General features: G+C 35.5%; 2 protein-coding genes across 2 annotated transcripts; both read left to right on the forward strand.

The window, feature by feature from the left end:
• Window positions 1-7070: 7070 nt before the first annotated feature.
• On the forward strand, window positions 7071-31097 carry LOC117340603 (hemicentin-2-like). Its single transcript, XM_033902367.1, has 15 exons — window positions 7071-7185; window positions 16011-16379; window positions 17265-17528; window positions 19139-19393; window positions 19736-20017; window positions 21908-22234; window positions 22587-22883; window positions 23885-23995; window positions 24114-24135; window positions 24300-24361; window positions 24746-24770; window positions 25227-25303; window positions 25884-25911; window positions 26123-26193; window positions 26428-31097. Exons 1-15 carry the CDS (start codon window positions 7089-7091, stop codon window positions 26475-26477), a joined length of 2337 nt encoding a protein of 778 aa, XP_033758258.1. The 5' UTR covers window positions 7071-7088; the 3' UTR covers window positions 26478-31097.
• Window positions 31098-49155: 18058 nt separating this feature from the next.
• On the forward strand, window positions 49156-56919 carry LOC117340946 (peroxidasin homolog). Its single transcript, XM_033902739.1, has 12 exons — window positions 49156-49413; window positions 50046-50309; window positions 50905-51231; window positions 52020-52319; window positions 52627-52731; window positions 52883-52904; window positions 54049-54104; window positions 54344-54371; window positions 54489-54565; window positions 55245-55281; window positions 55410-55477; window positions 55833-56919. Exons 1-12 carry the CDS (start codon window positions 49167-49169, stop codon window positions 55877-55879), a joined length of 1578 nt encoding a protein of 525 aa, XP_033758630.1. The 5' UTR covers window positions 49156-49166; the 3' UTR covers window positions 55880-56919.
• The last annotated feature ends 15170 nt before the right edge of the window (window positions 56920-72089 follow it).

A 72089-nucleotide genomic window follows, 5' to 3' on the forward strand; every position in this document is an offset into this window, starting at 1 on the left:
CAATTCGAGAACGCCTTTGTTTGACATAACAAAACAACTACGATATTTATCAAAATGCGTCTTACAACGGGAAATAGTTCCACCTACATGTATTATATTACGTGAGGATGGCTAAGTAATGCTGATTGCAGTGTTTTTCTATCCAGTGATTGACGACATACTACACTACGACACGGGGTATTACTATGTATAGCCGAGTGACGTCATTAGACTGTTTGTTAGTGTGGTGACGACATGCCTAGTACAGTTCAGATGTGTACCCGCAATGAATTATAAAATTGCTCTTTTATTCGATGTTTAGGATAATTTATGTGATCATGGTCTATTGATCATTGACCTAGCGCCTGTATTATAAACACAATACCAAGGTTACCTGATTGTCTCTTTGTCCGTCGATCGGTCAGTTCATCAATACATCCGGCCGTCCGCCCCTCCATCAAATCCATTTCGATGAAACTATATTTAAGGTTGGTATAAACATATATAATTTAGATATCAAGGATTTAGTTTTTCCAACGTTATCTTGTTTATAATAATGATTATAACAATGGACAGACAATATTGATTATAACTATGGACAGACAATAATGATTATCCATATGGACATATTTGTAATATGTACAACATTTGCAATTCCAATTCACCGCCGAAGGATAAGTACACTTATTTTGTCTGTGTTTTAGAGCTGTGAATACCATGGTAAAAAACTTAAAAATTGCTTCAAAATTGCAAAACATTTTGATATTTGACCCAAAATGACACTGTAAATTTCCTGTGCAAACACACTTTCGGAAAATCTGGAAATTTAAAATCCGGAACCAATTTATCTATTTTAGTTTTAACAAATTTGACGTCATAGTTACAATGACGTCATCAGTAACTATGACATCATCGGATGGTATATATGACGTCATAAATAATCAATGGTATCATGATAATTAACCAAAATTATATCCAAACTAGTGACATGACATCCAAAATTTCACTACGTTATATTGAATATACCAAATATAGTGTACGTTTTTTTTTTAACTTTTCATAATACAGGAGTTATTTGCTTAACAAAAAAATCACCCATAGCCAGGCTGCCCTACTGTAGTGTACTACCTTAGATGCTTTTACCTTGACCGCAACGTCTGAGTACGTCTCCCTTGACAGAATTTACACTGACGTGTGATGTGCCAGATGAGGCCAATGTTGTCCATTGTACCTCCGTTCGAACATCACTACTACAATAGGTTATGTACAAGTAGGTAACCGATATTACAACATCGAAGTCAGTCCCGCTGTTCTGTGTAACGTCTGGAAGCTTTGGTACAGTGTTCCGGTGGATCATACAGTCACAGACAGTAGACCATAGACCGGTGTGGGTCTGTAGACATTACAGCAATATCCTACCAAAGAACATATCAACGTATGCATTGTTTTATTCAGATCCCCTAACCCTGACTGGGTCGTCTGAGTACACTGTCCCTGGGACCGAGTTTACATTGACGTAAGAAGTACCAAAGAGGGTCATTTATGTCCAGTTTAACCGTAATCCTGACGTCCCTACTTCAGTACATATATGTAGGTGATGTATACGTAGGTGGTAACCAATGTTACAATATAAATTTCGGTCTCACCTTTCCCTGATATATACATGTATTCCTGTGTAACGTCTGGAGGCCTTGGTACAGTGTTCCGGTGGATCATACAGCCACAGACGGGATACAATATATATCTGTTGTATTGTACAAGTACCAACCTGAACCTACATAACGGTAGTCAAGAACTGGACAGTGATGACTATACACTCAATGTTGGAGGTTAGTGTTAAATGTACTATATGTATTGAATTGAAGACAGTAAAATGAAAATAAGTTAAATGCATAAAAGCGCATTAAAAAATGACTGTATTATAAAGGACAAAACAAACAGTTATCAAAGCAAATTCAAAAATCAAATATGCAATAAAGAATATATTTGAAACAATGTTCGTTCTTTCAATACTTGTTTTTGTAATTCTTATTTTAGTTTTACCTCGAACAACGGGAGACTAAACGTTTAGCTAGTATTACAAGTTAAAATCTATTTCGATTTCCTTATAAAGAAATTGTCTGTGGTATTTGTATAAAACAGGGGTATATTTGAAGTGATTTTTCAGTGTGTCTTGGTCGTTTCGAAATTAATCTAGATTGTTAAAGGTGCTACACCTGGGACAGATACTAATTTTTAACAATTAAAAAACGAATAGACTAGTATGTATTTTTTAAGGAATACAAGTCCCACACTTGACATAATTACAACCCTCGGAAAGTTTCATCCTCTTATTTATCTTTAAATAAAAAATAAATAAATAATTGCGTCCCGAAGAAATTCCATTTCGCTCCGCCTTTATATTGAATGAAGTACTGATTGTGCATGCGCTGAAAACAGAAAGTAGGAACCACATATCGAAGCGAGGAAGGCAACATGTGTTAGCCTAACATCTCCAGAAAGACGGAAGCATAATTTAGATCATGAAGAGAGAATGAAGAAAGAGGAAGATTTCAATCGGAGACTGCTCAGATCGGTAGAATTATAAGCGACTATGGAATCAGAACACATGCGGAAATGACACATTAGTTTGTGTTGGATAGACAAGTGTGTAACGTACATACGTAATATAACGTTCTGTCTGTTGTCGTCTTTACTGAAAACTCTAAGCGTATGATGTGATTGAATCAATGGTTAGGATTTCTTTGGTGTTATGTAGTGATTGCAGATTCTCTATTTATAGGTCATCAGCTTAAACTGATAAATCACACATGTATCAATCCAGCGAAATGGGGCCGAAGGGGTAAAGCTAAGAAAGCGTACAGGCACAGGATCGTGATTTTTCGCAACTGACAATATTGAAATGTTTATTTAGTTTTTATTTGCTATTTGCATTAAAACCTAGCAATTAAAAGCTGTTGTTAAGTTAGGCAACAGGCAATATATATAGTTGTCCCAGCTAAATAAAGTCCAACATATCTGTTTTCTTCTGTATGTAAATATCTTCCCAGAATGTACTGAGGTCAAGGTCAGGTGTATGCAAAGTAGATTATAATGTTCAAAAGTTCGAATCTTCTTGGCTTCATTCTGACAATTTTTTACGTTATAAAATTATTTTTTTATTTGTAGGTCTTAAATAAGCATATATATGTATATGGACTAAATGTCATTGATGCAATTAATTGTCAAAATAATATCAATTTATGACACCCTGTCGGAGGTGTAGCATCTTTAATATTATATATTATATCGATCGCAAGCATTTTCTGAAAATTACCTGTTCAATGCCATGTTTATTTGTTTCGCTATGGATATATTTTAAAATATTGTACATACATTAATAGTATAATTTTTTGCACAACACATATACGGGGTCTTATCCGGTTGTGCGTCTCTAAGCAGACCTTAGACTAAAACGTATTAATCTTCCTTAGATACCATGACCTGTTTTTGCCAGGGGGAGGTAAGTAAGTGTGTATTTTGTTGTTAATTTGGATGAATTTTTGGTGCTGATTTCAATATAAGATGGCGGCCCCCATATACAAAAAGTTCAAATAGGTTGAATTTTTTATAATTCCATTTAGAGGTTTCCGAGATGACATACTTCAAAATTATTGCTACTGGACCAGTTTTGAAAACTCCATTTAAGCAGTACAGTGATAAACGTTAACATTACCGTCTATGGGAAATCATTTGGTTCCGTGGTCCCTATAGTATTCATTTGCCGTCCAACCCTGGGCACCACGAACAGTCGGCGTTTAATATTGCAAAAATGTTCATGATGTATACAAAACATAAACGTGTAATATCCAAGCATATATATAAGTACAAAAAAAGAAATAAAACACAAACAAACAAACAAAAACAAGCAAACAACAAACAAAACTTTAAATGCTATCAATTTTGAGCAGAAACGTAAAAATAAGAATCAAAATAAATTCACAAGAAGACAGTGAGCCCCTAACCAACGTATAAAACCCGAAGAAAATGCTGTCTTGCTACAATTTGTATGCATATCTAACCCCTTGAGACTTATCGCTACCTAGACACCCATACGTATATAGGTATGTACCTGTTACATAATAGAAGAACATATATTGTTTGCGACTTGAAAATGTCCTATCGTTATTGTACTGTGCTAAATTTATGTAATGTAAGTACAATTGTAGTCATGCAGGTTCATATATATCCATACATTGAGATTCAGGCATTGATATCATCTTATAGGCAATCATGTCGGGTTATGGGGCCGCATTGGCGCAGTGTTGTAGACTACGGTACGTAACCCTTAATATCTTGTACTTACAACTTATTATCTCGTAAGACGACTTGTCATAACATAGATATTCTATGAATAATAATGAGATTTTCTGTCATGTATCATCATCAACAACAACGTTATGATCGTCAGGTTCCGGCTTTCGTTTCTGATAATCCAGACAATCCAACACCCACACATCTATCTCTAACCTGAGAACGGTACACTGTATAAGGTGTTTAATATCTCCGTCAGGTGCGAATTCGTATCTAGGACAGAACCGCATTAAAATAATATTTCAGATCATGGATATTATATGGCTACTTACCTGAAGAAAGTGTAAAAAATAACTGTCAAAAGAACATTGAGATAAATGTATATTTGGTACATTGTAGCAACGTTTGTTTATTCACTCTGGGTTATGTGATATACCGTAATCTTTGGAACGGCACATGTTTCCACTAAAGTTTGTTATACCCTCTATCGTTCATCAAGTCATGGAAGTGGCACACATCAAAACCAAAAACAAACATTTTGCACAAATGGTAAAGTTGTGATTTTTGGACAGGATAACTGTAATCATGCTCTTTTCACACTAAACAAAATATGCAAGATATTAAAAAAATTCTGATTTGTTCACAAACATATTACTTTTATTTTCTTTCCACAAAATACTTTAAAAATAAATGTTAACGGCGGTATACTTAGTGTATTTTTATATTATTATTTAGTCGAATGTTTCGTTAACATATATAATTATTTCTTATCTTTTTTATGACAATCTACGTTCTTGATTAAATGATCGCCAGGGGAATCAACTTTGATGGCACAAAGCGTTGTATTGGTGAGTGAACTCTAAGTGTAATATAATCTTTACAATGTAGGCCGACCCCTATGAGAAATTAACATTTCTGAAAACCCATGCAACCATTGGTATAATTTAAAGCATCCTTTGGGCAATGGAGTAAGTTTGTATAAAGCTGAGGCCTTCCAGTAGCCTGTTTTTTTTCTTTCGAATTAATCGGACTAATGCCTTTATAAGCCCTGTGCTTTGTCGGGTGAGGCTCATTAAGAGCAATACATGCTATGAAATCCTTTTTCGTTGGTAGAAACACAGGATTGTGTTCAATATTGGTCTGAAACATACTTTGATGGTGGGGAACCAATGCTGTAAAAACAGTGTAAATAGTACGTCTATATGCATATAACCCTTCTGTAGGGGAAGGCCCAAATGTAACTAATGACTGACATGATTGTGTATACATTTGATCTACCAATCATCTTTAAATGAACGGGAAACTATTTTTGTATGAACAGTAGATCCGAGTTTCAGGGTCAACAACCAAAAGCTATAGTAGGGAAAAACGATCAAAATTAGCATACTTCGAGCCTGCCTGATGGAATTTAATCAAATTGAGTGTGGAGGAGTTTTGGACTGCAACATCATTGGAACTTAATTTGGTTTAACATACATGCACATTGCAGTCGCTGGTACATGTACTTTGGAAACACACTTACCTTTTACCTCGGGCAGCCGTGGTTGGATTCCTAAATCCGACGTAACAAAGGAATAGGGTCACCTGCCCGACCTCCTCGGTGTTTTCCATCTTGGCCGACAAACATGATTAATATAAGTTGGTATTACTTGTTTTACACTTGTTGTAATATAAATAAACTTTACACAGTGCATTCCACAAAGATGTAAAGAGGATAGGCCGCCCGATAACGTTAGTCAAGGCTGGCTATTCATATTGATTACCTTTTCAAAATAATTTGTTCTTAATCTCCTTTGGAACCCGAACGCTAAATGTTAGGCGAAGAAAATGTTGACTCCAATGCATATTACATTGGTATACCATCGCTAAAATATCAAGATGACCAGTACAGGTCCTTTGTGCCTCCAATATAACTAACTGGTCTGATAAGTGACCTGATCGAATCACAATATTATCTAATGTATAAGTAAGTCTTGTTAATGCTATTTCTTGATATCTCGCTTGAGAAAGCAAAATGACTAACATTTGACAATTTTAGATTTCGTCTGTTGAACATTTTCATTGCATTTTCTCAGAAAATTCTTACCTTTGGTCCCTAATTATGATTTTTCGACAGATTGAAAATTTGAATAATAAATTGTTGATATTAACATATTGTTATCCCTAATTTAGCCCTCCATCAACATGTGTTTGGCTCTTCGAATGACTCTATGGACTATTGTCCGTCTTCCTTCCTACCGACATCTGTCAGGTATGATTGTTTTTATGTATGATTGGAAACATGCTATAAAACAATGGTGTGGAAGTGGTAAAGAATATGTAGACTGATCCGTTTATTTTGTAAAACCACGTATTGGTTTGTCCCGATACGAGATTGCCAAAGACAATAGTTATCACATTTTCTAGCTCAAAAAACACCGTATATTTGATTCGATAAGTGGTACGTATTTTTTAACAAAACCGAATGCCATAATTATTTTGGATAATTAAATGGACAGTAATTATGATACCAGAAATGAATTATGTGATCTATGTTCAAGTTACTGTCGGAGTGGGTCAGTCTGGTTTGTACGGACGGAGCATGCTTTGTTGTTTTGTTCAGGAGGTAGAGCCGAGGATCATCACGCTTGAGACTCAGGTTCGATTCGTGTCAGGGCACTCTTGGGGAATGTAGAATTTCTCCCTGTATTAAATGCACTGTGAGAAGGGATAACACTACAGTTCTATTTATAACTGGCTATACATTTGTATGTATACATGTGTGTCACAAACCAGGAAGTTTACTAACGGTATGATTTTATAAAGTTTAAATAGACATGGACAGAAGTATGTTTGGTGTCAAACTACCAAAACAATCAGAGTATAACGAACTTTACATATTCATCGTTGTAGGGATACTCATCTCGTCGACAGGTAGGGCTTGGACTGTTGGACTTTGTGTCTGTACTGTTGGTTAAATGTCTTATTGGGCATTCATTAATTCATGCTATAATTGTCCATAATATCCATCGCAATACGTCATACGTACATGTTTCTGTGATCAGAGCAGAATGACCCGTCGCGATAAACTTTACAATGAATATTCATGAATGACGAACTCAATTATCTAAATATAGAGTACACGTTTATTATAGTCTATATTACAACCTCTCCTGTGTTAATTAAATGTTTGGTATCAACTATAAAGATATAAGGAATGACAATAAAATAAACCCCAGATACATGTAGCCAACAACGTATAAACCTCCGTGGCTTCTACGCAACTGCATAGAAAATTAACTGATAACAGGAGATTATATTATTCGGAAGGCATACTATAAAACATGGTATGGTCTAATCTGTTTGCAATGCTATGGTCCTATATTTTGGTCTGGTTTGGTTTAAAAGATAAAATTTCTTTATTTGTGACTGGATATCAAATTCATCAGTGAATATCAAAGCATCTATATTATGGAGAATTTATCAATTAATCACTTAACTTAATATCTGTATAGGTAAAACTATCTAATTGGTAAGTCCATGCTGCAATTTTCAAAATGTATTGCAGATACCTTCTGATGTACATAGGGTAACAACAACAGCAACACGCAAGTAGTCTTTATACGTAACACCAATCCAATTAATGCTGACATATTTGATTTTACTTAGGCCGAGGGATATTACGACCATTGATCAATTTATAACTTAAACATGATAAAGTTTTACCGCCATCCACAAATCAATATTAATATCCGGTGACTAAAAATATTCAAAATTTGGGACCGAGCCAACGAGAACAGACCAGACCAAAACTTGGGACCAGACCAATGAGATCAGATCAAGTCTAAATTTCGAACAAGGACAGTGATACCAGAGTAAAATTTGTGACTAGACCAATTATATCAGACCTAAATTTGAGACCTCGCCATACCAGGCTTATGTGACCAGATATATTTATAAATATACATAATTTAAGTTTGAACAATGATTGACGAATGAATTTCCTACGTGAGGACACTGTTACTAACTGTACTTTTTCTATCTTGTTCTCATCAATAAGCAAACTGAATCTGAAAAAAAATATTTTGTGCCATAAAGTATATCATTAAATGAAAAGTTTTTTGTGGTATTTGAAAAAAAGAACTATTAGCCGACATAATAAAATTGATGTTGCTGTCAAACTAACTAACCAGATTTATAAAGTTACAACCAAATTTTTAGAGAAATAATCACTGGTCACAAGTAGATATAATATCTTAATAATAAACTTAACAAAATTAATTCACACTCATGATCAGATAAAAAAAAACAAAACATGTTGACAGGATCTTTTGAAATCACTATACCCAATTGTGCTTTTAAGAGATCCAAAAAGGATGACCAAAGGGATTGTACATGACAACATTCCCATAATAAATGAATCAATGTTTCTCTCCCATCCCCACAAAAAGAACATCTTTCTGTTTCAATCAACTTACATTGCATTAATTTTGTATTAGTATATACTATTCTGTGAAGAATTTTAAATTGAAAGTTATGAAGTTTTGTGTCATCAGTTATGTATCTTGGAATTAAATAAAACTTACTCCAAGATTTCTTGGAAATGTTGACATGTAAAATTTCCTGCCATGTTTCCTGACTTCTCTTTGGTACCTCTGTTACTGTTTTTACTAAACATTTATAAAAATATTTTGTTACCTTTTCATGTTTCTTCAAGTACTCTATAAATATGCATTGCTTGGCTTCAATCCGCTCATTTCTTCGGAAAAGTATAAGTTTCCATGACTTTGGAATTGCATTCAAAACACCATAATATTCAATAAAATTAATTTGCAAATTAAATTTCTCACAAAAGTATTGATGTGTTAAGAAACTGTTGTTTTCAACAAGATCACCGATAAAGAAAATATCCTTTTCACACCAATGTTTATAAATAAAGATCTTGTTGTCAATTTTTATAAAGTTATTAAACCATATTGGCTGAGAGGCCACATCTTCAGGGGTTGTGGGGAGATCATCACCATTTAGTTCAGCCCACACATTAAAAATCTCACTCCAGAAAATATTTAATGATTTAGAAATTTTTAAAGACCTTCCCTCTTCATTTTAAAAACTTTATCTCCTCCATATGGTTCAATTTTATCTAGAATCAGTGTTTTCCAAGGAGAAGAATTCATAGGGTCAAGTAATTTTTTGATCCAGCACATTTTTAAAGCATGGCAAAAAGAAATTATATGAGGCACCCGTAGTCCTCCCTCATTATAATCACCATACATTACATTTCGCTTAACTTTATCAATTTTGTCATTCCATAAAAACTGGAAGAAGCATTTTTGTAACTCTAACAAACATTCATTTGTTGGATCTGGTAAAACAGTGAACGTTTTTTCCAATGTATGTAAGATTTCTAGAAGACCAATTATTCAATAATTTTTTGACAGCAATTAACTTTTGTCTGAAGTTATCTTCAAAAATATTTTCTGCTTGGAAGTTGTAAGTTATACCTAATAGTTTAAATTTCCCCTGGTGATTCCAGCTTAATTTTCTGTCTGGAAGAAGTTCTTCTCCACAACCCCGTTTTGCCCCAATCTATATTGCTTGTGTTTTTTCCATATTTATCTTAAGCCCAGATACTTTACCAAAGTCATCTAAAATTTTAAGAACATTGTTTAAAGAATTTGGATCGTCCGATAATGTAAAAGAAGTATCGTCCGCAAATTGATTAATCAAGAATTCTGAATTTTTAACTTTGATACCATTTATATTAGGATCAATTTTAATTGCTGAACTTAAAATTTCCACACAAAGAATAAAAAGATAAGGACTGATAGGATCACCTTGTCTAACTCCACGGCATACCTAAAAAAAAAGTAGAACAGTGTCCATTGTTCAATACACAACATGAATTATCATTATAAAAAGTGTTTATCCATTGCAAAATAGAAGGACCAAAACCATAAAATGAAAGTGTTTTTAAGATAAAATTAGACTCTAGGGAATCAAAAGCTTTCTCAAAGTCTATAAGCAACAGTAATCCTGGGATATTTTCTTATTCAGTAGCATCTATTAAGTCAGAAATTAACCTAGTGCATTCACCAATGTATCTACCTTTAAGGAATCCTTTTTGTGTTTCACTTATAACACTATTTAAAACTGTTTTGATTCTATTGGAAATAATTGAAGACACAATTTTATAATCAACATTGAGTAAAGTAATAGGCCTCCAATTTTTTACATACAATTTAGATTTACCCTCTTTTGGAATGCATGTAATCATGCCTTGACGTTGAGTTATTGATAAAATTCCTTCATCATAGGATTGATTAAGTGAATTAATTAAAAACCTATTTATATCTAACCAAAACAAATTGTAAAATTCTGTAGTAAAACTATCTATTCCAGAAGACTTATTATTATTCATACTTTTTCTCGATTTAAGACATTCCTGGTTATTAATTTTTCCTTCTAATTGACTACTTTGCTCTTGTGTTAATGTTTTTATAAAAGGATTTTCAACATCAAAAAATGCATCACAAATTAAATTATCATTTACATGTGAACTGGTGTAAAGGGTTTTGTAAAAAATTATCTGTTCTTCTAAAATCTCTTGAATGTCAGTTATTTCCTCACCAGTTTCTGGTATTAGTTTTGGAATCAATTTTTCCTGGTAATGTTGTTTTTCTAAATTACAAAAAAAATTGAGCTCCGCTCACCTTCTACTTTCCACTTTGATTTTGCTCTCAAAATAATTCCCTTCAGTGTACTTTCTCTTAATAACATTGACTCATTTTCCACTATTTCAATTTCCTTCAAGTCTCTATCTTTTTGTTGTTGTAATTTTTTTAGTTTTGATTCTAGTTCATTTTCTATTTTATCCCTTTCTCTTTTTTTAAAAGTCGAGTAGGCAATTGTTTTCCCTCTAATCATTAATTTTAGTGTTTCCCATAGCAGTTTATCACTAACTGAAAAAGTAATCAGGTTTATATCTTCCCCATCTGGATTAGTAGCATAACTATTTATAGCATCACTAATACATTTTTTAACAACATTAACATACTCAATATCATTCAATAAACTATTATTAAATTTCCATGTACCTTTTCCCCTCGGTTGATCAATAAGTTTTATAGTTACAAAAATTGGAGAGTGGTCTGATCTATAGCTTGCACCAATATCATATTTATTAACAAGGGTATAAATCAGTTGAAATTAAAAAATAGTCAAGCCTAGCCTGTTTTTTTTATGAGGACCATGCCATGTATATAAAGTCTTACTTGGATTTTGCTCCCTCCATATATCTACTAGATCAAATTTTTCCATTATAGATAAAATTTCCTTACGATTAGATTCATTATTTTTATTGGCATAATTTTTTAGTGTCTGTTATATAATTTTGTGGTGCATTCCAGTCCCCGCCTAAAATCACTGATGTATTTTGACGTAGCTGTATTTGATTTGATAAAAACTGATAAAATTCAATATTTGTTTCATTTGGACCATAAACTGCTACAAGAGTAAGATTTCTGTTGCTTATAGAAATGTTGATATCTTATATTAAAAGATTACTTGCTTGATCATTAGATGTTGACAATAGTGTATAGCCAAATGTATTATTAAAAAGAATTGCAACACCTCTACTGTTTGAGGTATAAGAATTAAACCAAGCTTCATATCCCCATTCAAATTTCCATTGGCCTTCTACTTCCTTCTTTGAATGAGTATCAATTTTTTTTTGCATTGAAAGATACGAAATATCTTTACAAATCTGATCATGAAAATGATGACACTTTTGACCTCCAACAATTCAGCTCTACATGTATATGATTGTGCATATTTTGAAAGTATTATTTGTATTAAGAATTTGTCATCAATCGTTTTTCAAACACAAACTGTGTATGGTGTGATGCAGTTGTCGCTGCTGGAAAACTGTAGTGGAATCTGACTTTTCAGACACTGAATCAATGTGTCTGATATGACAGTGTGACGATAAAGTCTGTGTCAGATATGACAGTGTGACGATAAAGTCAGTGTCAGATATGACAGTGTGACGATAAAGTCAGTTACGGATATGACAGTGTGTCGGTAAAGTCAGTGTCAAATATGACAGTGTATCGCTCAAGTCAGTGTCGGATATGACATTGTGTCAGTAAAGTCAGTGTCGGATACAACAAGGTGTCGGTAAAGTCAGTGTCAGATATGACAGTGTGTCAGTAAAGTCAGTGTCGGATATGACAGTGTGTAAGTAAGTCAGTGTCAGATATGACAGTGTGTTGGTAAAGTCAGTGTTAGATATGACAGTGTGTCGGTAAAGTTAGTGTCAGATATAACAAGGTGTCGGTAAAGTCAGTGTCAGATATGACATTGTGTCAGTAAAGTCAGTGTCGGATACAACAAGGTGTCGGTAAAGTCAGTGTCAGATATGACAGTGTGTCGGTAAAGTCAGTGTCAGATATGACAGTGTGACGATAAAGTAAGTGTCAGATATGACAGTGTGGCGATCAAGTCAGTGTCAGATATGACAGTGTGTCGGTAAAGTCAGTGTCGGATAAGACAATGTGTCGGTAAAGTCAGTGTCAGATATGACAGTGTGTCGGTAAAGTCAGTGTCAGATATGACAGTGTGACGATAAAGTCAGTGCCAGATATGACAGTGTGACGATAAAGTAAGTGTCAGATATGACAGTGTGTCGTTAAAGTCAGTGTCCGATATGACAAGGAGCCGGTAAAGGCAGTGTCGGATATGACAGTGTGTCGGTAACGTCAGTGTCAGATATGACAGTGTGTCGGTAAAGTCAGTGTCAGATATGACAGTGTGTCAGTAAAGTCAGTGTCAGATATGACAGTGTGTCGATAAAGTCAGTGTCAGATATGACAGTGTGACGATAAAGTAAGTGTCAGATATGACAGTGTGACGATAAAGTCAGTGTCCGATATGACAGTGTGTCGGTAAAGTCAGGGTCCGATATGACAGTGTGTCGGTAAAGTCAGTGTCAGATATGACAGTGTGTCGGTAAAGTCAGTGTCGGATAAGACAATGTGTCGGTAAAGTCAGTGTCAGATATGACAGTGTGTCGGTAAAGTCAGTGTCAGATATAATAAGGAGCCGGTAAAGTCAGTGTCGGATATGACAGTGTGTCGGTAAAGTCAGTGTCAGATATGACAGTGTGTCAGTAAAGTCAGTGTCGGATATGACAGTGTGTAAGTAAGTCAGTGTCAGATATGACAGTGTGTCGGTAAAGTCAGTGTCAGATATGACAGTGTGTCAGTAAAGTCAGTGTCGGATATGACAGTGTGTAAGTAAGTCAGTGTCAGATATGACAAGGTGTCGGTAAAGTCAGTGTCAGATATGACATTGTGTCAGTAAAGTCAGTGTCGGATACAACAAGGTGTCGGTAAAGTCAGTGTCAGATATGACAGTGTGTCGGTAAAGTCAGTGTCAGATATGACAGTGTGACGATAAAGTAAGTGTCAGATATGACAGTGTGGCGATCAAGTCAGTGTCAGATATGACAGTGTGTCGGTAAAGTCAGTGTCGGATAAGACAATGTGTCGGTAAAGTCAGTGTCAGATATGACAGTGTGTCGGTAAAGTCAGTGTCAGATATGACAGTGTGACGATAAAGTCAGTGCCAGATATGACAGTGTGACGATAAAGTAAGTGTCAGATATGACAGTGTGTCGTTAAAGTCAGTGTCCGATATGACAAGGAGCCGGTAAAGGCAGTGTCGGATATGACAGAGTGTCGGTAACGTCAGTGTCAGATATGACAGTGTGTCGGTAAAGTCAGTGTCAGATATGACAGTGTGTCAGTAAAGTCAGTGTCAGATATGACAGTGTGTCGATAAAGTCAGTGTCAGATATGACAGTGTGACGATAAAGTAAGTGTCAGATATGACAGTGTGACGATAAAGTCAGTGTCCGATATGACAGTGTGTCGGTAAAGTCAGGGTCCGATATGACAGTGTGTCGGTAAAGTCAGTGTCAGATATGACAGTGTGTCGGTAAAGTCAGTGTCGGATAAGACAATGTGTCGGTAAAGTCAGTGTCAGATATGACAGTGTGTCGGTAAAGTCAGTGTCAGATATAATAAGGAGCCGGTAAAGTCAGTGTCGGATATGACAGTGTGTCGGTAAAGTCAGTGTCAGATATGACAGTGTGTCGGTAAAGTCAGTGTCAGATATGACAGTGTGTCGGTGAAGTCAGTGTCAGGTATGACAGTGTGTCAGTAAAGTCAGTGTCAGATATGACAGCGTGTCAGTAAAGTCAGTGTCAGGTATGACAGTGTGTCAGTAAAGTCAGTGACAGATATGACAGTGTGTCAGTAAAGTCAGTGTCAGATATGACAGTGTATCGGTTAAGTCAGTGTCGGATATGACAGCGTGTCGGTCAAGTCAGTGTCGGATATCAGTGTGTGTGGGTAAAGTCAGTGTCAGATATGACAGTATGTCGGTAAAGTCAGTGTCAGATATGACAGTGTGTCGGTAAAGTCAGTGTCAGATATAATAAGGAGCCGGTAAAGTCAGTGTCGGATATGACAGTGTGTCGGTAAAGTCAGTGTCAGATATGACAGTGTGTCGGTAAAGTCAGTGTCAGATATGACAGTGTGTCGGTAAAGTCAGTGTCAGGTATGACAGTGTGTCAGTAAAGTCAGTGTCAGATATGACAGCGTGTCAGTAAAGTCAGTGTCAGGTATGACAGTGTGTCAGTAAAGTCAGTGTCATATATGACAGTTTGTCGGTAAAGTCAGTGTCAGATATGACAGTGTATCGGTAAAGTCAGTGTCAGATATGACAGTGTGTCAGTAAAGTCAGTGTCAGATATGACAGTGTATCGGTCAAGTCAGTGTCGGATATGACAGCGTGTCGGTCAAGTCAGTGTCGGATATCAGTGTGTGTGGGTAAAGTCAGTGTCAGATATGACAGTATGTCGGTCAAGTCAGTGTCTGATATGACAGTGTGTTAGTAAAGTTAGTGTTCGATATGACAGTGTGTCGGTAAAGGCATTGTCGGCAATGACAGAGGAGCACATCGCCGTTCTTATATATAAATGTATATGGTCGGCTACAACAGCACATCGTCGAAGTCAGTTGTCGGTATGGCCAGATTTTACTGTAATGTAATATTAAAACTTATATCTACACCCAATTACGTTACTTAATGCAGTTATTTTTCAGTGACCAACGGACATTTGTTTGGTATGTTTAGAAAATATGACCTCAAATTTAAATTCATTTTATTTTTTTCACATACGGATACGATGTGTAGAGAAAAAAAATAGAATATAACATATACAATTAAAGTAGTATTCGTAGTTGATACAAAACACTGATTCACAACAAAACATTTTTATTTTTATCAAGGAGGACAGATCATTTTATTGATTATTCTGACAGTGTGTAAACGATGTATAGAGAAAAATACATTTACTATATAATATATACAATTAAAGTAGTGTTCGTAGTTGATACAAAGCACTGATTCACAACAAAATATTTTTGTTTTATTTCAATGAGGACATATCATTTTATTGATTATTCCGATAAAAGAATACATTTTCATTTGTGTTTTAACATTAGTTATATTCTTTAGTTTGTTAAACTTAATAATATTTGGTTTGACCAATAGTAAATACTGAATTTAATGACCAATTTGTTGACTACTACAATGTGCCGAGACTAGACCAGACCATGCTTTATAATCTGCCATATCAGTAAATGAAACAGCGGTACAATCGCATTAAAAGTATTCAATTTTATATTCAGATGCCGTTACCCTGACGGGGTCGTCTGAGTACGCTTTCCCTGGGACTGAGTTTACACTGACGTGTGATGTACCAGATGAGGCCACTCTTGTCCAGTTTTACCGCCGTCCTAACGTCACTACTACAGTAGGTGGTATACAAGTAGGTGGTGACCTATGTTACAACATCAAAGTCACCCGACCCGTCCTCTGTACACCGGATGTATGTTCCTGTGTAACGTCAGGAGAAACCCTTGGTACAGTGTTCCGGTGGATCATACAGCCACAGACGGGAGACCATGGATCTGTGTGGTACTGTAGACGTAACAACCTTAACCTACCTAACGGTAACCAACAACTGGACAGTGATGATTATACTCTCAACGTGGGAGGTAGGTGTTAAATATGACTGTTAACAGATATAATCACACTATTAGATGATTTTTTAACAGTATTTTATTTAGTTTTGTATATTATTAGGATAAATGAAAATATTCAGAACCAACTTAAAAATGAGTGTTTATTTTTTTTAATAACAATATGAATTTTATCACTGGCATGGTCCGGTTTTGGATGGTCAAGAATTGATAAAACCAGAAGTTTGTAGAGATGAAAGAAAGTTTGGACAAAAAACAAATACCTAACGGTTACAAAAAAAATATCTGAATTGTTGGGTTAACATATGTAGCTGATCGTCTACCTTGTTAGTCAAATTGAGACAAGTGCAGACTAACTAAATAATTATAATTACTTGTTTCAACACGACATGGAGGACTATGTGTATTGCTCAGTTCAGCTTAGTTTAAACTTTTGATATGCTTTAAATATTTTTCACTATATATTTGTGATTTTGATACCCGGGAATCCTTGTTTACGAAAATATGAATTTCACCGAGAGTTTTAGTTTTGGTAGTGCTTCACTGCTTATCAAGTAATAAGTATATGTCTGATGAATACTTGATATGGTGTCTTATAGAATTGCCCAGGATCCATTAGAAGGTATGTCCTCCATCCGTACGATTTTGTAGCGGCGGTACGTACAGCTATATGTCATGGTTATATATCGTCACCTGGTTCAGTGTAAATGTGTTCCGTTTATATAACAAAGTTTGTCTATTGCACAGCTTGTCCTGGAAGTTATATAGCCCTATCACCGCTGGATACTACCTACATCAATACTATTTTTTGTCAACAGTCGATATGAAAAATTTGTAAGCATCAATCACTGTCAGGACATCATCTTTGCTTATCTCATCTGTTATACCTCAAATTTGTAGACGGCCCCGGTACCTCCATAGTGCTGTCCCCGCCAGTCACTACCTACACCAGGACAGAGGGGGACACGTTACCGGACATCACCTGTACAGCAGACTGTAGACCTGGTTGTACCTTTGTCTGGACACGACCGGACAACACCAACTTTACTGTCTCACCTGTGTTGTCACTGGGACAACTGGACCAATCAGAACACGGGACGTACAGATGTACTGCTAGGAATATTGTCGGGGAGTCGACTTTAATAACCAGTGTTACTGTACAGTGTAAGTAAATGGGAATGTTGTCGGGGAGTCGACTATAATAACAAGTGTTACTGTACAGTGTAAGTACTAAAGTATATTTTTGTTTATATTTGATTAAAGGAATTCAAACTATCTGATTTATAATTATATATTTTTGATTTACAATCCTGCCTTGAATGATATTGGTGTTAATCATAAGTCTACACATGTCAATGAACATCTACTATAATCGGAACTATACAGGACGAAAATCTTATAGCAAAAATGATGTACAGAAACTACTTTTCAAAACTGATTGGAAACTCTTTGGGATCCTTCATAATCAACAGTCCTCTTATTCTACTTCAGGTTACAGTGTCGCTATACGACTGATTTTACTGTACTATGTGGTAATAGGGAGTTTAAAAAGACAGTTTTGTAGAGAAATCCACCTGTAAAAATTTAACATATTTAGTACTTACAAGTAAAAATACAAGGATTGAAACTCTTTTTATGAATCAATAATCAAAACAAATTTGGCGCTTATGAATTGAATGGAAAACATTTTATAAATACGTAAGAAAGAAAACAGAATCTTGAGTATTGATATGTAAATGGTTTTGAATATGTAGACTGATCTGTAATCTTTAAAAACTACATATGGTAATACTAATTTGGAAAAAAACCCAAACAAACAACAAAAAACTGTTAACTTTTTAAACTTTCTATAAGATGAAGTGGTAGGTGTTTTTATGGATTCAAGTGAAGAACAAAGATATCTCCAGAAAATGTTTTAAATTTTCAGAGTTTTGTAATTTTGTTTTAAACAAATCCATCATCCTTAAACAATCGAATTCGACCTTCGATCTGATGACGCTGACCATTACATAAATTACGTTATTCTGACATTATCGCATTCATTATATAATAACAAATATTTAATGCGTTATAGTGGTTCATTGTAAACATAATAACTATTGACCGAGTGATCATTACCATTTCTCAATCAAAATTATCCCTCCCAAATTCGCTACATTGACATGCAAAATTAAATTTATTACATTTACAACTATCTGAACAACTCAACCACAGCTTGTTTCGATATTTAATGTTTCGTGACGTTAATTTTTCTTATTTCAGATATGTAAAGTTTATCTTTTGATGGAAATATTTGATGAAATTATTTTTCGCGTTTACCTATCATTCACAATTGTGGGATCTTTACAAATAATGAATTTCAACAGCTGCCAGGCCAATATTAACACATGGTATCATTTAAATCTACGACAAATTAAGTTCAGCTATATTGATATGAATACTTCCAGATTTTCTAGTTAAGTTGAGTATACTGGGACTTAAATTTCCATTCGGATACATACGTTTTCTTGCAATCATTAGAAATTGACACTGTAGTGTTAATTGTTTCCAAAACAAATCCAAATATAATTGGTGCTCTAATAAATTAATATGTTCTGTCAAATATTAAATTATTCTATAGTAATGATGGTATTTCAACACCAAAACGAACTCGGTTCAAGCAAGATGTTGTTTTGCTCAATTAATATGTGTTTTAAAGAGATTAAAAAGTTAAAAGCAGACAATCGTAAATGTTAACAAATTAATAAATACAAAACTGAGTTTAAATTTCACAGATGGACCTGGAGACAGTGTTGTGTTTGATCCACCACAAGACAGTGTAGATATTATTGAGAATCAGACCATCTCAGATGTCAGGTGTTCCGCTGACTGTAGACCAACGTGTATCTACACCTGGTCTAGATCAGGTACAGATTACACAAACCCACTGAGTCTGTCTGTGGCCACGAGGACCACCGCTGGACAATACACGTGTACAGCCAGAAACACTGTCAGCCAGGGAACAAAGACTTGGAACCTTATTGTCAGATGTAAGATGCATGAATTTTCGTTGAGGGTTATAAACAAAATCATATAATAAAAAAACTCTACAGTGACGTTTATTTTTTATGATTTTTTGTAAGACATTCTGCAATTTAATTTTCTCAAGTCTATCTAACTTAAGGTTCTAATTATGTATCATCTGCATGCAAAACATCTATTCACGTTAATTTGTCTTCCCTTCTTCGATGACATATGTTTCTGTTTATCGTGTATGGTTGACGACCTTCCTTGTTTTTGTGTACATTGCATGGTTAGTATAAATAGGTATTTTTGACAGTTTGATTACGTTGACATTTAATGTATAGAGAAACATCATGTCTGTATTTCAGTCCCACCACGAATTCTCAGTCTAGATTACACTGACGGTGATTCTGACGTGACAGAAAATGGACCTAAGTCACTAGTGTGTTCTGTTGAGAGTTTCCCTCCGTCCACAATACAGTGGTTCTATAAAGCCAACAACACACTTCTACTGACCACCCCAGATGTCCTGGAGAGTACCTACACCTTGACTAACGCTGACTGTCTGGACACCGGACTCTACACCTGTTCTGTCAGAAACAGTGTCTCTACCACAGCAATCACCAGGGATATACCGGTCAACGTTCTGTGTAAGTTTTCGTTTTATACCTATGTATCGTTTTATAGCACAAAATAAATTGTGATTTAATTGGTTCATTTCACATCCCGACGAGTATTGGAAGGGCTAGGGCATTGGCTTTGTCTATCCATCTGTCCGGAATTTTTATATCCGGAGATCTCCTATATTTTTTCAACGGATCTGTTTGATGTTTGATATATTCAACATCATGATATGCATTTGTGTTTCATGGAGTGGGTCATCTTTATGATTCCTATGATATGATCTTACTTAAGCTATTTCCCTTCGTTTATTTCTGTATTGATTGATCTTTTTAGTATATACTCTCCCAAATTTTTCAACCATTATCTTTTAAAGTCTGTACATTTTGCTATTTCATGGAAGTTTTCTTAATCATATATAATGATTTTGTATTTCCCTTCGACATCCTGTGCCTATAGTTGTCATTGTAGTTCAAATGTAATGTGGAATGCTTTACCAATGTAAATTTGTTATACTACAATGTGATATCTAAGGACTGATTGTCAAATTTGTTGCTCTTTGGACTGATGAAGAGACGTGAACGTCGTGTAAATGAAGTGAACAGCTAAGCAGTTCATGTACCAAATAATATCTAGTATCCATTTCTAGACAGCTATCTGAGCTATCGACAGTAGTTGCTATCGGGACTATCAGTGTTCTGACAGATCATGTGATTATAAACTGTCTGCACTAAAACTGGCATTTTTATTGTGTTGATATACTTGTATAACAATTTTACACAATTTACAAAATGAAAATGTATTCAAGTCTCTGGCGTTACAAAGCTAGATCGACAATGCAATTTCCAAATGAGCTTTATTGATATTATCCTAATGCGGAAACCTTACTTACTTATCACCTGGATTATATGCTACATGTGAAGTTTGGAGAATCTTGTTTTATCATGTAATTCTTAATAGTAAAAAATCCTTACTAATTAGTTCACTTTTTGACTTGTGATTTGATATATACTTATTTTCAGTGATTCAAGCGATGCATATCGTAAAAAGATAGGCATTTCCTGATCTGTTTAAAAACAGGAAAAACATCATCTAAACCAATTCAAACTGATATATATAGAGGTTACACAACGACTGGTTTTTGGATATGGAATTTATTTCACACGAGTAAGTTATTTCTTAAAAGTTACAAAAGACACAAGCTTTAGAGAGTGTCTTTTGCAACTTTTAAAAAAATACTTACGAGTGTGAAATACATTCCATATCCAACAATCACGAGTCGTGTAACCTGTTTCTACCATTATAATATCGGCTTGAATCAAAGCCAAAGGAAAACGTGGCCAAGTATAATTTCGCGTATACAAATAAAGTGTACCGGTTACGTCCGGGACCCGGTGATGTGACGTTATTCGATTATTGATGACGTCAATAACAACTGAAGCTTGGGTCAAAGTTCGAATTCTTGACCAATCAAAAGAGGTATATGACATATATTTATCCAACAGTCGGCACATTTATAAAATGGCTTGAGAGTGGAATAACACGGCGTATTGTGGTAGAAATCAATATATACGTATACAATCGAATTCGTTCATAGCAAAGGTATAAAGACAGGTAAAAGGAACTAGTTATCGATATGACCAATATTGGTACATACCTCGCGAGAAGGTATGGCTTTATAACTAACGTAATACATACGAGATATATTTTGATATCAAACACACAACATGTGTCGCTTATCGTGAAATGTTCGTATATCAAAATTACTAACTTAAAATACATTTGTTTCGCGATATGCTAATTCCATTAGTCCTATCAAAAGTATAGATACTCCTTTCATTCAGAGGTCCATTGCAGACATAGTTTCCGACAAGAATGAATATTTACCTGTAACATGTATTTATATATTTGTGTTGTAGGTGAACCACGTCGAGTCGCGAGAACTGAAACTGACCAAAAGTATAATTTAGAAACAGGTGATATTTTAGTCATGAATGCATTGTTCTTCTCGAATCCGGAGCCAACTTTTTCTTGGTCCTTCCAAGCATCACCGGACACAGTTGTTACACATTTAGTCGACGGAACAGACAATTTTGCTATCCGTAATACCTTTGTGATGATGAACCTGTCTGCCGTATCGGTTGGGACACGTACAGATATACGGGAGACCTGGTATGGAGTCTACAGTGTAACGGCGACGAACAGTCAGGGCAGTAACACGTTCAGTTTTATAGTGGAAGGAAAAGGTAAATAATAATTATCATTTTTCGATTTTACGTTTCTGATCTTAATATATTCTCTCAGTAGTGTTATTGTACCCGTGTATATTACACGATGCATAATTGGTGTCATTATTACATATGAATATGGAAAATATATCCATAACAATATGATATATTACCTACGAGGAGACTTTCAATGCGTATAAATCAACGATATATTTATATAAACGATATGGTTGATATTGTGTTATCACATGTATTTCTTCAACACTATTTTAAATGAACTGTTTTTATTTTTGAAGAAATATCTCGATGTATTAATGGCTAAAGTAATGACGTGACTTTGGAATAACTATATCTTGTTTTAATACTGTAGACATGCCGAAACTACCGAAGAGTTTATCAGTCAGCTGTGGAAATCCCCATTCCGTCGAAGTGATGTGGACAAATGGTGGAAACTCCGAGTACTTTCGTGTTTTATACAGCACAGACAACTTCCTACAGTCAGTTATAGATCCAGCGACGATCTTCAAGCAGGTGGACGGAAATGACGTGTACAGTGTTACTATCGGCAAACTAGATGGGGGACTGCTGTACTTCTTTAAGGTTGTAGCATACAATTCACACGGTAACATCACATCACTTGAGTCTTCAGGATGTAGAGTTCAAGAAGGTACTATGTTGCACTCATCAAGATTCGTATCACTTCAAATGTTTATCGTGTATATTTTAACATTCATCATTATAGTCTGCAATACATAGTGATCAGGTAATAGTACTAAGTCGTCATATTGAGATGATATTATGCCATTAACTGTTTACATATAATGATAAAGTAATGACATTACCTGTTCATAATGTAATGATAAAAGAATTAACTGTTAACATTGTAATGGTGACGAATTGCCATTAGCTGTTTACATTTTGATGATAAGGTTATGACATTAACTGTTTACATTGTTATGATACGGTAATGACATTAACTGTTTACATTATAATGATAAGGCAATGGCATTAACTGTTTACATTGTAATGTTGAGGTTATGACATTAACTGTTTACATTGTAATGATAAGGTTATGATATTAACTGTTTACATTGTAATGATAATGTAATGACATTAACTGATTACATTATATGTTAAGGTAATGGCATTAACTGTTTACATTGTTATGATACGGTTATGACATTAACTGTTTACATTGTAATGATAAGGTAATGACATTAACTGTTTACATTGTAATGATAAAGTAATGACATTAACTGTTTACATTGTAATGATAAGGTTATGACATTAACTGTTTACATTGTAATGACAAGGTTATGACTTTTTAACTGTTTACATTGTAATGATAAGGTTATGATATTAACTGTTTACATTGTAATGATAATGTAATGACATTAACTGATTACATTATATGTTAAGGTAATGGCATTAACTGTTTACATTGTTATGATACGGTAATGACATTCACTGTTTACATTGTAATGATAAGGCAATGACATTAACTGTTTACATTGTAATGATAAGGTAATGACATTTACTGTTTACATTGTAATGATAAGGTTATGACATTAACTGATATTTTTCTATTAATACATTAAGTTTGAATTACTGTTTAATTGCATGGATTATCTTACATAAAAGTTTACAGGACGTGTTTTCTCCATTTAGATACATGTATGTCCTATAGCCCTAACAGCCTTTACGTGACGGGAGTTGTACTGACGTGTATAGGCGGCCTAATGATCATGGTAACTTTGGGACTTGGAATCTTCATCACTCGTACGTATATATTTTGATTATAACAATCCGTTAGCTCTTCCTTTTATCTCGTTATGGCTATTTTTTAGTGAAATATTTTGCGTCCTTATGAAAATTATTAACTCTGTTTGTTTCACAGGAAAAGGGCGTCTGCCATTTCGGTAAGTAAGCATCCGATTCGAAATTCCGTGGTAATTTATCAAGATGTATTATAATTTCATGTGTCTGCATGTTCATGAATTACACGTTCATATAGGTATGTGCAGATATAGATATACACAGGGTCATATGCTGTTAATAAATTTGAATACTATTTTCTTTACAGTTCAAGCAAATTTCAGCAATGCAAGAACCGGGGATTCGATAAAGTGCAATTTTCAGGGCGAGGTATTTAGATAGAATGGTAGAAAAAGAAATAATACATTTTCATAAAATCCATCAGAAAAAAAAAGAAGAGAAAAACACTATTGTTCCTATAAACTGTTTGTTTCATTAAATATTTAAGTGTTCTATTCTGCTCATGAGGTGAAATAGGTGACTATATACAAACTTCGCAAAAACTAAAGCAGTTACTTCAAAGTTACTAGTTTTATGAACATGTTTGAACCAAATTGAACGTATAGGAACTTTTTTCATAGATCGTTGCGTTGTTAGAATACTGACGATAGGAAACCGTTGCATGGACTTTGTTAGTACTTGTTTTGTAATTAAACATGTTGTCCTTATAACTATAAATGTGTGATTAGGTTATTCTCGTTTCTCATTCAATAGCAACGAGTACGCAAGAAGGCGAAAGGTAAACATTTTATAAAGTATTTGAAATAGGACATAACTGACAGCTTCATCGTGGGTTATTTGTATGTAAAGCTAATCCATCAATCACCAGTTTCTTTGTGGGTTAATTGTACGCAAAGCTAAGCCACCAATTTCAATTATTTACGTTGTTTAGAAAAAAGCATATATATATGTAATAGGGATTCTCTAACACAAAAAAGGGCGTGTGCATTGTGTGTTACTATTCCTCATTTACATTTCCACAAACACAACTTCCCTCATTGACATTTAAATTGATGACGACACTCATATTTCACTTTACTCAAAATATACATTGACATGGCATGATTAACTGAAGCTAAGGGATGTTCGATGGATATTTTCTTTTATTATGTCCTGCATGTTTTTCAATGTTAACTTCTTCCCAAAGAAATAAACATGTTGTGTCGGAATATATTGATATTTTTACTACACACAGATCGTACCAGGAACTTGATACAAGCCAGGTAGCCAAAGCCTCTGTATATTCTGAAATAAGAACACAAGAAATTGGAGGTAAAATAAACTTTGTTAATTTTCATCTTTGTTTCCGCACATTCCTAGGATAACGCACGCGCAATGTGTTTAATTTCTGGTCGAGCTCGCGCGAATGTTCCCGACATACTGGTTACTTATCTACGCTTCTTAAGATATATTCCCCCGACCGGACGTTTGGTATAAAAAAAAACGCCATTATGTTTGTGTGAAACAAATGCTCAAGTAATATTTTATGTTGTCTATGAAGCAGGGGAAGCTTACTAGAAACCTGGAGTTATTCTCCTTAATAGGTCTCTATGTAAATCTATATTGTTCTTATTTCGTCATTCTTCTATCAATTTTGAGAAAGAATTTTGATTCCCCTTTGATGTCAGTATTTTCTTTTGTTTTGAAACTGGCTCCGAGTTAGATGCAGTTCCCATTTTTTTAAAACCAGAAGTGAACTGGTGTTATACACTTCAGTAATTAAATCGTTTAAAAGATTATGTTTCACACAAGTTTAAAGTAGTAAGGGATTCAAAATAGTTTATTTTTGTATTCGTCGTGTTTAAATGTACCGTAATTGATCTCATTTTTTTCTTGAATAATGTACCTGTAGGTGAGAATGATGATGAAGCCAATCAGAGGTAAGTTTAACTACATTTAGTATTGTAAAATGGTTTTACGACCGCTTTGATACCGATTTCATCATTTTTCTAGTAAGCATTACAAGTGAAAATTGCTGATTACAGCTTTTGATATAAAATAACAATCTTTTTCTAAATTTAGTGGACACTTTTCTCCGACAATATGAAACAATTTTCTTTATTTTCTAACAAGATTTTCTCTCTTTTTCAGCAGTAACTACGAGTCGTTGGAAGGACGGTCCAAACCAAACGTCTATGAGGAGCTACAAACCGCTTCATCTGGTAAGATGTTACAATCGATTAAAATTGTTATATTGCAAATATACGTTACTTAAAATAGAACATAAAATCATGATATCAAAACTGCATTGGCGGTACATTTTCCTTTCTTAGAAACAACTACTATTGCTTATTTCGATGAATTACAACTTTGAAACCAACCTGAAAAAAATGTAAGTAAAAGAAAAAAAACTACCAACATGTCATAATCAAGGATTAATGTTATCTTTTTTTCAGGTAGCAGCGGTTTATACACTAATACCACAATAGCAAAGGGCACTGCTTAACATGACGTATAAAACGTCATTGAGAAGATTTACTATGCTTGCTGGGAATGTACACAGGCACAAACGCAAAAGATGTAATGAGAAGCCGATAATCTCCTAGGCATTGATTTGTTTTTATTTGACGCAAGAGTTTGATGTTGTCATTTTGCGAGTCACTGCGACCAGGAAACACATTTCCGCTTATTTCAGTATACTTCATAATCCCGGGATCGTTTGTGTTATGTTAGATCGGAAATGTACAGGAAGTATGTAAATGAGCTAAAGGCGTGCAACTGAAGTTAGTTTGTAGATGAATAATTTTAAATGCCCATGCATCAAAGTTACCAGCAAAGCACCTTTAAAAAGAAATTGAGATACGTAACTAGTCTCATGGATATTCATATAAAATTTTGCTGATTTCTCATAAACTTATGTCTTATATTATCCTAAATTAATCAATGCATGTGTGCAATATATCTCGATTGTGATTATAACAATTCAAGCAAGATATAAAGGAATGTTTTATCCTGACATCTGACATTTAAAATTTACGAAGGTTTACTTAGAGAAACATGTCATCGGTAATGCAGCGTCAATAACTGATTAATTGTAAACGGATTTTAAGACATAAAGATGTGTAGAACTTCTTTGTGACATCATATTTACGTTACTAGCGAATAAAGCGCCACACGACAGGTTTCCCTGCGCAGATTCCTTACCTATTGTATTCCTGTAACACACAAAGAGATTTTAGAAGACTTTTTCTTCACTACTGTTTGCGAAAAATAACTAAAGATATAGAAAAGTCCACACTATTTACATACAGAGTTGCTGCAGTAGCGTAAAATGTAGGGTTTTACCTGATTTCATATATCAAATACCATTGTGCTGAGGTTTCTATGACTGCCAAGTTTATGTAATTGATACCTGATTCACATCCAAAATCATAGTTTGTATAACAGACTTCAGTGATGTACAATTCGAGACGCATTAGAAGGATTAACTTACATTTATATATTGTATGGAATATATTATATATATATTTCTTTTAAACTTCATCATTCGAACATAACTTGCTCTCCAACACAGGATGATATTTTCATGATATCTGTTTTCTTATATTAATTTTATTGTTTAAAGTTTAATATTATATACTTGTACTCAACCATTTTTTTTCTCAAACATCCACAAATCTTAATAATATCATACATTTTTATTTCTGTTTCCTATTACATATATAAAGTTCAAGTTAATGGCTTAAAAATGATATCTGTTCAAACCATAATTATCACAATCATTTCTTTTCACATAATCTCACAACTTGCATTTTTAGCATAACAATGTAAAACAATACCCTACTCATCTTGTGAACTGATCAGACATCATAGAAACATAGTATACAGTTTTTGAAAGTTGTATAAATGCCATGTTGTTAAGAGATAGTATTTGTTTACTTCATCTATAAAGGCTTTATGAGTCATATTGTTTATGTGTAACAACTCGTGATTATGACTAAAGAAAGACAACTCTTACGAAACGATAACCTTAAGGTCACAGGTCAAACAGCTTGTAAACGACATGTGATGTTATGTATTACTTAATATCTATGGCGAATACACTTTCATGTTTCTTTAGTAAAATGCGTCCTTTTTAATACGGTGTTGTTGAGTCATCTTCCAATCAAAGAACCATTAGTTTGTTGGTGTAGACTATATTAATTATGTAGAAGTGTCAACTTGAATGATTTACCTTCTCCCAGTTTTAAAAACACGTTTTGATATAATAATTCTTATTTTTGCTGCACTTTACATTGTGTTTTTTTTTAGTAAAGTGTGTATCAATACTTTTTCTGTTTGCGAGGTATAACCTCTATTATTTCCAATAATTATGTTCTCGCAGTTTAAAAAATCGTTTTCGTATAATCGTCACAATAGATTAAAATTCCTATATTGCTTATATACGTTACTTAAAATAGAACATGGAATCATGATATCAAAACTTCACTAGCGGTCCGTTTTACTTTCTTAGAAATAACTGCGATTGTTTATTTCTATGATTAACAATTTTGAGACCAATCCGAAACAATGTAATTAAAAGAAAAAAACTAGCAAAAACGTCATAATCTAGGATAAGTGTTTTTCAGGTAGCAGCGGATTATACACTAAGACCACAATTATGTCTTTTTTCTGATTTCCTATTACATATACAAAATATAAGTTGATGGCTTAAAAATGATATATGCTCAAAGCGTATCACAACCATTTCTTTTTACATAGTTGTCACAACTTGTATTTTTAACATTACAATGTAAAACTTTCAAACATTATACCCAAAGAGATAGTTTTTGCTGCTTCATCTATAAAGCTTAAAACGTTTGTGTTTTGAACACTTACATGTTATGCATAATTTAATATTTACATCCCGTAAACCACAGAGTTGACGAACTTAAGGTACATGAACACACTTCTAACATAAAATATCCGTTCAGGTTTATTTTACCTGTAAACACATGGCTTCTTACGAAGCGACTACGGTAATCACACCTGGTCGTACATGCCCAGGGCTATTGAGACAACACTCTCAGTGAATCCTATTGTAGCACTGTCGTGCTTGACCGCAGACACCTTACTGGCTTCCAAACAGGTCATTTAATGAAACTGGAACACGTTGTTATGTAAGATTCCATTGAAAATGTATACTGTACCCGCAATGGACCCCAGGTAACCTTGCAGTTTTTCAAATCAAGGACATACTATCAGTGTATTTCACCTATACATTACCCAATATTAGCAAATCCAATGGCAAAGATTATTTCCTTTCAAAAAAATCCAGAGCCATATCTGGAACTAGCATCATTATAAAAATAAAACAAGTTGTTTATCAATTTGTCTGACAGATACTGCTATCAATATTTTACCTGCGTATTGATTATAAATACCTAAAAATCATTGACACATGTACAGACCCCTCTGAAGTGGTCCGTTGTTACATAGAGTAGGTGAGTTTGCAACACTGAAGTTTAAAATCTAAAATATATTTTTTTAGAATTCAAGCATAGGAGTACCTTTGTTAATGTCATATGGTTATCCATGGAAAGGTATAATTTCGTACCTGTTGCCTGTTTTGAGATGTATTTTTTAAAAGTTAAGAGTTGGTAGGCCTTTGTGAATACAAAGTGTTCCAATTTCAAAAGAAACACAAGTAAAACCATAGCTAATCTCGCAAACACACCGGTGTTTGTACAAACTATTTCAATAGCAAATAATATTTACTGGAAGTCTGGTCATGAACCTTAAATCACTATACGAGGATATTGACTGTGGAACATAACACTTGATTATGACTAAAGAGAGACAACTCTTACGAACCGTTTAACCTTAAAGGTCAAAGGTCAAACATCTTGTAAACGGCTTCTTGTTAAGATATTTCATTCATTGCTTTATTTCTATGGCAAATAGAGTCCATGTTTCTTTAGTAAAATACGTCTTTGTTTTAAAGATATGCTGATGAGTGTCGAGGTTAACTTAGTATAAGTTACAGTCCCATCAAAGAACCATTAGTTTGTTGGTGTGGACTATAATATGTAGAAATGCCAACTTGAATGATTTACCGTCTCTGTCGCCAATGCACACCTTTTAATTATTTTCCATATGTTTCCCAGTTTTAAAAACAATCACGTTTTAATATAACTATTCTTATTTGGCATAGCTGTATAATATTCGTTTGGCCCCGGAATTGACGCGACAGGTTTCGTTACTGGTCAAGATGAAATATGTGATTTGTCAATGCAGATATACATTTTAAAACGAAACAAAGTTAAGATTGAATACAAGCTGGATAAGTGGATGTATCTTTTCAAATGGCACATTTGAACATCCTGATTCAAATGCAGTTTTTTTTTATCACTAAAAATGATTCAAACTGTTATAATTTTGTTATCCATACTGAAACGCATTAATTAAATATTTATTTCACCAGTAGTTTTACATTATAACCACCAGCCTTAAAACTATGCCGTTGATCTTTTTAAAGAAATTTCTTGTTTTTGCTTTGCTTTCTGTTAGTAGTTTTGCAAGGAAAATATGACAATATTTATTAAGATTAGTTTGTTCTATAAAAATATGTATATTTTGGAAATCAAGTTTTACGATATTACAGAATGATTGTTACCGGTGTGTAATATCGTTTCCCTTTGGTTTTATAACCATGTAATCATTTTGTTTAATTATAGATAACTCGGATGTCAAATTATACTTTTGCCTTGGACTTTAGTAAGTGTATCTAGGGATATACATGTATTATTTGGTTCATCCAATCAATCATAGTTTTACCATATTTAGTTACTTGTTTCCAAGAGTTGGTAAATCTTGATACTTCACTCGTAAAATATAGTGCATATACTTATGAGTAAGATTTAGTTAACTATCAGGAGAAAACAAATATCGGTCAAGTAATTTTTTCAGGTATTATTAAGAAAGATATACATAAAATGAAACGTGTAAGGATAAACATTCTGTTTAATGCAATTACAAACGATTGTTTCTGATTTATTCAAATACAACTAAATACGTTTCATGATGTATATTGTCATTTTTATTCACAAAACGAAATTCATTGTATATTAAAGATATTTTCCTCGCATCTTTTATCTTCTTGTTATCTGTCAATTTAACATGAACAATGATATTTATACCTGATAGAATTGATGTATATGTCTAAATGTAGATATTAACGTATGGTTGACCTTGGTGTATTTAAAACAATTGAGCAGTTATCTCTCTTATCTCGGTTACAACAAACCAGCTGCAGTGTTTTGACTATGGTGGTATTCAAGGACGCTAAACAAACCATGCTGATGCTTTAGGAGCGAAAAATCCACCTACTCGTCAGTCATTTCCCGCTTTGTAAATGTTAACATATTAGTTAAAATAAATGTTTTGTGGGAGTGCTTTTAACAGTCTTCATTATCAACCATAATAAATACTATTGTTAACAACATAGCTATTTGAATTACGTGTGTTTGTGATGTGTAAGTCCCTTAAAGCCCAATATTTACAGTTTAATTCATGTTAACTACATGTATACCCTCTGTTTGTAACGACAGGTACGCCGATCATGTTTGTCTCTGTACAATACTTTCACCAAGCATTGTCAGTCGATCATTTTCACATCGAACTTTGTGTCGATCCCAATTCAGAAACAAATTTTGTTTAAAAAATGGTCCATCACTAATTGTGTTTGAAGTACCAATGGTATAAATATATCGACTTCTTAAAAGAAAAATCTTTTAAAACGTTATCAACCAAAACATCAAGGGGTGGATGTACTAAAATTCATAATGGCGGCCATGCCGACGACCCTCAACTTGATTCGGCGTTTTTTATCAGAAAGATATATAAATATATCCTTATGCTCGACACCTGAGGACCGCAGTATCTCATTTCCTCCATATGTTGTCCGTATCTAAATTAATATATGACACAAAATTGATGTTTGTTTCCATTAAAAAACAAAACAAACTACAACATGTTTTATGACACCCTAATCATCTGATATTGGAACTTAATTAACGATTTGTAAAGCATCAGATTATTCCCATATGCATAGCAACAAGGTACTATCAAAATATTACGCATGTATATCTGTTTGCAAATGTTTAAATATACATAGTCTGCACATTGTTGTATTTCAAATTTAAGAAACACAGGAAAATTCAGGACTTACATTATACATATACTTTTTTATCTATATTTTATATTCATGCTATAATGTGAAGAACAAATACAAAAAAAAATAAAGTTTGAATCGAAGATGCTTGATTTACATTCTGAATCCCTAAAATAGTGTATTCTTCTTCAGTCAATCTGAGGCCAGAGGATACCCATGTTCAATTATAATTTAATGTCTGAAGTTCAATTGTAAATAAACTAATTAGTAACGACTTCTTTACACGTATTTATGTGGCGCGGTGTTATCTTCCTCCCGCCAAGGATGTTGACTAAGACTGTCGGACATTTTTGTGAGACTGACCTGTTATCACTATCTATTATAAATAGGACACCGTTAAACATACAATTCATCGTAACATGGATCACGCATATTTTGCAACGGGTTGGGAGAACGTAACAGTTTCCGATACCACGACAGATCTAGACTAGCAGGTTGTTTACCAGGTCACAATCTGGACAAGCCTGTATGACGTCAAAACGAATCCTGGTGACATCAACAAAAGATCACGTGACAAAAAACATGAGAAGAAAAACTTACTTGGGTCAAAGTTCAAAGTCTCAACTAGATTCATATATATATATAATAGAACTCGGATAACTCGAATACCCCGCTTAACTCGAAGTACCTCGCCGGTCCCGGCCGAATTCTCTCTTTATCTTAGTAAAAAAAACTCGGAAAATTCGAATTCGGATAACTCGAAAAACTCGGATAATACGAAGTAAAAATTTGGTCCCAACAATAAAAATCCTACTTGAAATGTTCGAATAACTCGAAGTATCATTTTTGAGTCTAAAAAAGATCGTTGGTAAACACCGACATTTTTTCAACATCAAATTTCCGGTTGTTATCGGCACTTCAAACCTACCGATTATTATATGCTACTAAAAGCTCTCAATAAATTAATTAAGCACATTCTCTGTGGAATCGTATAATAACAACTTTCGGTGATTAAAAGTACTGATTAATCATACACCAAGCAATTTCCTTAGGCGGTCGCCGAAAATAACACACACTACAGTCAACTCACCTACCCGCTCGCTCAAGCGGAACTAATCTCTGACACGCTACGCAGTTAGAATCACAACCTGGGGTCGGTACTCGGCTAATGTTTTTACAGGTGAAGAAATAAAACAGTTGCCGCGTCCTATTAAATCGTTCAATGACTGAAACAATAGCGTAATTACTGCTGAGGTGTTCAGAGTAATTCTGCATTGAGGAGATGTCATATGTCATTTAGACATAAATCAATCAATCAATCAATAAAATATTTTATTATAGTGTCACATGTTAAAATATACACATATCAATTACAACTTTTCAAAATACATAAAACTATATCAACATCCAGCCATTACTGGCTTATGAGACACTTTGTGTCATTAAAACTATATTTCATCAAATACACAGGGACATGCATCTAAAAATATTACATAGACTAAAAGCATAGAATACTACTAATATACATGTACATTTGAATAGATAAGAAGACGCATTATTTTAAAAACACTCTTCTTCTACGAAGCATTAAAAATATTGTTTTACCTAATAAATACTGAATATCTGAATTATCCATTAATAAATTAAACTTGTTATTGATATCACATTCTTTAAAATTTTCGCAGACGCTTTCCATAGAATGAAAAAGATTAAGTCTTAGATCGCTGTACATAGGACATTCACACAAAAAGTGAATTTCATTTTCTACATTGTTTGTACAAAATACACAAAATCGTTCGTTTAAAGGAGTTTAAGGTATACTGAAACGACCAGTCTCGATCCTTAAAGGAGCACTTCCACAACGTAACTTGGTTAGAACGCTACGGTAAGGTCTAGGCATGTACTGTTTAGCATAATGTTCTGGTTTGCGGTCTTTCTTAAACTTCCGGTAAGTCCGTAACTTATTACCGTACACAATACCACGATCGTTCCAAATTTGTCCGAACCAGTCACTTTCGTCTTTTTGTTGAACTTTAAGTTTAATGGCGTTTACAGTGTGATAAGTGGGTCTGACGGCAAATTCCAATAAGTTTTCGATACTGTATTTTTTCCCGAGTTTCACTACCCGCGCGTCCCACGAATCACGCCTTCGCATGGACCAGTTGTGAATCTTTCTTAGTAACTTGTCAGGGTTAGCAGACTTCACACGACAGTAGAACCTGAACACTTCAATCCTCTGTTTGCTAAGGGTAGACAACCAGCCCATGTCACCAATGACGCCGGCGTTTGACGTATTCTTTGTCGCTCCAAGAAACACCTTGATTGCTCTGTTTTGGACGTTGTTGATTTCTCTACGTTCAGCCTGACCCCAAATTGCAGAGCAATACAGTAGCACTGGCTGTACTAGACTTTCATAAAGTTTTGTGAATACAGAGTACGTCATTCCACCGGCACGGTAAAACTTTGAAATAAGAAGTCCAAGGGCTCGACTTGCAGATTTTGATAGTTCTTGCACTGCTAGCTTCATATCAGCATGTTCGTCAAACCAGAGGCCTAAATATTTATATCGATCCATGCGTTCCAAAGAATGGCCGTTACAATTAAATGCATACTGGGTAGCAGGTAAGCTCCGAGGTCTAAAATGTACTATCTTTGTCTTCCCAGAATTCACGGATAACCGCCAGCGTGCGCACCATGATGACACTATGTTCAAAAGCGATTGTAACTTGTCTTCTGATGACGTCATTAGCACAATATCGTCAGCGTAAAAAAGGCAACTCAGACTAACGCCGTCTATGTCGATTCCTTCACCAGAGGAGTTCAGCTCCTCAATTAAATCGTTTATATACAGCGCGAATAGCGTCGGTGAGGCTAAACATCCTTGTTTTACGCCACGGGACACAGATAGCCAATCCGTATGTAAGTTGTTAACACGTACGCAACAGGTGACGCCGTTATAAAGTGCGAACACAGCGTTATACAAGGGGCCCTTTATTCCCAATTGTAAAAGCTTATACCATAAGCATTCCCTGTCGACCGTGTCAAATGCTTTACGTAGGTCTATGAAACACGAGTACGTCGATTTTTTGGCATTTATGCGGTTCTTTACAACACTATAAAGCGAGTAGACATGATCTTGACAACTTCTGTCCTTGCGAAATCCGTTCTGCGCGTCATGAAGGATGTTATGTTTCTCTAGCCAAGAGGAAAGACGACGATTGAGGATGTCGCAATACACCTTGCATGGAACGGATAACAATGTAATACCACGATATGTAAGTGGGTTTCCTGGCTCCGTACTGTTCGGCTTCACAATCGGGTTAATAATTCCCTGTTTCCATTTATCTGGCACAACTCCGTGGGTAAAACAATGACTAATCAGAGAAAACATTATGTCAACACACGTATCATTTTTCAATGCTTCCGCCGGTATACTATCGATTCCCGCAGCTTTACCGATCTTAGCACGACATATAGCGTCCATAATCTCTTGGCGTTGAATTGGCGCGTTAAGCTCAGATATATTAAAATCATGCTTTATCGGAACAGTATCATTAGCGATACGCTCTTTCACCGTTCGGAAGTGTTCCTCATTATATGGGGCCGCGGTGGCCGAGTGGTTAAGGTGTCCCGACACTTTAACACTAGCCCTCCACCTCTGGGTTGCGAGTTCGAAACCTACGTGGGGCAGTTGCCAGGTACTGACCGTAGGCCGGTGGTTTTTCTCCGGGTACTCCGGCTTTCCTCCACCTTTAAAACCTGGCACGTCCTTAAATGACCCTGGCTGTTAATAGGACGTTAAACAAAAACAAACCAAACCTCATTATATGAAGTACTGTCCTCGCTGTCCGTCGCGTAAAGGCTTTCGTAATCAAATCGCCAGCGTTCCAGAACAGCATTTGTATCATTTACGGTGTTTCCGTCGGGATCCTTGACTTTTAGTGGTATTGGCGCGATCCGTTCATTTACAATTCCAATTTTTCCAATATCTCGCCAGAAATCCCTAGAATTTGGCTGTTCAAGTTTTTTCTGCAATTCCTTCACCTGTGTAGCTTGAAACTGGCGTTTAATTTGTCTATGAAGTTTATCAAACCCTTTACGTTCCATACAGAATTCAAGTTTAAGTTGGCGTTTTTGTGATTTCTGATTATCAACACATTTAAGCCATTTACGTTCCTTCTCACATACAGAGTTCCATCTCACTTGCAATTCATTGTTCCAATAAGGCTTATACAACGATTTATTGTTAGCGTGTACTTTGGTTTGGTTTTTCACTCCCATTCCAGCAGAATCCATATTGTTATGCAAAAAATCAACAAACTCATCGTACGCCGTATTTACGTCAGACCTGGTACTCAGGTGATCTTCCAAGCGTTGAATAGTCGCGTTTATGCTTGCTAAATGCTGAAATCCGACAAGAAAATCATTTGTGATTTTGTTTGCGTTAAAACGTTTGTGAGTGTCCGGTACGGCGTTGACGTCGTTTACGGGAATCGTGTCATCGTTATCCACACCTTTTGGTAGGTTCACGGTACAATCCAACAATGGGTGGTCTGGATATGATGTCGGTACGGATATATCAACGTTGCCGATAACGCCGGACATTGTCATAACTTTGAAATCCGTAAAACAGTCGAGTTGAGTTGGAGAAAAGAAGGGGTGTTTCTCTGAAAATTCATACCCGTTTCGGAATGTCGAAGTCAATTGAGTAATCCAAGGAAGGACCCGGTAATCCCGGGGGGATAATTGGATCAATTGATAGGGGGAAGACCGGCGTGAAGAGGAAGATGACGACACATACAACTGAGACGAAGTACCAGGCCATCTTAGCTGTAGAGAGGGGAGACAGGTCAAAATCAGACATAGCGAGAGAATTTGGTATTCCATCTTGTTTAACTTTACTAGTGCTGATAATTGATCTTGAATACTCGTGGTTAATTTATGTCCTTTAGTATACGCGCTAACTCAGTGACAGTAACATTTTGTACGCACATGCGTAGCTCAACTTCCTGTGTTAATACACATGGAAATGGCGTAGTTTTCGGTAAAACGTAAGTAGACATACCAAACTGTATTTTATATGTCCAGTGTAAGGTAATGGTTCTGTTACGTTTTATATATAATGAGTGTTATTTAAACGGTTATTTGATGTGATGTTAATAAACTGTTGTGAGGTTGAATTCCGTTTTATCGTTATTCCTTTTGCAAGCAAGACGTAGATCTATATGAATGTCATATGTACATAATTATCGTGAATTGACTTAGTAAAAGAAACTTTATCGTGACTGTAAATTGGCAAAACTACGCCAAACTACGAGTGACAAAACGATATACATGTACACGTACTGACCAGTCTCTACACTAAACTGATGAGTGGCAGAGCGGAGTTATAATGATTATATAATGTTGACAAATATTGACCAAACTTTTCACCAAAAATGACAACTCGGTTAATTCGAACACTCGGATAACTCGAAGTTTTCTCGTGGTCCCGTCGACTTCGAGTTAACGAAGTTCCACTGGTATGTTTTCAAAATCTCAGAACGTTTACTCAGTGGAAAAACGCAATGTATTATGGTAGAAAACTCGTTAAATCCATTTTGTATTGCATTTACACCAGTATAAGATTCTTTTTATGACATATCTCATATCTCATATCTATTTATGAGAAAATCAGCGAAAACACTCAAATTTTTAACCTAATAAGCCTCGCTTGCTTCGACTTGAACAAGAAGTTTTCTACACGAAAACAATCATATGACGTCATCACAACGTCATTTACTTATTTATTTACAACTTCACACAGGTGTTATCACACACGTCGAACGAGTCGTACGATATACATGACATGGTCACATGATCGGTCAGAAAATGCCAGTTTTGTGCAATGATGATATTTTTGTTGTGATTGTTCTGAACATGATATAAAAATAACACTAATATAACTTTGTTAAGTTTATCGAAAGTTAATTATTGACATATTATTGACTGTTTGTAGAATAAATAAGTGGGAGGCGTCAGTTTAGGAAGGACACTTGTGGGTATTGGTATGCGTGTTTGTGTGTCTTTTGTTTACAAACTGAGACACAAAACACAATAGCTTTATGGTATGCAAGTCTTTGTCAACACTAGAATAACTATTTATAGATATATAAGGCCACATCGACCAGGAAGTTAACACACAGAATGTACGTATACAGTTAATACGTCTAATATTTACCTTCAGAAACGACATGCCATCATCTCACGGTGGAATCCAACTTCATTCGTTAATATTTCTGCATGTAGCACTAATAATCCTATCATCGTCAGGTACGTATATATTGTTTCGTACTTGTCTGTAAACTGTCGTATCTTATTTCAGACGAATGGTAACTTCATGATATAACTACATATGTACATTGTAATCATTCTAACCCCGTAAATGAACATTTATAGGTCAATTTATCTACTTCCTGTGGTTACGGGTCTGTCTGTCTTCTTCATAATTGTACAAATATAAAATATTTACTCAGAATTCTTTATGTGATTAGCTTATCTCTCTGTTTTTTACCTGTGTATACATTTACGTTAGTTCATACCCGTATTGACACACTTATGGTCCCTAACAGGCCTTACACGATACAGAAAATGTGTTAAGAAGCCGGCGTTCTTTTAACCTAAATAAATATATTTCGAGAAAAAGAAAACGAATCAACATCCTTTACTTTCCCAGGAAATGGAAAGTCTCAACGACATATATCATGCACATGTATAAGTAATAACGTCAGTCAACATACCATTGGATGTACATGTGACGTCCATTATCTTGTGTGCGTTTCTGTAGGTGAGTTTTACATGGTATTAGGTTATATTAGCATGGTGGAGATTCGAATTAACCAGTCCATCACACGATGGAACATTGAAACGTGATGATGTATCGATGTGGGAAATACTTTGGATCATTAGGACATTTTGAAGCTAAACGATATCTTTATGTATTCTACTAAAAACCGAAAGCGAAAATATACGATGGTTTAAAGGTGCGATTATTTAACTAGCTATAAAATACACATACTAATGAAACTTATAACAATAAAGCGGTCATGTGGCACAGTGATAAAATTATTACATTTCACCTACAGAAGAGGGGTTCGATTTCCTGATCGCACGTGAACCCGCCTGACCACGTGAATTTTCTCCGGGTACTTTACTTTAGCCCATAGCATGACAACTCACGCACGTTTATCCGGCTCATCAAGCCTGATGATATAACATATATATATATATATCAGGTATGCCCACAGTTAGCACTATCGGAATTTATTTCTTCCGCAATCAATTGCAACACTGAAAACAAATCACAATATCCGATTTGCTTGGTTTATTTGTGGTATTCTTAAAACTCTCTCTCTAATTACTCGAACTCCTATGGAGCGCCCAACATTGTATCGAAATCATACTCCTATGATTTAAAACGAACGATTTCAATCCATCTGTGATAATACGTTCAGATGCTGTAACCCTGACATGGTCATCTGAGTACGCTGTCCCTGGGACTGAGTTTATACTGACGTGTGATGTACCGGAGGAGGCCACTCTTGTCCAGTTTTACCGCCGTCCTGACGTCACTACTACAGAAGGTAGTATACAAGTAGGTGGTGACCAATGTTACAACACCAAAGCCACCCCCGCCGTCCCCTGTACACCGGATGTCTGTTCCTGTGTAACGTCTGGAGGCCTTGGTACAGTGTTCCGGTGGATCATACAGCCACAGACGGGAGACCATGGATCTGTGTGGTACTGTACACGTAGCCTACCTAACCCAAGTCTGAAGAGTGCTGATTATACACTAAACGTGGCAGGTGGGTATCAAATTACATTAAACGGGGATGTTATGTTTCATATTGTGTTAGTAAAAGTATATAGCTGTAGATACAGTATAGAGTAGTTGATAAGTAAATACAGTATATTTAAGCATTGAACTGTTACCAAATGGTAGTATACAGTCGATATGAATACAATTAGGGTGACATGAAATATTTATCTGTCACCCAAATTGTATTCATATCGACTGTATACTACCATTTGGTAACAGTTCAATGCTTATATTTACATTCATAAAGATTTTTTATTTACTATAGGTTATGACGCGTTTAAATTTGCCGCTTACCCTATCACTGACGTCATCAAGTTCAAATACCGAAACAGCCGAAATTCCCAGAAGGAGTAAGATAGTCCCTGGTCACGTTATTAATAGTAAGCACATAATATCGTTTTTGTACAAATCTGGCTTTAATTTTTATTTCTTATACGTTTGTAGGTATCGTCAAATTGTTTACAATTGCATAAATTCGAATTGTTTAAAATCGAAACCGTTTTTTCTGCGCAATGCTATACAGTCAACACTTAGAAGCGATGCGGCGTTGAACGGGTATTTCACAGGACAGACTCGATTCCTCGGAAACACTTATGTTTCTATCGACTTGATTTACATTATTTTCAGAGGAATATCATCTCTTAAATTCAAAATAAATGTCGTCTTGACAGTAGGTGAAAACGATTCCAAGGATATTTCGTTCGAAACAGATTCTAGTGTAACCGGTCAACTCAGTGTCGCTAACTTAGCAGACGATTTTCAACTTCAAAGGGGCTCGATTTCGTAAGGTAGGCCTTTGACATCAGTGAATAACCACAAAATTAAAATCCAGTAGGCCTACACATACACATGTCGATACTCTCGATATTTATACCAGTTTTTGTTTTAAATACTTTACTTTTATTGTTGTCGTGTCTTGCATTTCTGAAAATTCGGAACGAGCCCCTGTGAGTGTGACGACATTGACAATTTGACCATATTTTGTATAAATCAAGAATAACACTAAAAGTAATTTCATGTTGACTACTTTTTTAATTATAAAATAATACTCTCATAACTTGTGACGTTGCTTTATTTTTCGTTGTGGCTTCTGTAAATAAATGCTAGTATTCCAAAGCTCTCTAGACCGAAAGTAGCTGGCGGCCATTGTTTAACCTACAACACCTGAAGCTGTATTCCTACACTGACCGAATCACTGGAAATTGTAGTATACACTCTCATGAATACAATTTGGTTTACTAACGACATATAGGCAAATGCAACACAGAATGTAAATATAGTAGTATATAGAGTATATAGTAGTAGATACAGTATATAGTACATACAGTATATAGTAGTGTGATGGGAATCAGATTTGTGTAGGTTTAGTAAGCTTTATACTAGCGAAATTGGGGAGAGCCACGGCTTTTGTTTACGTATGCTAATTTGGCGCTAATTGTAAGTGTGTGCAGGCAACGCCCCTTTTCGGACGTGGTCCATTGGTTGGGAATGCCTGCACGTGCATAGGGGAGTTGGGAATATAAAAAGCCGCGAGCGTTCAGAATTCGGTTACTCTGTTTCGGACTTGCGAACAAAAAGGTAGGGGTAAAATTAAGAGTCCCGGTTGATCCGGCCATTTATAATAGGATTATCTTATTTTTCGGGATGGAGTATAGTCTTTAATAAAGTATAATTATATCTAGAGTCCAGTATAAATACTGTGCAATTGTGCAAATCTGATTACCAGACAAACCTAGTGTTAATAAATATCTCCGTTAGAATTAGCGAACCTTATACAACTCTTCTGGTCATCTATACTCGCAAACCACTATACGATCATCTAGAAGCTTAAGTCGGGGTATATATATATATATGCAGCTATAGTCGGGATATGCCGTCCCGAGCTCCCGTTACAGTAGTAGATAGAGTATATAGTAGATACAGTATATAGCAGATACAGTATATAGTAGGTAGGTTGATAAATAGAGTATAATAGTAGATACGATTATAAACTAAGTCAGTCTATATGTAGAACCATAATATAGTACATTAATCGGATCAGTAATATAGGATACAGATATGTAAGGTTACAGTAATAGAGTAGATATAGTATCAGTATATAGAATTAGTATTATAGTAGTACAGTATAAGTATGATACAGTTAAGTTAGATACAGTATATGTAGTAGGACTAAGTATATAGTAGTGATCCATATACGATATAGATAGTATGATACATTAGTATAGTAGAAACGTATATAGTAGTAGAACAGTATATAGTAGTACAGTATAAGTAGTAGATACGTATATATAGTAGATACTAATATGATACATATAGTAGATACAGTATATAGTAAGTACAGTTATAGTAGTAGATACAGTATTATAGTAGATACAGTAATATAGTAGATACAGTATATATAGTAGATACAGTATATAGTAGTAGATTACAGTTATAGTAGTAGATACAGTATTATTAGTATAGATGTACAGTATTAGTATGATACAGTATATAGTAGATACAGTATATAGTAGTAGATACAGTATATAGTAGATACAGTATAGTAGTTAGTATGTTACAGTAAATAAGTAGTAGTACAGTATTATATATACAGTATATAGTAGAGATAATGTTAGTAGTAGATACAGTATATAGTAAGTAGATACAGTATATAATAGTAGTACAGTTATATAGTGTAGATACAGTATAATAGTAGTACGTTAGATAGATACTATAGTATTATATAGTAGTAGATACAGTATATAGTTAGAAAGTTACGTGATATATAGTATTAGTAATACAGTATATAGTAGTAGATACAGTATATGAGTAGATACAGTATATAGTAGATACAGTATATAAGTAGTAGTACAGTATATAGTAGTATCATATATAGTATAGATACAGTATAGAGTAGATACAGTATATAGTAGATACAGTATATAGTAGTAGATACAGTATAAAGTAGTATATACAGTATATAGTATTAGATACAATATATAGTAGTAGAAACAGTATATAGTAGTACATACAGTATATAGTAGTAGATACAGTATACAGTAGTAAATACAGTATATAGTAGTAGATACACTATATAGTAGTAGTTACAGTATATAGTAGTAGGTACAGTATATAGTTGAAACAGTATATAGTAGTAACTACAGTATATAGTTGATACAGTATATAGTAGATACAGTATATAGTAGTAGGTACAGTATATAGTTGATACAGTATATAGTAGATACAGTATATAGTAGTAGGTACATTATATAGTTGATACAGTATATAGTAGGTACAGTTTATAGTAGTAGATACAGTATATAGTAGATACAATATATAGTAGTAGATACAGTATATAGTAGTAGGTACAGTATATAGTTGATACAGTATATAGTAGTAGATACAGTGTATGGTAGTAGATACAGTATATAGTAGTAGGTACAGTATATATTCGTAGGTACAGTATATAGTCGTAGGTACAGTATATAGACGTAGATACAGTATATAGTAGTAGATACAGTATACAGTAGATACGGTATATAGTATTAGATACAGTATATAGTAGTAGGTACAGTATATAGTAGATACAGTATATAGTAGTAGGTACAGTATATAGTAGTAGGTACAGTATATAGTATTAGATACAGTATATAGTAGTAGGTACAGTATATAGTAGATACAGTATATAGTAGAAGGTACAGTATATAGTATTAGATACAGTATATAGTAGTAGGTACAGTATATAGTAGATACAGTATATAGTAGTAAGTACAGTATATAGTAGATACAGTATATAGTAGATACAGTATATAGTCGTAGATACAGTATATAGTAGTAGATACAGTATATAGTAGTAGATACAGTATATAGTAGTAGATACAGTATATAGTAGATACAGTATATAGTAGTAGATACAGTATATAGTAGTAGATACAGTATATAGTAGTAGATACAGTATATAATCGTAGATACAGTATATAATCGTAGATACAGTATATAGTAGATACAGTATATAGTAGATACAGTATATAGTCGTAGGTACAGTATATAGACGTAGGTACAGTATATAGTATTAGATACAGTATATAGTAGTAGGTACAGTATATAGTAGATACAGTATATAGTAGTAGATACAGTATATAGTAGATACAGTATCTAGAAGATACAGTATATAGTAGTAGATACAGTATATAATCGTAGATACAGTATATAGTAGTAGATACAGTATATAGTAGTAGATACAGTATATAGTAGTAGATACAGTATATAGTAGTGATATAGTGTATAGTATTATATACAATATATAGTAGTAGATACAGTATATAGTAGATACAGTATATAGTAGTAGATACAGTATATAGTAGATACAGTATATAGTAGATACAATATATAGTAGTAGATACAGTATATAGTAGATACTGTATATAGTAGATACAGTATATAGTATTAACATGTAGAGTAGAAAACATTGCTATATATATATATAAACTGATACATAATCATTTCATACCTCTAGAATTCCTGGCAAAACGGCTCAGTTTATATGTCCACGACTGTGATATAATCGACAGACATAAATTAGTCATACAAACTCGTATATGCCGAAAGAAATCCAAGTAAATCCTTTCGACACCCCTCGGCTATCGTCTGCACACGGACATACATGCACTTCAATCTCTCAACGCTGTGCAATTTTTTACACCTAAATGTTAAGCAATCAAGTAACATGTTCTCTGTTAAAAGACATAGAAAAAAATGCTCATATTTTTTCTCTATCTCTCTCTCTTTTCCTCCAATACGAAATGTAATTCGGATGACTTCTATTTCTCATTTTAATCGTCATATTAACCGTTCTCATTACATATAATTATATACCAATTTTATTTCCTTTGTTTTTTAAACACATTTTTTACAAATGTCTATGCTCATTATTTACGAAACGCTTATAAATATCTACAATATTTAATGTTTTAGACATTTAAAATATTTAACATTTAAAACGTCTTAAGTATTGATATATGATATAAATGGAATTGGCTAAACAGATTGTTAAATGGCATATGAGCCAAACGTAGATAATAGATACAAAATGTTGGGAGCCTGAAGTTGGTTCCGAGTTCCGAGTTCCGTTTATCTTAACGGAACTCGGAACTCGGAACTCGGAACCAGCTTCAAGCGCCCCCAAAATGTTAGCTTGTAATATAGAGGGTCGCTTGAAAATTACCCTTTACAGACGGCCCCGGTACCTCCATAGCTCTGTCCCCGCCAGACACTACTTACACCAGGACAGAGGGTGACACGTTACCGGACATCACCTGTACAGCGGACTGTAGACCTGGCTGTACCTTTGTCTGGACACGACCGGACAACACCAACTTTACTGTTTCACCTGTGTTGTCACTGGGACAACTGGACAGATCAGAACACGGGACGTACAGATGTACTGCTAGGAATGTTGCTGGGAAATCAACTATAAACATCAATGTTAATGTACAGTGTAAGTAACTGGGAATGTTGTCGGGGAGTCGACTATAACAAGTGTTACTGTACAGTGTATGTACAATACAGATATGTGAAAATCAAATATCTTAGCTTCTAAATCTTCTTTGCCGTCCTTGCTTAAAAACTTATTTAACTTCAATCGAATCAAGGACATGTTCTTGATTAAGGGATTTTGCTCCAAATGATTTGATTTGATTTGAAATCCGTTTGATGTTACATAGTTTTTGTATCTAAATCTCGACATTTTTGTTACAACGCCTTGCCGACTTACACAAACTAAACTTATAAGAAGAGTAGACTTACTAGTGGAGTGACACCTAAAGGAGTGTCACATAAAGAATGAAGTGTAGTGAGGGGCGATAACTCTATTTGAGCATGAAAGACAGATAAATACAAATAAATTCCCTTCCTTTAGCATTAATACCTTCACTTGCACCGATTTTCCTCACTTCCACTGAATTTCCTCATTTGCACTTAATTGACACACGCGACATTTATCTAAGTTTAAAAATTCATACTGGCCTGAGGAAATTGAAAGTTATGGGGGTTACCAGTGCAATAATTCTCACACATTCTAGTTTTTTGGAATATCACACTTTAATTGATTATGAGACATCAATTCGCATCTATCCAAGCATAAGTTCAGGGTCTCTGGTGTGTTGTTCAATGAGGTAGTCACCTCTTATACAAATATATACCTCCGATACAGTAATATATTACTGGTACCTCCTATATAATAATTATTCTCAAAATTCTACAGTTTTCTAGAATATGACACTTTAATTGATTATGAGACATCAATATTGGCATCTATCCAAGCATAAGTTCAGGGCCTTTTGTCTGTTGTCAGGGTTCTAGTGTGTTGTTCAATGAGGTAGTCACCAACTACTACAAGGAGACCAAGTCTCAAAATGATCTTTCATGACTGAACCATATGTGTGGTGATAAAACCAGCAGACAAACCAAACTAAGTTCAGCTCAGGAACAAATGCACTTGCAGTATGCTAAGTTTTAAAAATGTCATGCATCATTTGAGGTAAAAATCATCCAGATCAATAAGGGTAAAGTGGTCTTGCCCAAAGACACAACTACAACAGCACATACCGGCCTGATTGTCAGCTTCCCTTTTCTTCTGCAGGATAACTGTTCAAACTTTTATAGTATACTTTTTCTATAAATATAATATTAACAAACTTGGTGTATTTGGTTTAACGTCCTATTAACAGTCAAGGTCATTTAAGGACGTCCCAGGTTTAGAGGTGGAGGAAAGCGGGAGTACCGGGAGAAACACTACCAGCCTACAGTCAGTACCAATTAACTTCCCCACATAGGTTTCGAACTAGCAACCCAGAGGTGGAGGGCTAGTGATAAAATGTTGCGACACCTTAACCACTCGGCCAACTCGGCCCCTCAATAATAAATAATTAATAAACGTTCTTACAGCGGCAATAATACCAAAGAAGTGAAAATTATGGAAAATGTGTTTCTTAATCTATAAATGCCTTGAAATTGAGAGAATAGTTATACAAAATGAAATGAAAACCATATTTTATGCAAAGTCTCAAAAACATTTTAATGAATTTTTTTTAAAAGTAGAACATAGAGGGTCATTACTTGCGGTCTAAGGCCTCGTTTACAGTAACTGTTTAAAACTTTTTAATTCTTATTTGTCACAGTTGCAATTGTAAAAGATGTGAAAATTAAAGAAAATGGTGTTATCCCAATATCAAAAAAGTTTTATATTAAGAGAATAGTTCTAAAATGTGAAATTAAAACCACATTCCATGTAAAGTTTCAAAATTCTGAATTTGTTTCTTCAGTACAAAATAGAGGGAAATTAACTGCGGTCTTTGGCCAACTATTTAGAACATCTTTAAGCTTCCTAATGTAAATATTTGATTACATGTATAGTGGTGTTGGCCTAAAAAAGAAAAAAATACACTTTTTACATGTACCCTAGTCCCTGTGTTACTGTATTTTACCTGTGTGAAGATGGTATTATGAAGAAGACTATTTTGTAGAATTGTTATCATAAAATCATAGTCATTTTTTGAATATATCGAATAATTTTCTATAATATACCTTTAGATAAGTAAACATTAAATTCAAAAGATAAAAAAAAAACTACATGGTTCCCCAACATTGAATTTAACTTTGTGCGACACAATAAATACATGATAGTTCAAAAAACTTAAGTATAAATTGGTCAGAATTGGTTTCTTGCACATTGTTTTCTTTGGTATATGTAAGTGAAAGGTTGAAATATGTTGGTATGGTATTAAAGCAAAGATATTTCAAAATTTACCAATTGCTACCTGTGGGCAGATGACATTTTGAAGAATAACTATCTTACAAAATAGTGTTAACAAAATATTGGTAATTATTTAATAACTGATTACAAATTTAAGATAAAACAAAAATACAACATGGTTCCACACCCTAAATTGGTTAATTAACTATATGTAATGTGATATAACAGTTGACATAATTTTAGTAAAATTTTGTGTGAACAGGTTTCTCGCACATGGTTTCTTTGTCACATGTAAGCAAAGGGTTGAAATATGTTGAATATGTCAATTATGGAAGTGATGATAAAGCAACTTATAGATACTTGAAAATTTACTAATTCATGAAATTTCAAAGTCAACTATTTTGTAAAATTGTTATAGCTAAAACCTGGTAACTCTTTGATTTTGTCAAATAATTTCCCATCTTATACTTTTTTTGTAATAAGTTGAAATTAACTTAATTTCAAAAGATAAAAGATGCATGACATCTTTCTATACACCAAAAACAACTGAATTTTACTTAATGTGACATAATAATTGACAATATTTTAGCTTCAAATTGTCAGAACAGCTTTTTTGCATGTTGTTTTCTTTGGTGCATAAAAGTGAAAGGTTTAAATATATTTGGAAATTTATTTCATTATGTATTAATGCAAAAGATGTTATAATTTGTCACTGTCCTAAGAACCATCTCAATAAAGGACAGGTCAGAGACTTCAAAATTTAAAGCATTAGGTCTACTATAGATATTTCATTAAAAATTTGAAAAAAAATTCTATTACTGAAAAAGAATTGTTCAGTATACTGCTAGGGTGTACTGTAAGTATATGTATAGTAGTTTCTTGAAAGTTCGTGTCATTGTAAGCTGATATGTATGAGATATGATTCTCGAAACGTCGTGGCTCCTCAACATAAACAAATATCAGCTGATCAAGACATCAAAGCATCAACTAACGACACAGTAATTTCATTAAACAAACAAACAATAAAGAAATTAAATAATTACATATTTAAACGTCGCCTGTCTCTAAAACGTTAATGAACACGTAGCTTTTACACTAGGCCTGCTGCCAGTACTGGAACGGAAGCCTACGACTAAGTACGAGTTTAGTTTTGTTATCGAACGCTGGTCTGGGTCGATGATGAATCCTGATCCTGGAAAGCAACTAATATGGTCATACAGCGAAAGAAATTATGATCTAATGATGTTTTTTTTTTTACTGTGGTTTGTGTTTTTGTTGTTCAGAACGCTAGTTCAGAAAAAGAAAACTGAAATAATCTATGGCCTATGCACATCATGTTTATGTTATATAGATTTATGTTGACTTTAACTATTTCTATTTAATGTTAAACCAGGTACCTAACACCGCATCTTAATTTTAACATTGGTACACGGTAGATGGTCCCGGTACCTCCATGTCTTTGTCACCACCGGACACTATCTACACCAGGACAGAGGGTGACACGTTACCGGACATCACCTGTACAGCGGACTGTAGACCTGGCTGTACCTTTGTCTGGACACGACCGGACAACACCAACTTTACTGTCTCACCTGTGTTGTCACTGGGACAACTGGACAGATCAGAGCACGGGACTTACAGGTGTACTGCTAGGAATGTTGGCGGGGAGTCCATTTCAACAATTATTGTTACATTACAGTGTAAGTAAGATGTCCTATTATATTGAACATAAGGAAATTGTTGCATAGTCGTTACCTATCTAAAATGTTGATACTATTGTCTTAGTAACATATCATAGTGGCACGTCAATATAAACAAAACACTGATTGTTTATATGTGTATCAGGAAATGATTAGTCTCACATGGATATGATGAATAATGAGTATCATCTGTCTATTATAAACATGGTGTGAGTATAAGTATTATGACGGAAACATGTGAATTGACAACAAATGTAGAATACAGTAAATCGATAACATTGATTTAATTCAAAATGATAACAGTTTCACTTTAATGAATCATCAAATACATATCATGCCAATACTACTATCGCATTCTAAAGCCGAGCATTTATCACGCTATCTCTACATGTAGTAGTGTATGTGAACGTATACATATGTACCATGCTACCACTTCAATTAAATTGCAATTGAAAACATGTATTTGTTTTATTGCAGCAATTGAAAATAATAAGTTGACCGTACCAAAGTGATATCACATTTGTCAAATTGTTGTAAGTAATAAATAAAATCGAGCAAACGATCAACAAATAACTGCAAAAAAACATATTTTTTTAATCAAATATTAATGCTAAAACTATGTATCTATACAGATGGTCCTGGTTCTTCGCTAATTTTATCACCACAGGAGACCAAATATACCAGGATAAAGGGTGACACGTTACCGGACATCACCTGCACAGCGGACTGTAGACCTGGCTGTACCTTTGTCTGGACACGACCGGACAACACCAACTTTACTGTCTCACCTGTGTTGTCACTGGGACAACTGGACATATCAGAACACGGGACGTACAGGTGTACTGCTAGCAATGCTGCCGGGGAGTCGACTAAAGTGATCAGTGTTATTGTGAAATGTTAGTTTTCAGACTGTAGTTGAAATATCCGATAAGTAAAATAAGGAGAGATTGGCCCTTAGTTATTGAAACCTTTATATAGTTATATAGTAGCAACTACCAGTAGTGGTTCCGTATCATCTCTTTTTTTTCAATTTAGATGACAGACGAAAAACTAAATATCATGGTATCATTAGTCAAGTGGAATGCTGATCAAACAAATACCAGTTCATATCATGTTCTGTCTTCAATATTCATTTTGTTATTCGACGTGTAAAACTTGTGATTAAAACAGTAAATTCAAGAAAACGGTTAAGGTGTTATCAGTCATTTAAGACATTTTCGAACATTTAAAACGAAATTCGTCACATTTCGTTTTCATCATTATCATAAGAATAGGGATCTAATACCAAATAATGTAGATAACACATTAAGGAGTGCTATCGCATAATACAAATATGAACATTGGTATGTTTATTGAGTTTACAATACTATGAAGACTTCGCAAAAAGTTACCCTGTGTGTTATTTCATGATTCAGGTATTATTTTATCGGTACATTCCATTAGTTGATGCAGTTACCATATTTGACCAATCATACATTATTTGCTTTTTAGATGAACCACATCCGTATCAAATGCTCGACCAAAACCAGACGTTTTATATATCCCAGTCAGACACCATTATTTTGTCTTCTACATTCATCTCCAACCCGGCGCCATCTTTCATCTGGACCTTCCAACCCTACAAATCTTTTGATGCAACTGATCTTAGAAACGGAACGGATGGCGTTATTATACAAAATACGTTTGAGGGGAGGAATTTAACTGCTATTTCAGTTTTGACTCGGACCAGTATACAAGAGAGCTGGTTTGGATTATATAACGTCACAGCAACAAACAACCAAGGCAGTGCCATGCTTAGCTTCACAGTTCGTGAAAAACGTAAGTATTTTACTCCTAACGGCTATAAAGTTCTACGGAAAACATATCCGGTTTCTCAATATTAATGAAAAGTCAGGGAAATATCAAGTGAAATCGATATCAATAGCTGAATATGTTAATGACTTCTATCTGAATAACAGTTCTATAATATAATGCTTCGAAGGTTCATATCGTGACTTGTTATGTTCACTTATTTTATTGATCTTTTCGATAGTTGACGAAAAACGCAAAGCAAATCTCAAAATTACAAACCGGTATTATACGGTAGTTTAGTCTGTTTAACCTGTTTACATAATGTTAAGAACATGTTTTAAGTATGCTTATCTCGGAGCGTTTACCCGCCTTCTATTGACATTAAGCATTTTATACAGTAAAATGAATTATTTTGTTTATCTTTTGTACAATGTTTTAGCGGAATGTATTTGTAACGTCGTTTCCTAATTTGGAAAGCAAAAGTCTGCAGGAAAACGATGTGTTTAAGGAGAGATATCGCATGATATGTAACAAGTTCTTCAAAATCTATTTTTTAAATACGACATGTGTTGATGTCTCATAACGCAGTATGTTCTTGTTAGTATGCTATAGTTTAGATACGGGATTCAAAAGTATATTTTTTCCTGATTTGAAGTTATTACGTTAGATGATTCGACATCATCTTAATAGAATAATGTATGGCGTAAACAATTTTATACAGATAATATTCATTTCATATTCATGTAACTTAATGCAAATGACATGGGTAATATGGTAACATGTATATCACCTCTTCATTCTGTTCGATATTACAGTGAACCCAGGAATCCCAAACAGTCTGTTAATTGGCTGTACTAAGGCCAGTTCTGCTGAGGTATCGTGGAGCGACGGAGGCGACTCTCAGTATTACCATGTTATTTTCAGCACAGATAGGTTTCTTCTCTCACAAGAGGTTTATCCAGTGTCGATTACAAAACACACAGACGGAAGTGACGTGTATAGTCAAAATATAGACAATCTGGATGGAGGCCATGTTTATTTCTTTAAGGTTGTAGCGTACAATAAGTACGGAAACACAACATCGGCAGATGCTGTCGGCTGTACTGTTCATGAGCGTAAGTATTTGGCAGATACCACAGCAGATTCTCCATTTTATAGTACTTTCTAAACACTAAAACAAATGTGTAACTATATCACATATTGTACACGTCACAGTTTTCTTAGTACGTTTTTGTATATTGTATCAAATAGATCACTGACTGAACAAAGTATATTTCGATAATTTCATTTCTTAGCTTCTAAGTGTTTTTAACGGGGACGAAAACTTCGTGCGCGTATCGTCCTGAGTTGCTCTTGAGATAACCTGAAAGAGGAGTGAATGCATGTTGATCGAAAGAAAATATAATCTTTTGTTTGATACAGCATGTTCTAGTGGAACTGACAGTATGTATGTCACTGGAGTTGTACTGACGGTCACTAGCGTACTCACGCTTTTGTTCACAGTTGGAATCGAGATTTATTTCAGACGTAAGTATTCATGAAGTGAACTGCATCGTCGTTTCAACTACCTGTAACTTATCTACACAGAACTAATGTAATACAATAGTTACAAAACAGTCGTTAAAATAATGGAATATTAAGATGTATGAAACAGTTTACTGAATATCTTATTTTTCAGGAAATGGAAGACTATGTCATAGGTAAGCAGATGCAATTGATATAGATTTAGACGAGTATTCTGTATTTCAATTTTGATGTTTGATTTTTTTTCCATCTTATCACATAATTATAAAAAGAAATAATACCCCCCATGAACAATTTTTGCCCAAATATTTAGAGCATCCCTTTTAACCGTACATATTACGTTTTCAGTGCTGACGAAACAGAAGTAAAATGGATAACTACTCATTGGTCATATCACTTCTTTTTAATCCATCAAATGCATAAATAGTAATACCGTTTCCCCATCAACTCCTCAATCATCTGTACAAATTAGTTCGTTATCGAATTTTAGAGATCAGCATGTTTATTCGGGACCTCATCTTCCAATTCACCTACCTATATACAAGTCTGCTTACTTTGATTCATGAAGGAAACATTAACATTAAAAAATATATATTCTACCACGTTTGCTATTTTCTAATAATACACGCTCGTGCCAATAATACACGCTCGTGCCAATAATACACGCTTATGAGTCACGGCTGTTACCATTTTATATATCTAATATTCACATATTTAAGATAAGATAACTATAGCCGAATGGGCTAATGGGTTAGTCTTCTTTAATTTTTTATAAACGACGCGAGTTCAAATCCTACGGAGGCCCAACTTTTTTTAATTTTTTTTTATTTTTATCCTTTTTTTATTTTTTCAAAATCAATGCCATATGATAGATGCTCTTGATCGTAGTACTGTAGTGCCTGTAAATAAATGTTTAGTTCACAAACAAATAATGCAATACCCAAGCAATCAATTACAAGGTTTTCTCGGGGTTTCTTTGCTTTTCTTTGTTTTTCTATTAGAAAGAGGTCGATCTCAGAACTAAACAGTACATGGTAGAATAGAAATAATCAACTTTGACTCGGATATTTTGTAATTTTGATTAATAACTCAGGCCTGCGGCCTTCGTTATTAATTTAATTGCAAAATATCCTCGTCCTCGTTGTATATCCTGCAACAATACACAAATCATTGTTAATTATTTCTTAAATAATCAGGCTGGTCGTCGGTTATATGTTTTCCTAACTGCTTCCTTATGCATAACATCATGCTTCAAAAAACAGCCAGGCGAGTGCCTGATGAGATAAGATACACATTATTTTGTCTACCTTTTTGTTGCAGAACACGTCAGCTTCCAAAACAGAAGGAATATCAGGATGTACAACTTTCAGATCGAGGTAATATTCTGATAATGAATACATTACGTAGTATGTTTATATCATCATCATATAATGTATTCGCATTTTAACAAAATGCTTCTGTTCATTGTTTGTAACAGTTAATATTTTTTAGTCTTAATTGTTAAGCAGATGTTGCCAAACGTTTTTTTTTCTCTACGCTATTTATTTTTATTTTTTTTTAATTTTAAGCGGAAAGTTATTTTTGTGTTAAACGTATATTACCTATTATATTACAGGAGGCAGATCCCAAAGCGAAAATGAAAGGTAAGACTACAATCGAAGGACATGTCAACTTTCAACTAAATGTTTTGTATATATTTCGAATACGTGTATCGCGGTGACATCTGCATTCTATATTTATTCTATTTATATACAATACAGGTCTCCATATCAAGAACTTGATACCAATGAGGTTGCCAAGGCGTCCGTGTATTCTGAAATCGGAGGACACCATAATGGTGAGGCATAGTGTAACATAGGTGAAGAATCACACGCATTCGGTTTTTAATGCATGTTATATATATATGAGACAAAGAAGTAATTCTAATACTTTTCGGAATTTTCGATCCGCCCCTTCACCAAGACACAAAGAACACGAACACAATCACATGATATGTCAACAGTACTAAAAATCCAATAATATACAACAAAAGTAATATATATAGTAGTTGAAAAAGCACCCTTAGGCTTTCGTGGGCGTACGGCAAATGCTGAATGACATGTAGAGAACCAATGTTCTATGATTGACCACTATGTAAACATAAACCGTTTTCTGTCCTTGAAGATGCAGAATCTTAACAGACGTTTCGCCCCAAATATGAGTTGAGCTGCTTTTTAAGATTCAAATTTGGTCGCCTTCCGTCGTCAGATATTTCAGGGGTTGCAACTCTGTAATCATAGTTTTCACATTATATAGCTGCTACCAAGGTTTGTTTTTGTCCGGTAAACATTCCCATTATTCTGATTTCACCCCATTGCAGTGTTCGATTGCCATTCTTTTACGTTATATATATACGAAGAGGATTTGTACTATTTTGTGTGTATTTTTATGTATCTATAAATTTTGCATTTAAATGTACTAACCACTTCATTATTATTCATTAAACGAATTAACGGATTTTTTATTTGTACTTTCAGTTAACCCAATTGTTCCTGACAATGAAGGAGATGGTGGGTAGGTAGATTATCAATGCTTTTGATTAGCTGTGATTTGTACGATATCTTATATCATTCTTTTTAAACATTGATGTTGCGGATAAACCACGTAACCATAAATTAACAACTATTTCCATGTAATAACAGAAAGTACAAGTCGTTGGAGGGACGTTCGAATCCAAACGTTTACGAAGAACTTAATACTACAACGTCTGGTACGTGATTTGATTTCTTTTAGGAAGATTACGAGAAGGATAAGAAACCTTTCTTTTAAATGCCCCTTTTTAACTGTATAAAAGAATAATGCCATGCTAATTGAACAACGATGAAATCGATCAATAAAATTATCTGTATTTACAAATTATCATCGATAATGCAGGACCGTACTGCTAATATATAATTTCTTTTTATGTGTTATACATATCTGTATACTATATATATATATATGATGATGTGCATTTTTTGAAATATAGATAGGTTATGCTTTCTTACTATCTTAAGCGCATCTATCTTTGCATGTTCATATATATTTAGTAAAGCGTCACTCATATTGAGTTCTTTCTTTGTCAGGTAACAGAGGGACATATATCAATACTACCATCGCGTGTAGAAATTAGTGTTTATACAACATCATGGAACTCAATGAGGCGATGTTTTATCAAGGTCTGCTTGGAGACAGGATATCAAGGGAGACATTGTCCAGTTGTTATATTTGTGAAATGAAACCTTGACTGTTTTACTTTCATTGTCGTTTTCAAATGCATAAACACATACCTAGCATCAATCCATATATAGAGTAAATATATAAATCACCAATCAGTATCATAAACGTGACACGAGATACCCTGTCAAGTTCTCCTCGCACAGTAAAATGTTAACATATAACTTATTAACTAAATTGATTATAAATTCATCGTTTATCTCTCTTAACGATTAAAGCACCATCGGTGTATGATCGATTTTGTAAATATATTCGGTAATTTCCCTTATAAAAAGCTAGCCAGTTAACCGCTGTCATCTCTATTTTAGCCTGTTTTTTTAATATCTAGTTGATTTAGAATGTGTTTTTCTGCATAGTAGAAATTCGGCTAAAGTGTTTTGAGCCGATCTGAAAGCATAATAATGCCATTGCTGTTTCGAACATTTGTGTGCAAGTGATTTGATATTTCCTTATAGCATTCTTGACATACGTATTGGCCGCCTTAATTGTTTTGTGTGATACAAAATACAATTAGTTAGCGATGCCTGAGTGATGTATCTCGGGTAAGAAATACAACCTACGCAGTATTCATTTAACTACATGGACATATTTTAAACCAGTAATTTTTCCTACGTATCTCATTTTTTAAGCACAACACTACATTTATTCCTATAATATAACATTATTTGAATTTTGTAAATGCAAAATCTTATATTTCTAAATTCATTGTTTTTCTGTTTTGTTTTATTTGTTTTTAATGAGATTTTATTAAACTAATTCCGAACAAGGTAATATAACTTAAAATGCATATCACCATATCCGACCACTGGGATGAAAATGCATATCACCATATCCGACCGATGGGATTAAAATGCATATCACCATATCCGACCACTGGAATGAAAATGCATATCACCATATCCGACCGGTGGAATGAAAATGCAGTCATAGAGATTAGCTGTTGGTTTTCATTTGTTGAACTTTTTTCAATTAAAGAAAATATAGTTAATGTGATTGTCCGTCTTATTTATGTTTTATCAAAATTGTATTCAACGTTATTTGAAGAAAGCACCAAATGATAATGAAACGACGTAATATGCGAGGGAACAGTTTACAGCTGCATCAGTCAACAGTCAAAACTGTTTTCACGAGGTGTTGGTACTGACCATATGAACTGTTTCTCCTAGGCCGAAGGCCGAAGGAAACAGTTCACCTGGTCAAAAAAAGAAAAATAGTCTGAAATCCAAAATTTAATAACTCACAGAACCCTTGATGATATTCCTGGTATTAGCTGAGTCTCTGTTCTCTATGAGATTTAAAAGCTCGTCATCGTTTATGTCTTCAAACCTAGAAGTCATGTTTACAGTCGACCGATGTTTACAAACCTGTCGACGACAAGTAGTGTAGTCACTGTCATCTGTACGCTTGTAATTGGGCACGTTCAATTGGGCAGCGCGTGATCGGGCAACAGTTCATGGGTAGCCTTCGTGGTAAATCATGTGACCGGGGAACAGTTCATGGGTAGCATGTTTTATAGGAAAACAGTCAAATTTGGTTAATATATATTTATATAGTGAGTCAGATATCAACTATAATTGTTGTTAATTTTTTTTTGAAGACTGGAGTAATTGAATATTACTTTCTTTCTGTTTAACAAAACATCCGTGTGAACAAATAACGTGCAAAGTAAACAGAAAATCAGTTTACATTAGTTGCTGTAAATTTATTTGGTATACATATTAAATTGTTATCACCAACATTTGGTTTTTTATTATAATTTTGAATCAAGCATTTAGTGTTTAGAAATGTTTATGATAAATAAAATGATATAAAATGATATATGGTAAAACATCATGTTGGTGAAACATGGTTGAAGCCTTTTGTGTAATGAAGCCTTTTGTGTGACGAAGCCTTGTGTTTGTTATTGGGTCCCCAAACTGATATGGCATGTGATATGGATTTTACCATGTGACATTCTATATATATGTATACATGTATATCTTGAAATACAAAAGTAAATAAATGGCCGTCATTCAAGCTGTTACTTCCTTGTATTACTCCAGTGGTATCACGCTCCTTTTTAGTATACATCACCCCGGCAATCTGTTTATTTGTTTTGCGAATGTACTAGTTTAAATGTTCACTCCCGGCAGTTTCTCGTTGATTAAACCGCTGTACAGTGTTGTGGTATACTTTTTACTCGATATTTGTTTTTCTTTTCTTATGCCAAAACCTTTTAAAACTTTTCTTTTCTGTTATTTCCTTCTTTCTGTTCTATATCTGTTCTGTTCTCTTCGCTGTTTTCTTTCATGATAACCTTTCGTAGGGAAATTATTTTGTCTAGAAAGTTTCGATGATGAATAGAGGAAATGGAAATTTAAGAGTAATTCATTTGATATGTATGTCATATTTGAATCTTAATTCTTAACAAATAACATATGTTGTGATATTTGAATCACATCTCTATTCATCGCACCAAAATTCCGCCGTGACTTTGATCTGGAATAAACTCATGTATGTCAAATAACTTATGTTGTGATATTTGAATCACATCTCTATTCATCGCACCAAAATTCCACCGTGACTTTGATCTGGAATAATCTCATGTATGTCAAATTTGAATTTTAATTCTTAACAAATAACTTATGTTGTGATATTTGAATCACATCTCTATTCATCGCACCAACATTCCACCGTGACTATGATCTGGAATAATCTCCACAATAATTCACAATCACTACAACCTTTCATTTTGAATATAAACGTTAAAGGTGCTAGACCTTCGACAGATAGTATTTGATTATCAATTTAAAACACAAATAAACTCGCATGTATTTTTCTTCAGGAATAAAAGTTACACACTTGACATTTCTACCACCCTCGGAAAGTTGTATCTTCTTATTTACCTTTAAAATCTAAAATAAATAAATAATTGATTGCGTCCCGAAGAAATTCCATTTCGCTCCGCCTCCATATTGAATGAAATTATCTGATTGCGCATGCGCTGAAAACAGAAAGTAGGAACCACATGGCGAAGCGAGGAAGGCAACATGTGTTAGCTTAAAATCTCCAGAAAGAAGGAAGCATAAATTAGATTATGAAAAAAGATCGAAGAAAGGGAAGGATTTCAATCTGCACAGATCATTGGCATTATAAACGACATTGGAATCGGAACTCATGCGGAAATGACACAGTTGAGTGTTTATTGGAGAGGCAAGTGTGTAACGTACTCACATACGTAGTGTAACGTTCGGTCTGCTCTCATCTTTACTGAAAACTCTAAGCATATGCTGCGATTTAATCAATGGCTAGGATTTCTTTTGTGATATGTAGTGACTGCATATTCACTATTTATAGTTCACCAGCTTAAACTTCTTGATAAATCACACCTGTATGAATCAAGCGAAATGGGGCCGAATGGGTTAAGCTAAAAAAGCGTTTCGGTTCGTTGGCGACAACAGGCACAGAATCGTGATTTTTCGCAACGGATGATATTGAAAAGTTTATTTAGTTTTTATTTTCTAGTTTCATTAAAACCTCGCAATTAAACGTTGTAGTTAAGTTAAGCAACATGCAATATATATAGTTTTCCCCGCTGATAAATAAGTCCACCATATTTGTTTTCTTTTGTATGTAAATCTCTTCCCAGAATCCACTGCAATCAAGGTCAAGTGTATGCAAAAAAGTTTATAATGTTCAAAAGTTCGAATCTTTTTTGGCTTCATTCCGATAATTTTTGACGTTATATTATTATTTTTTTTATTTGTATGTCTTAAATAGGCATATATATATGGAATAAATGTCATTTATTGTCAAAATACTAACAATTTATTACACTCTGTCGGAGGTGAAGCATCTTTTAGAGAACGAAGCCCATACGATAAAGATTTATGAAATCATTGATTAATCATAGCTTTAGAATTGTTCTTCATAGATGATTACAACGTGTTGTACACCTTGACCATTGAGGGAAACTCATTCACGCTTAAGTTCTCATAAATAGCACCTCATTAAGAAATGGGTAAATCAATATATATATATATATATAAATCTTTTATGAACAGTCATGTATTTTCGCTTAATGAAGTGAATTGTTACTTTATATTATATGTTGATTACCGAATGAGGTTATTCAGATATGTTGTAAAAAGGAAGCATGATAAACGTTTAGTCTAACCACAGATATGAAGGATGGAAATACATTGTCGACGTGGCATTCAATTCAAACAGGCCTTTGTTCAACGTAACAAAACAAGTAAGATTTTATCAGAAATCATCTTACAGCGGGTAATAGTTCTGGCTACTGGTATTTCCGGGATATTATGTGATGTGGTTTTTTTTCTGATTGACAGCAGACCTACACTACGACACGGGGTATTCTATTTATAGTTGTATATAGTAGTATACCGACCAGGAAGTTTACATACAATATGTACGTGTACAGATATACGTCCAAAATGTACCTACAGAATCAACACGTATCTGCATCCAAAAGTGACATAAAAATCCACTGGATCATCTTACTACTATTGGCAGTCTCATCACCGTCAGGTACGTATAAAATGTACACTTACTCGTATCAACCCTGTCATTATATAAAAAAATGTAGCTTTTATTTTATAAATTTAGTGAGTGTATTTAAATCGAGCCGAGTGACGTCATTAGACTGTTTGTTGGTGTGGTTACGATACCCCTAATACAGTTTAGATATATAGATGGTGACGTGATCCTAAAATGTATCATAATATCTTAAAATATTGTTGTTTCACTATGCAAAAGATAATGCAATGTAATCATTGTCAATTGGCTGTTTACCTAGCCCCTGTATTATATACATACATTGTACAGTACCAAAGCTACCGGTGTGTCTCTCGGTCCGTCCGTCCGGTCGGCCTTTTGCCCGTCATTCGTCCGTCCCTCTCTCCATCAAATCCATTTCAATGAAACTATATGTTCGGTTGGTATATGCATGCATTTATACGATAATAGATGTGTAGTTTTTTCACTGATTTTTTTTTCAAAGATAACACCTTGTGATAGTAACAAATCCTAACAAAACGAACCGCTACATGGTGTAGTTGTATATATTACTAAATTCATATAAATGGGTGTTATATATTTTTGTATAAATTAAACAACTCATTTATGTCAGGTTATGATATGTTTTGTGATGCTGAGGATATTAACATTTTACGTCACGTGAAACCCTCACAAATCTCAATATATTATCGCCATTACATATTGAGGGTACGTAAATGAGTTGAAAGGTGTCGCTTTCTATCTACAATTACAGAACAGCAAACACTATCCTCACATTTCTCAGATAACACACATACGGCAGCGTATTAGGGCCAATATAAAAATATGGCTAGATAACCGAGCTCGTAGCATAGAGTGTGTACGAGTCACCTAGTGGGCTATTCTAATGTTATTCCTTACAGCCCATATGTTAACATGAATACAAGAGCTAAAAACAAAATACATAATTTGGAGAGAGGTATTTAAACCTCTATTATGGTATAAGATAACAAAACATGTACATCTATTTTTTTTTATTGTTGATGCAAATATATTTCATTGATTTGATGAACCCTGAAATTATCAAAATATAGCATTTTCCTGACTTAAACGTTAAATGTTAATCGTGATATATTAAAATCAAAATGTATATGAAACATTTCGAAGTAAACCGGAATATTATTTTGAATTCAGGGAAACCTTGCTGGTCGCGTATATAACGACTGACGTTAAGAATGCCACCATACATAGGATATTCGTAATGTTACCATTAAGCTATCGATAAGCTGAGAAACGGACCGGTCTGTGCTGTCGTAGTCGTGTCCCTTGGGAAGACACTTTTCCCTAACGGCTCTGTATGACATACGACGGGCCTTCCGTATGCTTTTCAAAGAGGTAGTCATCAACTACTGTACTACAAGGAGAGTTCGCCTGAAAATGACACTGACTGTTCATCGGACGATAAACTCAGCAAACAAACAAACAAACATATTGATAAACTGACCGCCACCAACAGTATAGCTGTAAATTCCTGGAATCAATGTATTAACTGTATCTAAGACTTCTCAATCAAACACTGAAGCCTCAACATCATATGAAGTTTTTATTTAGGTAAGACAAAGTTATGTTTCTCGTTTTGATATGATTATTTACACATATTCACCATTTCCGAGTTGTGTAATGTTTTACTGTCCATGTGAGTTGTACTAATATTTGGTATTTAAAAAAATAGGCTAATAGCATGATAATGAATGTTTCATGACTTTAGCACTCCAAAGTTTATAATTGTATAACTCATATCAAACCATAAGCCATGTATAACTAATGGTTATAAACAGTTAATATATTAGTTAAAAAATATAGGAAAGTTTGAAAAAGATGGGTATGCAGAAGCTCGAGTGATTATGGAGATAAACTGTTTATGATATATAATTATGTATTAAGTGCGTCTACGAGCGGACAATTATGAGCATGTTGTTCATACGCATGTCTTTCTGATTTTATCGAATTCCGACCATAACCAAATAAAACAGCAACTGGGCAAGAAGTAGCAGAGCAATGTCTAACAATGCCCTAGAACCGTAAGGCGAGAGCTATTACCCTAGGACCGTAAGGCGAGAGCCATTCCCCTAGAACCGTATGGCGCGAGTCACCGCCCTGGAATCGTAAGACGAGAGCCACCGCCATAGGACCGTAGGACGAGAGCCACCGTCCTAGGACCGCAAGACGAGAGCCACCGCCACAGGACTATAAGGCGATAGCCACCGCCCTATGACCGTAAGGCGATAGCCACCGCCACATGACTGTAGGACGAGAGCCACCGCCCTCAAATCGTAAAACGAGGGCCACCGCCCTATAATCGTAGGACGAGAGCCACCACACTAGAACCGTATGGCTGGAGCCACCGCCACATGACCGTAAGACGAGAGCCACCGCCATATAATCGTAAAGCGGGAGTCACTGCCCAAGAACAGTAAGGCGATAGCCACCACCCTAAGACCGTAATACGAGAGCCACCGCCCTATAATCGTAAGGCGAGAGCCACCGCACTACAATCGTAAGGTGAGAGCCACGCCCTAGAAACGTATGGCCAGAGCCACCGTCCTATGATCGTAAGGCGAGAGCCACTGCCCTGAAGCCGTAAGGCGAGAGCCACCGCCCTAGAACCGTAAGACGAGAGTCACCGCCCTATAATCGTAAGGCGGAGCCACCACCTTATAATCGTTAGGTGAGAGCCCAAGCCCTAGAAGTGTAAGGTGGGAGCCCCCGCCCTAAAACCGTAAGGCGAGAGCCACTGCCCTATAATCGTAAGGCGAGAGCCACCGCCCTAGAACCGTAAGACGACACTCACCGCCCTATAATCGAGGCGATAGCCTCCGCCCTATAATCGTAAGGCGAGAACCATCGCCCTAAAATCGTAAGGCGAGGGCCACCATCCTAGAACCGTAAGATGAGAGCAACCAACCTAGAACCGTAAGACGAGAGCCACCGCCCTATAATCGTAAGGCGAGAGCCACCGCCCTATAACAGTAAGGCGAGAGTCGCCGCCTTATAATCGTAGGACGAGAGCCATCGCCCTATAATCGTAAAGCGAGAGTCGCCGCCTTATAATCGTTAGGCGAGAGCCACCACCCTAGAACCGTAGGGCGAGAGCCACCGCCCTAGAACCGTAGGACGAGAGCCATCGCCCTAGGACGGTATGACCAGAGTCACCGCCACATGACCGTAGGACGAGAGCCACCGCCCTAGAATCGTGAGGCGACAGCCACGGCCCTATAACAATAAAGCGAGAGTCACCGCCCTGGAATCGTAAGACGAGAGCCACCGCCATAGGACCGTAGGACGAGAGCCACCGTCCTAGGACCGCAAGACGAGAGCCACCGCCACAGGACTATAAGGCGATAGCCACCGCCCTATGACCGTAAGGCGATAGCCACCGCCACATGACTGTAGGACGAGAGCCACCGCCCTCAAATCGTAAAACGAGGGCCACCACCCTATAATCGTAGGACGAGAGCCATCGCCCTAGGACGGTATGACCAGAGTCACCGCCACATGACCGTAGGACGAGAGCCACCGCCCTAGAATCGTGAGGCGACAGCCACGGCCCTATAACAATAAAGCGAGAGACACCGCCCTATAACCGTGAGGCGAGAGCCACCAACCTATGACCGTAAGGCGAGAGCCATCACCCTCTAATCGTAAGGCGGGACCACCGCCCTATAATCGTGGGACGACAGCCACCGCCCTATAATTGAGGCGATAGCCTCCGCCCTATAATCGTAAGGCGAGAACCATCGACCTAAAATCGTAAGGCGAGGGCCACCATCCTAGAACCGTAAGATGAGAGCAACCAACCTAGAACCGTAAGACGAGAGCCACCGCCCTATAATCGTAAGGCGAGAGCCACCGCCCTATAACAGTAAGGCGAGAGCCAACGCCCTAGAACTGTAGGACGAGAGCCACCGCCCTATAATCGTAGGACGAGAGCCATCGCCCTATAATCGTAAAGCGAGAGTCGCCCCCTTATAATCGTAAGGCGAGAGCCACCGCCCTAGAACCGTAAGGTAAGAGCCACCGCCACAAGACCGTAACAGGAGAGCCACCGCCCTATAATCTTAAAGCGGAGCCACCACCTTATAATCGTTAGGTGAGAGCCCAAGCGCTAGAACCGTAAGGTGGGGGGCCCCGCCCTATAACCGTCAGGCGAGAACCACCGCCCTTGAACCGTAGGACGAGAGCCACAGCCCTATAACCGTAGGACGAGAGCCATCGCCCTAGGACGGTATGACCAGAGACACCGCCACATGACCGTAAGACGAGAGCTACCGCTCTATAATCGTAAGTCGAGAGCCACCGCCTTATAATCGTAAGGCGAGAGCCACCGCCCTAAAACCGTAAGGCGAGAGCCACTGTCCTATATTCGTAACGCGAGAGCCACCGCCCAAGAACCGTAAGACGACACTCACCGCCCTATAATCGAGGCGAAAGCCACCGCTGTATAATCGTAAGACGAGAGCCACCGCCCTAGAACCGTGAGGCGAGAGCCACTGCCCTATAATCGTAAGGCGAGAGCCACCGCCCAAGAACCGTAATATGTCACTCATCGCCCTATAATCGTAAGGCGAGAGCCACCGCCCTAGAACTGTAAGACGACACTCACCGCCCTATAATCGAGGCGAAAGCCACCGCCCTATAATCATAAGGCGAGAGCCACCGCCCTAGAACCGTAAGGCGAGAGCCACTGCCCTATAATCTCAAGGCGAGAGCCACCGCCCAAGAACCGTAAGACGACACTCACCGCCTATAATCGAGACGAGAGCCACCGCCCTATAATCGTAAGGTGAGAGCCCTCGCTCTAGAACCGTATGGCCAGAGCCACCGCCCTACAATCGTAAGGCGAGGGCCACAGCCCTATAATAATAAAGCGAGAGCCACCGCCACATGACCGTAATGCGAGAGCCACCAACCTTGAACGATAAGGCGAAAGCCACCGCTCTATAATCCTTAGGCAAAAGCAACGCCATAGTACCATAAGGCGAGAACCACTCCCTAGGACCATAAGGCGATTTCCACCACCCTATAACCGTTAGTCGAGAGTCACCGTCCTAGAGCCGTAGGACGAGAGCCACCACCCTAGAACGGCATGACCAGAGCCACCATCCTTGAACCGTAAGACGAGAGCCACCGCCCTATAACAGTAGGGCGAGAGCCAACGCCCTAGAACTGTAGGACGAGAGCAACCGCCCTATAATCGTAAGGCGAGAGTCACCGCCCTATAATCGTAGTACGAGAGCCAACGCCCTAGAACCGTAAGGTAAGAGCCACCGCCACAAGACCGTAACAGGAGAGCCACCGCCGTATAATCGTAAAGCGAGAGCCACCGTCCTATAATCGTAAGGCGAGACCCATCGCCCTAGGACGGTATGACCAGAGTCACCGCCACATGACCGTAAGGCGAGAGCCACCGCCCTAGAGTCGTAAGGCGACAGCCACCGCCCTATAATCGTAAAGCGAGAGACACTGCCCTATAATCGTAGGACGACTGCCAACGCCCTGGAACCGTAATGTAAGAGCCACCGCCACAAGACCGTAACAGGAGAGCCACCGCCCTATAACATTAAGGCGAGAGCCAACGCCCTAGAACTGTAGGACGAGAGCAACCGCCGTCTAATCGAAAGGCGAGAGCCACCGCCCAATAATCGTAGGACGACTGCCAAGGCCCTAGAACCGTAAGGTAAGAGCCACCGCCACAAGACCGTAACAGGAGAGCCACCGCCGTATAATCGTAAAGCGAGAGCCACCGCCCTATAATCGTAAGGCGAGAGCCACCGCCCAAGAACCGTAAGACGACATTCACCGCCCTATAATCGAGGTGAGAGCCACCGCCCTAGAACCGTAAGGCGAGAAGCACCGCCCTAGAACCGTATGGCCAGAGCTACCGCCCTACAATCGTAAGGCGAGAGCCACAGCCCTAGAACCGTAAGGTGGGAGCCCAAGCCCTATAACCGTAATGCGAGAAGCACCGCCCTAGAATCGTAGGACGAGAGCCAGAGCCCTAGAACTGTATGGCCAGAGCCACCGCTACATGACCGTAATACGAGAGCCACCACCATAGAATCGTAAGGCGAGAGCCACCGCCCTATAATCGTAAGTCGAGAGCCACCGCCTTATAATCGTAAGGCGAGAGCCACCGCCCCGTATGATCGTAAGGCGAGAGCCACCGCCCTAGAACCGTAAGACGACACCCACCGCCCTATAATCGAGGCGAGAGCCTCCGCCCTATAATCGTAAGGCGAGAACCTGGAGTTATCGACCGCTGACTAAGGTGGACGGTGGATATTAGCTCTGAAGAATTTGCAGTATATATAGGCCAAAAAGGGTGCAGGTTTGTTAAAAACTGGTACAGGCGTTCAATAAGGTAAATTTGAATATTTATCGTAGCGGTATTGCCCAACTTGAACGCTTAATAATATGAATTCCGGCGAGGAAAATCCAACAGGTATGAACAGTACAGGCAGCATAATGGCTGCGCTTACAGATGTGTTATCGAGAACAGGTAATCTCGGCAGTACAGGTAAGGCACAGGTAGGTCACCAGGTGCAACAGGCTACCTATGCGGATGTATTGTCCAGTACACATGAGTATCGTGACACAAACGGCGCGTGTATAAACAAAAACACCGATGAGCAGAATTCATATCCAGCTGGATATGGTATAGCAAAACCAGTATTTTTGAAAGAAAATGAAGTTTTTGGACAAAACACCATTGATAAGCAATATTTGAATCACACGGAAATTTATTTAAGTCTGGGAAATGTCATTCCCGCAGAACATCTTAGTGGTATACAAAGAACCGGTAATGTGTGGAGAATATATGCCGACAACGTTACAGACCGATTAACACTTTTAACCAGAGGGGTAAACATAAGGGGAAAACAAGTTTTCCTTGTACCTGAAAACCCTAGAAAACCGAAATATGACCCTGAAATTACAACAAGGTTAAAAATATCAAACATACCGCTGTCAGCGGATGACGGAATGATAACGAGAGCATTGGAACAGGGAGGATGTGACGTACTAGAAATGTACAGGGAGAAACTGAGGGTGAACAATAAATTAACCAACTGCGACAATGGAGATAGGATTGTATTTGTAAAAAAAATGAAAAAAAATCTCCCAAAATCCATGCAAATGGGAAAATATTATGGCAACGTATGGTACTACGGACAGCCAAGATATGATACTAGAAAATGCACAAAATGTTTAGAAGACGGCCACACATACACACAATGTGAAAATGATTGGAAATGCCTGGCTTGTACCGAAAGCGGACACAGGAAAACAGAGTGTCAAATGAAAGAAGAAAATGATGTAAACATCGAGGAAACCAACGTAGAAAACACAGAAGACGAGGATAGAGAAACAACGACAGAAAAGAACACAAACCAAGATAGAAAAAAGAATCCAACAACGAAAGATGACAAAGGAGAGGCGGCACGAACACAAAGGACAATGGAAATGTTTGTGAATAAGCCTCGGCAAGAATTTGGAACACCGGTTGAGAGGAAAAAAAGAAGCGATTAAAAGAGTCGTACTCCGCCTTCGCCAGTGGAGACCGAACCTAAGAAAAAGAAAAAAGAACAAAAAATTAAATCGAAATGAAAGTGTTACATTTAACTTCTCTGAATGCCCAAGGGCTAAGAGACAAATGTAAAAGACTAAGATTATATGGATGGATAAAACAACAAAAAGCAGATATTTGTTTATTGAACGAAACACATATAACAGATGAAATGATAGATATTATAAACGAGGAAGTAAAAAAACTTTGGTACCTTTTATCATAGCTATGGTACAAATCTGAGTAGAGGGGTATCGATATTAGTTAAAACAAATGTTGACATAAATATAAAAGATATATATAAATTTGATGATGGAACACAGATAGTAATGAATGTAGAAATATGTAACGACAAGTTAACGTTGGTTGCTTTATATGCGCCTAATATTCAAACGGAGAGAAACGCATTCTTTAAAAGGTGTCTAAAAAGAATACAAAACCATGCAACGGGTAAAATAATACTAGGGGGAGACTTCAACGAAACACTTAAAAACCATGATAAAAAACCAATTCGAAAAACAAAAAACTCAAATATATCTTTCGGGTTAAAGCAATTGATACATTCGCTGGGCCTAGTAGATATATGGAGACTTAAAAATAAAGAAAAAAATACAATACACATGGCGTAGAAATAGAAATGATGAAGACAGTAGAATTGACTACTTTTTAATAAATAAAGATTTAACTAATTTAATGTGGTCGGCTGATATCAGACCGGCAAAAATTAGAAGTACCGATCATCAAGCAATATCAATAAAAATGTATCAAAATGACAATAAAGGTCCTGGTATATGGAAAATAAATAATGCGATGATGGATGACAAGCAATACATAGATATGATTAAAACACAGTGAGATATGGTAATGAACACCACCTAAACAAAAGGGAAATATGGGATTGTTGTAAATTGACAATCAAACACGTAACAATAAAATACTGTAAAGAACAAGTAAAATTAAAGAAATCGGAATTACAATTATCTGAAAAAAAAATTACGTGCATTAAACGAAAAGAGTACGCTAAGTGAAAGGGAAAAGGCTGAAGCTGAAAGATAGGAAAGACAGGTAGAAGATTGGTACGATGAAAAGTCAAAGGGAGCACAAATCAGGGCGCGAATAAACTGGATAGAAAAAGGAGAAAAAAAAACAGCAAATATTTTTTTGCGTTGGAAAAAAATAGGCAATCAAAAAAGATTATCAATGAAGTTGAAAATGAGAAAGGAAAAATCGTTAGAGAAAATGAGCAAATCTTATCTGTGATAAGGGACTTTTATAAAAAAATGTATATACTACTACAAATCCGGATAAAAAACACATTCAAGATTATTTAAAAAACTTAGGTTTAACAACTTTAAACCAAAATGATAGTTATAGTTGCGAAGGCTTATTTACACTAAACGAATGTACAGAGGCATTAAAAAAGATGAAGAAAAACAAAAGTCCGGGTACAGATGGACTTTCAGTAGAATTTTATGATAAATTATGGCCAGAGATAGGAAACATAGTTGTGGAATCATTAAATGAGGCATATCAATATGGGGAGCTCAGTGAAACGCAAAAAAATGGATTGGTATCGTTAATTTATAAGAAAAATGAAATAAACAAATTAGAAAATTGGAGACCGATAACGCTTTTGAACATAGACTACAAAATATCAGCGCAGGTATTAGCAAATAGATTTTAAAAAGTTATGCATATAATAATACACACTGACCAAAACGGTTATATTAAAAACAGATTTATAGGATTTAATGTATTTTATTTCTTGACTTCAAAAAAGCTTTTGATTCGATATAATGGGAATTTATGTACGCATGTTTAGAGAAGTTTGGCTTTGGGGAATCATTTATTCATTGGGTAAAAACACTTTATAAAAATATTAGGGGAATGGTTAAAAATAACAATTGGCTGACAGGGGGCTATGGAATTTCAAGGGGAATAAGACAAGGATGTCCACTTTCTTGCTTAATTTTTGTTATTGCGGTCGAGGTGTTAGCTATAAAAATAAGGATTGAGCCAAATATTTCGGGATTTAAACTTAAAAGAAGGCACGTGAAGATAGCACAATTAGCGGACGACACAACCTTATTTTTAAAATATGGTGACATTGAAAACGCAATAAAAGCTGTAAAAGAATTCGGGAAGTTATCAGGACTAGAACTAAATGAGGGTAAAACAGAGGGTCTATTATTAGGACCCAACAAGCGGAGAAATAACTTGTATACTGGTATTAATTGGCGGGCAGAAGTAAAATCGCTTGGGATATATTTTGGAACTAATAAGAAAGTATGTAGTAACTTGAATTGGCAAGACAAAAAAACAACGGTAGACGAAATGTTAAAAAACTGGAAAAAAAGAAAATATTAGTGGTGAATTCTTTGATCATTCCAAAAGTTACTTACCTAGCCAATGTACAAACGATTGAAAACAATAATATTAAGGAACTAGAAAAGAGCATACATGAGTTCGTATGGGATGGAAAACGGGAAAAAGTTAAAAGAAAAACTATAATAGGAACATATGAAAAGGGGGGACTGAATATTAGAGATATTGAGTTCCATATCAAAATGATGAATATAACTTGGATAAAAAGGCTAGTAGACAAAACTGATTCAAACTGGAAAACAATTCCCATTGATCTTCTTATCAAATTTGGTCAAAATCTTCTTATTTTTAAGATGAACATTGATAGGATAGATAATCTCATTACTAGAAATGAGTTTTTACCACCCTTTTATAGAGGTATTTTAGATTCATGGATTAGCATAAATGGGGGCTATAGGAAAAAAAAGCTCTAACTTTGCAAATATTCGACTGGAGGTTATATGGGGAAATAGAAATATTAAAATTAAAGGGAAATGTCTATTGATAGATAATTTCATTGAGAGCGGGCTGATATTTAAAGATGATATCCTAAATTAAAATAATGAAATAGATGAAATAGATATACTACATAAACTGAAAAATAAACAAAACTGGATTAGTGAAATAACGCAATTGAATAAAGCTGTACCATTCGAATGGAAGCGGACAATTAAGTCACAGATATCAAAACATACAAAAGTTAAAACAACAGCGCGGATTCAAATTCATGATACAAGAAACTCAAAATATGTTGCAGTTGAACAACTTACAAATAAGAGTGTATATGACATACTTGTTTCTCACAAATTGGAGCAAACACATTGTAGGCAATTGTGGAGAAATACTTTTGATATAGCACATACACAAACTTACATTGATCTTATGATTTTTATATTTAAAAGTTTAGCAGACAACAAACAAAAAATGTTCAGATGGAAACTATTTCATAATATTATCCCGGCAAAATGGCATCTTTATAGATGGAAAATAGAAGAAGACGAAATGTGTAATGTATGTAAAATACAAGAAAATTATTTACACTATTTCATAGAATGCAAATACTTGAATGAATTTTGGCAGTAAATTGAACATTTATTCCAAGGTTATGGATATACAATAAATCCTAGAAAATTACATTACCTTATCATGAGGTACAAAAATCAGCATACTAACTGTAAAGAATTGAATATAACTTTTACACTAATAGGCTATACAATATTCAAAACTTATCATCGAAGTGATCAAAAAAAGAAATCAATCAATATTTTAAGAATTTTCAAAGAAGAATTATTATTAGTTGGACAGACAACAATTATAAAAAAGAGGGGAATAATTAAATATTTTATTGACAATATAAAGGTCAATTAAATTAATGAACATATTTGACGATTAAGAGTCAAACATTGAACAAGACTGGTCAATGATATCGATTGCTCGGAGGATGTGGTAAGAGTTGGTATGACCAACACGGAGACTGAGCTATTGATATGATTGACCAGTTTATTTAAAAGAGACACAATGTTGATGTAACCAAAGGTTATCCATGCTGGTAGGGGGCTCCCCAACCGCTGGAAAAATCTTTGTTCACCTTTCTTCTTTTTTGTTTGTTTCTAGATTTCAA

Source organism: Pecten maximus, chromosome 13 (genome assembly GCF_902652985.1).
Source record: "Pecten maximus chromosome 13, xPecMax1.1, whole genome shotgun sequence".
In the NCBI taxonomy this organism is placed as follows: Eukaryota; Metazoa; Mollusca; class Bivalvia; order Pectinida; family Pectinidae; genus Pecten; species Pecten maximus.

Coding starts and splice junctions, on each gene's coding strand:
- LOC117340603 (XM_033902367.1), top strand. CDS start 7,089: ATGGACAGAAGTATGTTTGGTGTCAAACTACCAAAACAATCAGAGTAT. Junction 20,018..21,907: donor TATACCGGTCAACGTTCTGT/GTAAGTTTTCGT, acceptor TTTGTGTTGTAG/GTGAACCACGTCGAGTCGCG. Junction 22,235..22,586: donor TTTTATAGTGGAAGGAAAAG/GTAAATAATAAT, acceptor TTAATACTGTAG/ACATGCCGAAACTACCGAAG.
- LOC117340946 (XM_033902739.1), top strand. CDS start 49,167: ATGTCTTTGTCACCACCGGACACTATCTACACCAGGACAGAGGGTGAC. Junction 52,320..52,626: donor CGGCTGTACTGTTCATGAGC/GTAAGTATTTGG, acceptor TGTTTGATACAG/CATGTTCTAGTGGAACTGAC. Junction 54,372..54,488: donor TCCCAAAGCGAAAATGAAAG/GTAAGACTACAA, acceptor TATACAATACAG/GTCTCCATATCAAGAACTTG.